We start from the raw sequence: 70,820 nt of genomic DNA, 5'->3' as shown, positions 1-70,820 counted from the left end.
CCAAAATTATTTAGGAACTAGGTGTAAGCCTAATTCCCTTTCAATCTCCCCCTTTTTGGTGATTGATGCCAACACAAACCAAAGCAAATATAGAAGTGCATAATTGAACTAGTTTACATAATGTAAGTGCAAAGGTTACTTGGAGTTGAGCCAATATAACTACTTACAAGATATGCAAGGAATGTTTCTTTCTTATTTAACATTTTGGACCACGTTTGCACCACTTGTTTTGTTTTTGCAAAACCTTTTTGTAAATCCATTTCATAGATCTTTTGCAAATAGTCAAAGGTAAATAAATAAGAGTTTGCAAAAGCATTTTCAAGATTTGAAATTGTCTCCCCCTATTTCAAATGCTTTTCCTTTGACTAAACAAAACTCCCCCTAAAAGAGATCCACCTCTTAGTGTTCAAGAGGGTTTTGATATACCATTTTTGAAATACTACTTTCTCCCCCTTTTGAACATAATAGGGTACCAAATGATAAAGACTTTTGGAAAGCACTAAGTTTTTGAATTTGGTGGTGGTGGTGCGGTCCTTTTGCTTTGGGCTCATTTCTCCCCCTTTTTGGCATGAATCGCCAAAAACGGAATCATTAGAGCCCTTGGTGTGCAATCTTCCCCTTTGGTCATAAATAAGTGAGTTAAGATTATACCAAAGACGAAGTCCTTTTGCGTTTGAGCTTTTACTCTCTCCCCCAAGGATGAAGTCCTTTTCCTTGATGCTCATTTCTCCCCTGAAGAAGAGAGAGTTGCTCGGAGTGGTGGCGAAGTATGAGTTACGGAGTGGAAGCCTTTGTCTTCGCCGAAGACTCCAATTCCCTTTCAATATACCTATGACTTGGTTTGAAATAAACTTGAAAACACATTAGTCATAGCATATAAAAGAGATATGATCAAAGGTATTTATATGAGCTATGTGTGCAAGCTAGCAAAAGAAATTTCTAGAATCAAGAATATTGAGCTCATGCCTAAGTCTGGTAAACGATTGTTCATCAAGTGGCTTGGTAAAGATATCGGCTAATTGATCTTTAGTATTAATATAAGAAATCTCGATATCCCCCTTTTGTTGGTGATCCCTAAGAAAATGATACCGAATGGCTATGTGCTTAGTGCGGCTATGTTCGACGGGATTGTCGGCCATCTTGATTGCACTCTCATTATCACATAGCAAAGGGACTTTGGTTAATTTGTAACCGTAGTCCCGCAGGGTTTGCCTCATCCAAAGCAATTGCGCGCAACAATGTCCTGCGGCAATGTACTCGGCTTCGGCGGTGGAAAGAGCGACCGAATTTTGCTTCTTTGAAGCCCAAGACACCAAGGATCTTCCCAAGAACTGGCAAGTCCCCGATGTGCTCTTCCTATTGATTTTGCACCCCGCCCAATCGGCATCCGAGTAACCAATTAAATCAAATGTGGATCCCCTAGGGTACCAAAGCCCAAACTTAGGAGTATAAGCCAAATATCTCAAAATTCGTTTTACGGCCGTAAGGTGAGATTCCTTAGGGTCGGATTGGAATCTTGCACACATGCAAACGGAAAGCATAATGTCCGGTCGAGATGCACATAAATAAAGCAATGAACCAATCATCGACCGGTATACCTTTTGATCCACGGACTTACCTCCCGTGTCGAGGTCGAGATGCCCATTAGTTCCCATGGGTGTCTTGATGGGTTTGGCATCCTTCATCCCAAACTTAGCAAGAATGTCTTGAGTGTACTTCGTTTGGCTAATGAAGGTGCCCTCTCGGAGTTGCTTGACTTGGAATCCTAGAAAATACTTCAACTCCCCCATCATCGACATCTCGAATTTCTGTGTCATGATCCTACTAAACTCTTCACATGTAGACTCGTTAGTAGACCCAAATATAATATCATCAACATAAATTTGGCATACAAACAAGTCATTTTCAAGAGTTTTAGTAAAGAGTGTAGGATCGGCCTTGCCGACTTTGAAGCCATTTGCAATAAGGAAATCTCTAAGGCATTCATACCATGCTCTTGGGGCTTGCTTGAGCCCATAAAGCGCCTTAGAGAGCCTATAGACATGATTAGGATACTCACTGTCTTCAAAGCCGGGAGGTTGCTCAACATAGACCTCTTCCTTGATTGGTCCGTTGAGGAAGGCACTTTTCACGTCCATTTGATAGAGCTTAAAGCCATGGTAAGTAGCATAGGCCAATAATATGCGAATTGACTCAAGCCTAGCTACGGGTGCATAGGTTTCACCAAAATCCAAACCTTCGACTTGTGAATACCCTTTGGCCACGAGTCGAGCTTTGTTCCTTGTCACCACACCATGCTCATCTTGCTTGTTGCGGAAGACCCATTTGGTTCCTACAACATTTTGGTTAGGACGTGGAACTAAATGCCATACCTCATTCCTCGTGAAGTTGTCGAGCTCCTCTTGCATCGCCACCACCCAATCCGAATCTTGGAGAGCTTCCTCTACCCTGTGTGGCTCAATAGAGGAAACAAACGAGTAATGTTCACAAAAATGTGCAACCCGAGATCGAGTAGTTACCCCCTTATGAATGTCGCCGAGGATGGTGTCGACGGGGTGATCTCGTTGGATTGCTTGGTGGACTCTTGGGTGTGGCGGTCTTGGTTCTTCCTCATCCTCCTTTTCTTGATCATTTGTATCTCCCCCTTGATCATTGCTATCATCTTGAGGTGACTCGTCTTCTTGATTTTGCTCTTCATCATTTTGAGCCTCATCCTCATTTTGAGTTGGTGGAGATGTTTGCATGGAGGAGGATGGTTGATCTTGTGTACTTGGAGGCTCTTCGGATTCCTTAGGACACACATCCCCGATGGACATGTTCCTTAGCGCGATGCATGGAGCCTGTTCTTCACCTATCTCATCAAGATCAACTTGCTCTACTTGAGAGCCGTTAGTTTCATCAAACACAACGTCACATGAGACTTCAACTAGTCCAGTGGACTTGTTAAAGACCCTATATGCCCTTGTGTTTGAGTCATAACCAAGTAAAAAGCCTTCTACAGTTTTAGGAGCAAATTTTGATTTTCTACCTCTTTTAATAAGAATGAAGCATTTGCTACCAAAAACTCTAAAATATGAAATATTGGGCTTTTTACCGGTTAGGAGTTCATATGATGTCTTCTTGAGGATTCGGTGAAGATATAACCGGTTGATGGCGTAGCAGGCGGTGTTGACCGCTTCGGCCCAAAACCGGTCCGGTGTCTTGTACTCATCAAGCATGGTTCTTGCCATGTCCAATAGAGTTCGATTCTTCCTCTCCACTACACCGTTTTGTTGTGGCGTGTAGGGAGAAGAGAACTCATGCTTGATGCCCTCCTCCTCAAGGAAGCTTTCAATTTGAGAGTTCTTGAACTCCGTCCCATTGTCGCTTCTTATTTTCTTGATCCTTAAGCAAAACTCATTTTGAGCTCGTCTCAAGAATCCCTTTAAGGTCTCTTGGGTTTGAGATTTTTCCTGTAAAAAGAATACCCAAGTGAAGCGAGAATAATCATCCACAATAACTAGACAGTACTTACTCCCGCCGATGCTTATGTAAGCGATCGGGCCGAATAGATCCATGTGTAGGAGCTCCAGTGGCCTGTCAGTCGTCATTATGTTCTTGTGTGGATGATGAGTGCCAACTTGCTTCCCTGCTTGGCATGCGCTACAAATCCTGTCTTTCTCAAAATGAACATTGGTTAGTCCTAAAATGTGCTCTCCCTTTAGAAGCTTATGAAGATTCTTCATCCCAACATGGGCTAGTCGGCGGTGCCAGAGCCAACCCATGTTAGTCTTAGCAATTAAGCAAGTGTCGAGTTCAGCTCTATCAAAATCTACCAAGTATAGCTGACCCTCTAGCACTCCCTTAAAAGCTATTGAATCGTCACTTCTCCTAAAGACAGTGACACCTATATCAGTAAAAAGACAGTTGTAGCCCATTTGACATAATTGGGAAACAGAAAGCAAGTTGTAATCTAATGAATCAACAAGAAAAACATTGGAGATGGAATGGTCAGGTGAAATAGCAATTTTACCCAAACCTTTGACCAAACCTTGATTTCCATCCCCGAATGTGATAGCTCGTTGGGGGTCTTTGTTTTTCTCATATGAGGAGAACATCCTTTTCTCCCCGGTCATGTGGTTTGTGCACCCGCTGTCGAGTATCCAACTTGAGCCCCCGGATGCATAAACCTACAAAACAAATTTAGTTCTTGACTTTAGGTACCCAAACTGTTTTGGGTCCTTTGGCATTAGATACAAGAACTTTGGGTACCCAAACACAAGTCTTGGAACCCTTGTGCTTGCCCCCAACTAATTTGGCAACTACCTTGCCGGATTTGCTAGTAAGCACATAAGATGCATCAAAAGTTTTAAATGAAATGCTATGTTCATTTGATGCATTAGGAATTTTCTTCTTAGGCAACTTAGCATGGGTTGGTTGCCTAGAGCTAGATGTCTCACCCTTATATATATAAGCATGGTTAGGACCAGAGTGAGACTTCCTAGAATGAATCTTCCTAATTTTGCTCTCAGGATAGCCTGCAGGGTATAAAATGTAACCCTCGTTATCCTGAGGCATGGGAGCTTTGCCCTTAACAAAGTTAGACAAGTTCTTAGGAGGGGCATTAAGTTTGACATCGTCTCCCTTTTGGAAGCCAATGCCATCCTTAATGCCCGGGCGTCTCCCATTATAGAGCATGCTTCTAGCCAATTTAAATTTTTCATTTTCTAAGTCATGCTCTCTAATCTTAGCATTAAGTTGTGCTATGTGATCATTTTGTTTTCTAATTAAGGCTAGGTGATCATGGATAGCATCAACATTAATATCTCTACATCTAGTACAAATGGATACATGCTCAACATTAGATGTAGAAGGTTTGCAAGATTTTAATTCAATGACCTTAGCATGCAACAAATCATTTTTAGTTCTAAGGTCGGAAATGGTAGCATTGCAAACATCAAAATCCTTAGCCTTAGCAATTAATTTTTCATTCTCATTTCTAAGGCTAGCAAGAGAAATGTTCAATTTTTCAATCCTAGCAAGCAAATCATCATCATTATTTCTAGGAATTGAAACATTGCAAATATGAGAATCAACCTTAGCTAACAAATTTGCATTCTCATTCCTAAGGTTGTCTATAGTCTCATGGCAAGTACTTAGCTCACTAGATAATTTTTCACATTTTTCCATTGCTAGAGCATAAGCATTTTTAACCTTAACATGCTTCTTATTTTCTTTAATAAGGAAGTCCTCTTGAGAGTCCAAGAGTTCATCCTTCTCATGAATAGCACTAACTAATTCATTCAACTTTTCTTTTTGTTGCATGTTGAGGTTAGCAAAAAGAATCCGTAAGTTATCCTCCTCATTTTTATCATCCTCATCACTAGATGTTTCATATTTAGTGGAGGACCTTGATTTTACCTTCTTTTTGCCGTCCTTGGCCATGAAACACTTGTGGCCGACGTTGGGGAAGAGAAGGCCTTTGGTGACGGCGATGTTGGCGGCGTCCTCGTCGTCGGAGGAGTCGCTTGAGCTTTCGTCGGAGTCCCACTCCCGACAAACATGGGCATCGCCGCCCTTCTTCTTGTAATACCTCTTCTTCTCCTTTCTTCTTCCCTTCTTGTCGTCGCCCCTGTCACTGTCACTAGACATAGGACATTTTGCGATAAAGTGACCGGGCTTACCACACTTGTAGCAAACCTTCTTGGAACGGGGTTTGTAGTCCTTCCCCTTCCGTTGCTTGAGAATTTGCCGAAGGCTTTTGATGATTAGGGCCATCTCCTCGTTGTCGAGCTTGGAGGCGTCAATTGGTTGTCTACTTGGTGTAGACTCCTCCTTCTTCTCCTCCGTTGCCTTGAAGGCCACCGGTTGCGCCTCGGAGGTGGAAGGCTCGTCAAGCTCGTTGATCTTCTTGGAGCCCTTAATCATGCATTCAAAACTAACAAAATTCCCGATGACTTCCTCGGGGGTCATTAGTGGATATCTTGGATTACCACGAATTAATTGAACTTGTGTGGGGTTAAGGAAAATAAGAGCTCTTAGAATAACCTTAACCACTTCGTGGTCATCCCACTTTGTACTCCCGAGGTTGCGCACTTGGTTCACCAAGGTCTTGAGCCGGTTGTACATGTCTTGTGGCTCCTCCCCTTGGTGAAGACGGAAGCGACCGAGCTCCCCCTCGATCGTTTCCCGCTTGGTGATCTTGGTGAGTTCATCACCTTCGTGCGCCGTCTTGAGAAGATCCCAAATCTCCTTGGCGTTCTTCAATCCTTGTACTTTGTTGTATTCCTCCTTGCTTAGGGAGGCAAGGAGGATGGTTGCGGCTTGGGAGTTGAAGTGCTCGATTTGGGCCACTTCGTCCGTGTCATAGTCCTCATCCCCTATTGATGGTACCTGTACACCATACTCAACAACATCCCATATTCTTTTGTGGAGAGAGGTTAGATGAAATCGCATCAAATTACTCCACATAGCATAATCTTCACCATTAAAAGTTGGTGGTTTGCCTAATGGGACGGAAAGTAAGGGTGTATGTTTAGGAATGCGAGGGTAGCGTAGGGGGATCTTACTATACTTCTTGCGCTCTTGGCGCTTAGAAGTGACGGAGGGCGCATCGGAGTCGGAGGTAGAGGTTGATGAAGTGTCGGTCTCGTAGTAGACCACCTTCCTCATCCTCTTGTGCTTATCGCCTTTCCGATGCGGCTTGTGGGAAGAAGATTTTTCCTTCTTCTCTTTGTGGTGAGAAGAAGATTTCTTCTCCTTCCCTTTGTTGGAGGAGCTCTTCTTCTTCTCCCTCCTTTTGGTGCGGGACTCTTCCGATGAAGTGCTCCCGTAGCTTGTAGTGGGCTTTTCGCCGGTCTCCATCTCCTTCTTGGCGTGATCTCCCGACATCACTTCGAGCGATTAGGCTCTAATGAAGAACCTGGCTCTGATACCAATTGATAGTCGCCTAGAGGGGGGGTGAATAGGGCGAAACTGAAATTTACAAAAATAATCACAACTGCAAGCCGGGGTTAGCGTTAGTAATAATAAATGAGTCCGCAAGAGAGGGCGCAAAACAAATCGCAAGCAAATAAAGAGAGTGACACGTGGATTTGTTTTACCGAGGTTCGGTTCTTGCAAACCTACTCCCCGTTGAGGAGGCCACAAAGGCCGGGTCTCTTTCAACCCTTCCCTCTCTCAAACGGTCCCTCGGACCGAGTGAGCTTTCCTTCTTCTCAATCAATCGGGAACAAAACTTCCCCGCAAGGGCCACCACACAATCGGTGCCTCTTGCCTCGGTTACAATTGAGTGTTGATCACAAGAGCAAAAGAGAAAGAAAGAGAGTGATCCAAGTGCAAGAGCTCAAAAGAACACGGCAAATCTCTCTCGCTAGTCACTAAAGGCTTGAGTGGAATTGGAGAGGATTTGATCTCTTTGTATGTGTCTAGAATTGAATGCCTAGCTCTTGTAAGTGGTTGAGAAGTGGGAAAACTTGGATGGATATGAATGTGGGGTGGTTGGGGTATTTATAGCCCCAACCACCAAATGTGGCCGTTGGGGAGCCAGTCTGCTCGATGGCGCACCGGACAGTCCGGTGCACACCGGACATGTCCGGTGCCCCTGCCACGTCATCAGTGCCGTTGGAATCTGACCGTTGGAGTTCTGACTTGTGGGCTACCCTTGATGTCCGGTGGCGCACCGGACAGCTCCTGTTCATTGTCCGGTGCGCCAGTATGGGCAAACCTGACGTCTGCGCGCGCTGCGGCGCATTTAATGCCTCTGCAGGTAGCCGTTGGCGCGGGATAGCCGTTGCGCTGGAGTCACACCGGACAGTCCGGTGCACACCGGACATGTCCGGTGAATTATAGCTGACGAGCCGTTGGCTTTTCCCGAAGCTGAAGAGTTCCTGAGGCCGCTTCTCCATGGCGCACCGGACACTGTCCGGTGTACACCGGACGGTCCGGTGAATTATAGCGCGAGAGCCCCTGGAAATTCCCGAAGGTGGCGAGTTCGAGCTGGAGTCCCCTGGTGCACCGGACACTGTCCGGTGGTGCACCGGACACTGTCCGGTGGCACACCGGACAGTCCGGTGCGCCCAGACCAGAGGGCCTACGGTTGGCTCTTTGCCCTTTTGTTGAACCCAACACTTGGTCATTTTATTGGCTATGTTGTGAACCTTTTGACACCTGTATAACTTATACACTAGAACAAACTAGTTAGTCCAAAGATTTGTGTTGGGCAATTCAACCACCAAAATTATTTAGGAACTAGGTGTAAGCCTAATTCCCTTTCAGATGCGACTTGTGAGAAGAAGTCTTCTTCTCCTTCTTCTTCTCCTTCCTCTTTTCCTTGTTGCGGGACTCTCCCGATAGAGCTTTCTCGTTGCTTGTAGTGGGCTTTTCGCCGGTCTCCATCTCCTTCTTGGCGTGATCTCCCGACATCACTTCGAGCGGTTAGGCTCTAATGAAGCACCGGGCTCTGATACCAATTGAAAGTCGCCTAGAGGGGGGGTGAATAGGGCGAAACTGAAATTCTCAAAAATAATCACAACTACAAGCCGGGTTAGCGTTAGAAATATAATCGAGTCCGCGAGAGAGGGTGCAAAACAAATCGCAAGCGAATAAGGAGTGAGACACGTGGATTTGTTTTACCGAGGTTCGGTTCTTGCAAACCTACTCCCCATTGAGGTGGTCACAAAGACCGGGTCTCTTTCAACCCTTTCCCTCTCTCAAACGGTCCCTCGGACCGAGTGAGCTTTCTCTTCTCAAATGCTTGGAACACAAAGTTCCCACAAGGACCACCACAAGATTGGTGTCTATTGCCTCAATTACAAGTGAGTTTGATCGCAATGAAGAATCAAAGAAAGAAGAAAGCAATCCAAGCGCAAGAGCTCGAAAGAACACAAGCAAATCTCTCTCACTAATCACTAAGGCGTTGGGTGGAATTTGGAGAGGATTTGATCACTTGGGTGTGTCTAGAATTGAATGCTAGAGCTCTTGTAAGTGGTTGAAGTAGGAAAACTTGGATGATTTGAATGTGGGGTGGTTGGGGGTATTTATAGCCCCAACCACCAAACTAGCCGTTTGGTGGGGCTGTCTGTCGCATGGTGCACCGGACAGTCCGGTGCACACCGGACATGTCCGGTGCGCCAGCCACGTCACCAAGGCCGTTGGGTTCCGACCATTGGGGCTCTGTCTTCTGGGCCCACCTGGATGTCCGGTGGCACACCGGACATGTATTGTAGAGTGTCCGGTGTGCCAGCCCGCGCGTGCCTGACTTCTGCGCGCTCTGGCGCGCATTAAATGCGCCTGCAGGTGACCGTTGGCGCGAAGTAGTCGTTGCTCTGCTGGTTCACCGGACAGTCCGGTGTACACCGGACAGTACGGTGAATTATAGCGGAGCGAATTCCCGAGGTTGGCGAGTTCCAGAGCCGCTCTTCCTTGGGGCACCGAACACTGTCCGGTGTACACCGGACAGTCCGGTGAATTATAGCGGAGCACCTCTGGATTTTCTTGAAGGTGAAGAGTTCAGCGTGAAGTCCCCTGGTGCACCGGACACTGTCCGGTGGCACACCGGACAGTCCGGTGCGCCAGACCAGGGCACACTTCGGTTGTCCCTTTGCTCCTTTGTTGAACCCAATACTTGGTCTTTTTATTGGCTAAGTGTGAACCTTTGGTACCTGTATAATTTATACACTAGAGCAAAACTAGTTAGTCCAATTATTTGTGTTGGGCAATTCAACCACCAAAATTATTTAGGAACTAGGTGTAAGCCTAATTCCCTTTCAGGGACGCCGGTCTTGTTCCCTGTAGCTTGAGCTAGCTAGGGGTAGGGTAATGATGTACCCCCATGCGACGTGGTTGGTCCGAGCCCAAGGTCGGGCGAGGCGGAGACTCCTCCGAGGTCGAGGCTGAGGCCGAGCCCTGGGGTCGGGCGAGGCGGAGACCGTCTTTCGAGGTCGAGGTTGAGTCTGAGCCCTGGGGTCGGGCGAGGCGGAGACCGTCTTCCGAGGTCGAGGTTGAGTCTGAGCCCTGGGGTTGGGCGAGGCGGAGACCGTCTTCCGAGGTCGAGGTTGAGTCCGAGCCCTAGGGTCGGGCGAGGCGGAGACCGTCTTCCGAGGTCGAGGCGGGGGCCGAGCCCCGGGGTCGAGCGAGGCAGAGCTTCCTATGGCGCCTGAGGCTGGGCTCGGTGGCTGTCAGCCTCACCCTGGCGGGTGGCACAGCAGTCGGAGCAGGGCAGGCAGCGCTGTTTTCCTGTCAGGTCAGTCAGTGGAGGGGCGAAGTGACTGCGGTCACTTTGGCCCTGCCGACTGAGGAACACGCGTCAGGATAAGGTGTCAGGCGATCCTTGCATTGAATGCTTCTGCGATACGGTCGGTTGGCGAGGCGAACTGGCCAAGGTTGCTTCACTGCGAAGCCTGCCCGAACTGGGCCTCAGGCGAGTCGAGGGTGCGCCCGCTGCTTGAGGAGGCCCTCGGGCGAGGCGTGAATCCGCTTGGGTCTACAGTTCCTGCCCGAGGCTGGGATCGGGCGAGGCGAGATCGTGTCCCTTGAGTGGACAGAGCCTTGACCTGAATTGCGCCCATCAGGCCTCTACAGCTTTATGCTGATGGTGATTACCAACCGAGTTTAGGAGTCTTGGGGGTACCCCTAATTATGGTCGCCGACAGACTTCAACTTCAAATTGAGTTTGGTTCATCAATCTAACAACTGAATCACTGCTAACTGATAGTCGCCTAGAGGGGGGGTGAATAGGGCGAAACTGAAATTTACAAAAATAATCACAACTACAAGCCGGGGTTAGCGTTAGTAATAATAAATGAGTCCGCAAGAGAGGGCGCAAAACAGATCGCAAGCAAATAAGGAGAGTGACACGTGTATTTGTTTTACCGAGGTTCGGTTCTTGCAAACCTACTCCCCGTTGAGGAGGCCACAAAGGCTGGGTCTCTTTCAACCCTTCCCTCTCTCAAACGGTCCCTCGGACCGAGTGAGCTTTCCTTCTTCTCAATCAACCGGGAACAAAACTTCCCCGCAAGGGCCACCACACAATCGGTGCCTCTTGCCTTGGTTACAATTGAGTGTTGATCACAAGAGCAAAAGAGAAAGAAAGAATGCGATCCAAGCGCAAGAGCTCAAAAGAACACGGCAAATCTCTCTCGCTAGTCACTAAAGGCTTGAGTAGAATTGGAGAGGATTTGATCTCTTTGTATGTGTCTAGAATTGAATGCCTAGCTCTTGTAAGTGGTTAGAAGTTGGAAAACTTGGTTGGCAATGAATGTGGGATGGTTGGGGTATTTATAGCCCCAACCACCAAAAGTGACCGTTGGCTGGAGGCGTCTGCTCGATGGCGCACCGGACAGTCCGGTGCACACCGGACAGTCCGGTGCCCCTGCCACGTCATCACTGCCGTTGGATTCTAGCCGTTGGAGCTTCTGACTTGTGGGCCCGCCTGGGTGTCCGGTGCACACCGGACATGTACTGTTTGATGTCCGGTGCACCGGCATGGGCGATTCTGACTTCTGCGCGCGCTGTGCGCGCATTTAATGCACCGCAGGGAGCCGTTGGCGCCGCAGGGAGCCGTTGCTCCGCTGGCACACCGGACAGTCCGGTGTACACCGGACAGTCCGGTGAATTATAGCGGAGCGGCTGCCGCGCGAACCCGAGGCTGGCGAGTTCAGGAGGCCGAGCTTCCTTGGAGCACCGGACATGTCCGGTGCACACCGGATAGTCCGGTGAATTATAGCGCGCCGCCTTCCGAGAATTCCCGAGGGCGAAGAGTTTGAGTCTGAGTCCCCTGGTGCACCGGACAGGTACTGTGCACTGTCCGGTGGCACACCGGACAATCCGGTGCGCCAGACCAGGGGTGCCCTCGGTTGCCCCTTTGCTCCTTTATTGAATCCAAAACTTGGTCTTTTTATTGGCTGAGTGTGAACCTTTTACACCTGTATAACTTATACACTAGAGCAAACTAGTCAGTCCAATATTTGTGTTGGGCAATTCAACCACCAAAATTATTTAGGAACTAGGTGTAAGCCTAATTCCCTTTCAATCTCCCCCTTTTTGGTGATTGATGCCAACACAAACCAGAGCAAATATAGAAGTGCATAATTGAACTAGTTTACATAATGTAAGTGCAAAGGTTACTTGGAATTGAGCCAATATAACTACTTACAAGATATGCAAGGAATGTTTCTTTCTTATATAACATTTTGGACCACGTTTGCACCACATGTTTTGTTTTTGCAAAACCTTTTGTAAATCCATTTCAAAGATCTTTTGCAAATAGTCAAAGGTACATGAATAAGAGTTTGCAAAGCATTTTCAAGATTTGAAATTGTCTCCCCCTATTTCAAATGCTTTTCCTTTGACTAAACAAAACTCCCCCTAAAAGAGATCCACCTCTTAGTGTTCAAGAGGGTTTTGATATACCATTTTTGAAATACTACTTTCTCCCCCTTTTGAACACAATAGGATACCAAATGATAAAGACTTTTGGAAAGCACTAAGTTTTTGAATTTGGTGGTGGTGGTGCGGTCCTTTTGCTTTGGGCTCATTTCTCCCCCTTTTTGGCATGAATCGCCAAAAACGGAATCATTAGATCCCTCGAAGTAATTTCTTCCCCTTTGGTCATAAGTAACGAGTTAAGATTATACCAAAGATGAAGTCCGGTCCTTTTGCTTTTGAGCTTTTACTCTTTCCCCCAAGGATGAAGTCCTTTTCTTTGATGCTCATTTCTCCCCAAGGAATAGAGAGTTGCTCGGAGTGATGGCGAAGCATGAGTTACGGAGTGGAAGCCTTTGTCTTCGCCGAAGACTCCAATTCCCTTTCAATATACCTATGACTTCGTTTGAAATAGACTTGAAAACACATTAGTCATAGCATATAAAAGAGATATGATCAAAGGTATTTAAATGAGCTATGTGTGCAAGCTTAGCAAAAGAAATTTCTAGAATCAAGAATATTGAGCTCATGCCTAAGTCTGGTAAAAGATTGTTCATCAAGTGGCTTGGTAAAGATATCGGCTAATTGATCTTTAGTATTAATGTAAGAAATCTCGATATCCCCCTTTTGTTGGTGATCCCTAAGAAAATGATACCGAATGGCTATGTGCTTAGTGCGGCTATGCTCGACGGGATTGTCGGCCATCTTAATTGCACTCTCATTATCACATAGCAAAGGGACTTTGGTTAATTTGTAACCGTAGTCCCGCAGGGTTTGCCTCATCCAAAGCAATTGCGCGCAACAATGTCCTGCGGCAATGTACTCGGCTTCGGCGGTGGAAAGAGCGACCGAATTTTGCTTCTTTGAAGCCCAAGACACCAAGGATCTTCCCAAGAACTGGCAAGTCCCTGATGTGCTCTTCCTATTAATTTTGCACCCCGCCCAATCGGCATCCGAATAACCAATTAAATCAAATGTGGATCCCCGAGGGTACCAAAGCCCAAACTTAGGAGTATAAGCCAAATATCTCAAGATTCGTTTTACGGCCGTAAGGTGTGATTCCTTAGGGTCGGATTGGAATCTTGCACACATGCAAACGGAAAGCATAATGTCCGGTCGAGATGCACATAAATAAAGCAATGAACCAATCATTGACCGGTATACCTTTTGATCCACGGACTTACCTCCCGTGTCGAGGTCGAGATGCCCATTAGTTCCCATGGGTGTCTTGATGGGTTTGGCATCCTTCATCCCAAACTTGGTTAGAATGTCTTGAGTGTACTTTGTTTGGCAAATGAAGGTGCCCTCTTGGAGTTGCTTGACTTGGAATCCTAGAAAATACTTCAACTCCCCCATCATCGACATCTCGAATTTCTGTGTCATGATCCTACTAAACTCTTCACATGTAGACTCGTTAGTAGACCCAAATATAATATCATCAACATAAATTTGGCATACAAACAAGTCATTTTCAAGAGTTTTAGTAAAGAGTGTAGGATCGGCCTTGCCAACTTTGAAGCCATTAGCAATAAGGAAATCTCTTAGGCATTCATACCATGCTCTTGGGGCTTGCTTGAGCCCATAAAGCGCCTTAGAGAGCCTATAGACATGGTTAGGGTACTCACTGTCTTCAAAGCCGGGAGGTTGCTCAACATAGACCTCTTCCTTGATTGGTCCGTTGAGGAAGGCACTTTTCACGTCCATTTGATAGAGCTTAAAGCCATGGTAAGTAGCATAGGCCAATAATATGCGAATTGACTCAAGCCTAGCTACGGGTGCATAGGTTTCACCAAAATCCAAACCTTCGACTTGTGAATACCCTTTGGCCACGAGTCGAGCTTTGTTCCTTGTCACCACACCATGCTCATCTTGCTTGTTGCGGAAGACCCATTTGGTTCCTACAACATTTTGGTTAGGACGTGGAACTAAATGCCATACCTCGTTCCTCGTGAAATTGTTGAGCTCCTCTTGCATTGCCACCACCCAATCCGAATCCTGGAGAGCTTCCTCTACCCTGTGTGGCTCAATAGAGGAAACAAAAGAGTAATGTTCACAAAAGTGAGCAACCCGAGATCGAGTAGTTACCCCCTTATGAATGTCGCCGAGGATGGTGTCGACGGGGTGATCTCGTTGGATTGCTTGGTGGACTCTTGGGTGTGGCGGTCTTGGTTCTTCCTCATCCTCCTTTTCTTGATCATTTGTATCTCCCCCTTGATCATTGCTATCATCTTGAGGTGGCTCGTCTTCTTGATTTTGCTCTTCATCATTTTGAGCCTCATCCTCATTTTGAGTTGGTGGAGATGCTTGCATGGAGGAGGATGGTTGATCTTGTGTACTTGGAGGCTCTTCGGATTCCTTAGGACACACATCCCCGATGGACATGTTCCTTAGCGCGATGCATGGAGCCTGTTCTTCACCTATCTCATCAAGATCAACTTGCTCTACTTGAGAGCCGTTAGTTTCATCAAACACAACGTCACAAGAGACTTCAACTAGTCCAGTGGACTTGTTAAAGACCCTATATGCCCTTGTATTTGAGTCATAACCAAGTAAAAAGCCTTCTACAGTTTTAGGAGCAAATTTAGATTTTCTACCTCTTTTAATAAGAATGAAGCATTTGCTACCAAAAACTCTAAAATATGAAATGTTGGGCTTTTTACCGGTTAGGAGTTCATATGATGTCTTCTTGAGGATTCTGTGAAGATATAACCGGTTGATGGCGTAGCAGGCGGTGTTGACCGCTTCGGCCCAAAACCGGTCCGGTGTCTTGTACTCATCAAGCATGGTTCTTGCCATGTCCAATAGAGTTCGATTCTTCCTCTCTACTACACCATTTTGTTGGGGCGTGTAGGGAGAGGAGAACTCATGCTTGATGCCCTCCTCCTCAAGGAAGCCTTCAATTTGAGAGTTCTTGAACTCCGTCCCGTTGTCGCTTCTTATTTTCTTGATCCTTAAGCCGAACTCATTTTGAGCTCGTCTCAAGAATCCTTTTAAGGTCTCTTGGGTTTGAGATTTTTCCTGTAAAAAGAATACCCAAGTGAAGCGAGAATAATCATCCACAATAACTAGACAGTACTTACTCCCGCCGATGCTTATGTAAGCGATCGGGCCGAATAGATCCATGTGTAGGAGCTCCAGTGGCCTGTCAGTCGTCATTATGTTCTTGTGTGGGTGATGGACTCCAACTTGCTTCCCTGCCTGGCATGCGCTACAAATTCTGTCTTTCTCAAAATGAACATTTGTTAATCCTAAAATGTGCTCTCCCTTCAGAAGCTTATGAAGATTCTTCATCCCAACATGGGCTAGTCGACGATGCCAGAGCCAACCCATGTTAGTCTTAGCAATTAAGCAAGTGTCGAGTTCAGCTCTATCAAAATCTACCAAGTATAGCTGACCCTCTAACACTCCCTTAAATGCTATTGAATCATTACTTCTTCTAAAGACAGTGACACCAACATCAGTGAATAGACAGTTGTAGCCCATTTGACATAATTGAGAAACGGAAAGCAAGTTGTAATCTAAGGAATCTACAAGAAAAACATTGGAAATGGAATGGTCAGGAGATACAGCAATTTTACCAAGACCTTTGACCAAACCTTGATTTCCATCCCCGAATGTGATAGCTCGTTGGGGATCTTGGTTTTTCTCATATGAGGAGAACATTCTTTTCTCCCCGGTCATGTGGTTTGTGCACCCGCTGTCGAGTATCCAACTTGTGCCCCCGGATGCATAAACCTACAAAACAAATTTAGTTCTTGACTTTAGGTACCCAAACTGTTTTGGGTCCTTTGGCATTAGATACAAGAACTTTGGGTACCCAAACACAAGTCTTGGAATCCTTGTGTTTGCCCCCAACAAATTTGGCAACTACTTTGCCGGATTTGCTAGTAAGCACATAAGATGCATCAAAAGTTTTAAATGAAATGGCATGATCATTTGATGCATTAGGAATTTTCTTCTTAGGCAACTTGGCACGGGTTGGTTGCCTAGGACTAGATGTCTCACCCTTATACATGAAAGCATGGTTAGGGCCAGAGTGAGACTTCCTAGAATGAATCTTCCTAATTTTGCTCTCAGGATAGCCTGCAGGGTATAAAATGTAACCCTCGTTATCCTGAGGCATGGGAGCTTTGCCCTTAACAAAGTTAGACAAGTTCTTAGGAGGGGCATTAAGTTTGACATTGTCTCCCCTTTGGAAGCCAATGCCATCCTTGATGCCAGGGCGTCTCCCATTATAAAGCATGCTACGAGCAAATTTAAATTTCTCATTTTCTAAGTTGTGCTCGGCAATTTTAGCATCTAGTTTAGCTATATGATCATTTTGTTTTTTAATTAAGGCTAGGTGATCATGGATAGCATCAATATTAATATCTCTACATCTAGTGCAAATAGAAACATGCTCAACATTAGATGTAGAGGTTTTGCAAGATTTAAGTTCTACAACCTTAGCATGCAACATTTCATTCTTAGTTCTAAGGTCGGAAATAGTAGCATTGCAAACATCAAAATTTTTAGCCTTAGCAATTAAATTTTCATTCTCTAATCTAAGGCTAGCAAGAGATGCATTCAATTCATCAATCTTAGCAAGCAAGTCAACGTTATCATTTCTAAGATTGGGAATTGAAACATTACAAACATGTGAATCAACCTTAGCATTTAAAATAGCATTTTCACTTCTAAGGTTGGCAACAGTGTCATGGCACATGCTTAGCTCACTAGATAATTTGTTACATTTTTCTACTTCTAGAGCATAAGCATTTTTAACCTTAACATGTTTCTTATTCTCCTTGATTAGGAAGTCCTCTTGGGAGTCCAAGAGATCATCCTTTTCATGGATGGCACTAATTAGTTCATTTAATTTTTCTTTTTGTTCCACGTTAAGGTTAGCAAAAAGAATGCGCAAGTTTTCCTCCTCATTTTTGTCATCATCCTCATCACTAGATGTTTCATATTTAGTGGAGGACCTTGATTTTACCTTCTTTTTGCCGTCCTTGGCCATGAGACACTTGTGGCCGACGTTGGGGAAGAGAAGGCCCTTGGTGACGGCGATGTTGGCGGCGTCCTCGTCGTCGGAGGAGTCGCTTGAGCTTTCGTCGGAGTCCCACTCCCGACAAACATGGGCATCGCCGCCCTTCTTCTTGTAGTATTTCTTCTTCTCCTTTCTTCTTCCCTTCTTGTCGTCGCCCCTGTCACTGTCACTAGACATAGGACATTTTGCAATGAAGTGACCGGGCTTACCACACTTGTAGCAAACCTTCTTGGAACGAGGTTTGTAGTCCTTCCCCTTCCGTTGCTTGAGGATTTGCCTAAAGCTTTTGATGATTAGGGCCATCTCCTCATTGTCGAGCTTGGAGGCGTCAATTGGTTGTCTACTTGGTGTAGACTCCTCCTTCTTCTCCTCCGTTGCCTTAAAGGCCACTGGTTGCGCCTCGGAGGTGGAAGGCTCGTCAAGCTCGTTGATCTTCTTGGAGCCCTTAATCATGCATTCAAAACTCACAAAATTCCCGATAACTTCCTCGGGGGTCATTAGTGGATATCTAGGATTCCCACGAATTAATTGTACTTGAGTGGGGTTAAGGAAAATAAGAGCTCTTAGAATAACCTTAACCACTTCGTGGTCATCCCATTTTGTGCTCCCGAGGTTGCGCACTTGGTTCACCAAGGTCTTGAGCCGGTTGTACATGTCTTGTGGCTCCTCCCCTTGGCGAAGACGGAAGCGACCGAGCTCCCCCTCGATCGTTTCCCGCTTGGTGATCTTGGTGAGTTCATCACCCTCGTGCGCCGTCTTGAGTAGGTCCCAAATCTCCTTGGCGTTCTTCAATCCTTGTACTTTGTTGTATTCCTCCTTGCTTAGGGAGGCAAGGAGGATGGTTGCGGCTTGGGAGTTGAAGTGCTCGATTTGGGCCACTTCGTCCGTGTCGTAGTCCTCATCCCCTATTGATGGTACCTGTACACCATACTCAACAACATCCCATATTCTTTTGTGGAGAGAGGTTAGATGAAATCGCATCAAATTACTCCACATAGCATAATCTTCACCATTAAAAGTTGGTGGTTTGCCTAATGGGACGGAAAGTAAAGGTGTATGTTTAGGAATGCGAGGGTAGCGTAGGGGGATCTTACTATACTTCTTGCGCTCTTGGCGCTTAGAAGTGACGGAGGGCGCATCGGAGTCGGAGGTAGAAGTTGATGAAGTGTCGGTCTCGTAGTAGACCACCTTCCTCATCCTCTTGTGCTTATCGCCTTTCCGATGCGGCTTGTGGGAAGAAGATTTTTCCTTCTTCTCTTTGTGGTGAGAAGAAGATTTCTTCTCCTTCCCTTTGTTGGAGGAGCTCTTCTTCTTCTCCCTCCTTTTGGTGCGGGACTCTTCCGATGAAGTGCTCCCGTAGCTTGTAGTGGGCTTTTCGCCGGTCTCCATCTCCTTCTTGGCGTGATCTCCCGACATCACTTCGAGCGGTTAGGCTCTAATGAAGCACCGGGCTCTGATACCAATTGATAGTCGCCTAGAGGGGGGGGGGTGAATAGGGCGAAACTGAAATTTACAAAAATAATCACAACTACAAGCCGGGGTTAGCGTTAGTAATAATAAATGAGTCCGCAAGAGAGGGCGCAAAACAGATCGCAAGCAAATAAGGAGAGTGACACGTGGATTTGTTTTACCGAGGTTCGGTTCTTGCAAACCTACTCCCCGTTGAGGAGGCCACAAAGGCCGGGTCTCTTTCAACCCTTCCCTCTCTCAAACGGTCCCTCGGACCGAGTGAGCTTTCCTTCTTCTCAATCAACCGGGAACAAAACTTCCCCGCAAGGGCCACCACACAATCGGTGCCTCTTGCCTTGGTTACAATTGAGTGTTGATCACAAGAGCAAAAGAGAAAGAAAGAATGCGATCCAAGCGCAAGAGCTCAAAAGAACACGGCAAATCTCTCTCGCTAGTCACTAAAGGCTTGAGTAGAATTGGAGAGGATTTGATCTCTTTGTATGTGTCTAGAATTGAATGCCTAGCTCTTGTAAGTGGTTAGAAGTTGGAAAACTTGGTTGGCAATGAATGTGGGATGGTTGGGGTATTTATAGCCCCAACCACCAAAAGTGACCGTTGGCTGGAGGCGTCTGCTCGATGGCGCACCGGACAGTCCGGTGCACACCGGACAGTCCGGTGCCCCTGCCACGTCATCACTGCCGTTGGATTCTAGCCGTTGGAGCTTCTGACTTGTGGGCCCGCCTGGGTGTCCGGTGCACACCGGACATGTACTGTTTGATGTCCGGTGCACCGGCATGGGCGATTCTGACTTCTGCGCGCGCTGTGCGCGCATTTAATGCACCGCAGGGAGCCGTTGGCGCCGCAGGGAGCCGTTGCTCCGCTGGCACACCGGACAGTCCGGTGTACACCGGACAGTCCGGTGAATTATAGCGGAGCGGCTGCCGCGCGAACCCGAGGCTGGCGAGTTCAGGAGGCCGAGCTTCCTTGGAGCACCGGACATGTCCGGTGCACACCGGACAGTCCGGTGAATTATAGCGCGCCGCCTTCCGAGAATTCCCGAGGGCGAAGAGTTTGAGTCTGAGTCCCCTGGTGCACCGGACAGGTACTGTGCACTGTCCGGTGGCACACCGGACAATCCGGTGCGCCAGACCAGGGGTGCCCTCGGTTGCCCCTTTGCTCCTTTATTGAATCCAAAACTTGGTCTTTTTATTGGCTGAGTGTGAACCTTTTACACCTGTATAACTTATACACTAGAGCAAACTAGTCAGTCCAATATTTGTGTTGGGCAATTCAACCACCAAAATTATTTAGGAACTAGGTGTAAGCCTAATTCCCTTTCACTAACAACACAATTACATATCATAGACCGAAACGATCAACAATGCACAAACTTGATGCCTGATGTGAAGAAGAGATTTGCTTGGCAATTTCAAAGTAATATGTCACACTCGCATCTAAATATATGATGCCAAAACAAATACTTGTACAAATTACAATGGCATAACATTAGGTTGTATCCAACAAGAGTCTGTATATGGTCCTGAACGCTAAATGTAGCGTATCTCGGCTTCCTCTAGCCCTATAGTAGAATCTGGTAAAATTTAGGGGATGTTTGGTTTGTTGCCTAAGGCGCCACGGCCTAAGATTAGGCATGTCACACTGTCTTGGTCATGTGTTTGGTGTTTCCCTAAGGTTAGGCCGCCACAAATTCTTAGGCATGCGCCACACCACTCGCCACACCAAAAATTCGCCACAACTGCGGCGTCCAAATCGAGCGCCTCAACCCCACGCCAGACGCCGCCGCAAAAAATCTGCTCGTCGCTGCCACAGGTAACTGGCGATTCCTCTCATCTCTCCTCTGAGTTCGCGGCTCCTGTGAAGGCGAGGGAGGGTCACCTGGTAGGAGCTGCGCGGCGGCAGAGACGAGGCCATGGTGGGATTACTGGTGGGGATTAGGGGTCATAACTGCTAGGTTTTTCTTGTGCGCGGTGGGGGAGGTGGAGCTTTCTTGGTGCGTGGGGTGGGATGGAGTGAACTCGACGGCAAAGAATCCCGTGGCTTTGAAGCGCCGACGAACTTGCGCTTTGTTGGACGGGTGAAGGCCTCCCCCCACCGCGCTTCGTTGGGAACGAGTGCCTCAGGGAAATCGCGGAGCTCGTAATGGGAGCAGCCTTGAATTCGCATGGAACTGGAATTGTTCCGTTGGTCCGGATCCGCCGCTCCTGCGCATCGCATGGTCTGCGCATCGCATGCTCTTGCGCATGGTCCTGCCTGGGTGCGCAGGCCATGGTCCTGCGCATGGTCGCCGCTCCTGTGGTCGTCGTGCCTGGGTGGCATGGTCCTACGCATCGCCCCTGGGTGGCTGTCATGCCCCTGGGCGGCCAGGATGCCAGTGCCTGTACCAACTTCTTGGATGCTGATTTCAGGACCAAAATTGATGTATTGTGTTAGCTGTTTCAGGGCCAAGACTCATGTAATGTGTAGCTGTTTTCAGGACCAAAAACTCATGTAATGTGTTGTTGTTTTCAGGACCAAAAACTCCTATACTGTGTTGCTGTTTTGTGGACCAAAACTCATGTAATGTGTTGCTGTTTTTAGGACAAAAAACTCATGTGCTGTGTTGCTGTTTTGTGGACCAAAATTCATGTAATATGTTGCTGTTTTCGAGTACTATTTCAGATTTGCTTTTATTTCAATTGTTGCAGCTAGACAACATGATTTTTACCTTGCTGCAATAGATTTCTAGTTACAGTATAGCATATTTAGTAGGAGACCATCATTAATATTTTCATCATCTTTTTTAGGGACTTGTTGCAAGCTGAGGGCACTAGGAGACCCTTGTTTGCTACTGATCAAGGTACGTGAGCACAAGCAGTCAGATTGCATTTTTCTAGACTGGTTCAAACAATTCATAAATCCATTAGTCTGTCGAGTGTACATTTTAATTACCTTGCATTTTTTAGATGGGTTCAAAGAAGATGTATCTTGAGTATTGCAATAACTATAATCATTACCTACGAAGGAGAAGGGTGCTTGTTTTCACTACCATCCGCATTGTTTTATTGTGGTATAAGTTGCAACTAAATAGATTGAATAAGAAGCACACCAAATACGGTTCTTTGTCAAAGAGATTTGGAAAGGGAAAGGCGGCTGGACCGTTTGTACCATGGGACCGAAGCCAACTGCATTAGTGAGTTGCGTATGCGCAAATTTGTTTTTCACAGGTTATGTGGTCATTTAAGGACCCATGGGCTTTTAGTGGACTCTATCAATGTCTCAATTGAAGAACAGGTAGTCATGTTTATGAAATTTGTTGGCCATAGATGGACAAATAGATCTGTTGGTTTTGAATTCTTGCGATCTGGAGAGACAGTTAGTAGGTACTTTAACGCTGTTTTAGATGCTTTATGTGTCCTATCACGTGACCTCATTACCATGAGAACCACGGAGACACATCCAAAGATATCTAATAGCTCGGGAAGGTTTCATCCATACTTTGAGGTACATATATATAACTGGAGTCCATCCTTATATCAACCTTTAACATGTACTAATAAAATTATGTTTTTTCATTGTTGTTAGAAATGTATTGGAGCACTAGATGGCACACATATACCAGCATGGGTTCCTATTTATATGCAAGATAGGTTCAGGGGTAGAAAACACTACCCAACACAGAATGTATTAGCTGCGGTGGACTTTGGTCTTAGGTTTACGTATGTGTTGGCTGGATGGGAAGGATCAGCTCATGATTCCTTTGTGCTCCAAGACGCATTGTCATGCCCTTCGGGCTTAAAAATTCTTGAAGGTATTAGTAAAGTCATAAATATATATCATATTTTCTCTTTTAAATGCATAGCTAATTATAGTAAAATCCAATTGTAGGTCATTACTTTCTAGCTGATGCTGGTTATGCAGCAAGACCTGGTATACTACCCCCGTACCGTGGTGTTCGGTACCATCTTAAGGAGTTTCAGGGTACTAGACGACCAGAAAATCCAAAGGAACTGTTCAACCTACGTCACTCATCTCTTAGAACAACAATTGAACGGGCATTTGGCACACTTAAAAATAGATTTAAGATACTAACAAGTCAACCATTCTTCCCTTTGAAAACTCAAGTGAAGATAGTTTTGGCTTGTTGTGCATTACATAACTTTATAATAGATGATGGTCCTGATATTTATGTATATGATGATGAGACCTGGTTTCAAAGCCTTCCAAGAAGCAATCGCTCCCATGTTGACATGAATAGAGACAACCAACAATGGGCTAACATGCGTGATCGGTTAGCTCAATAGATGTGGGATGATTTGGAGCACAATTGATGTATTTGTGTGGTTGTTTTGTAGTGATGTATTTCAGACCTATTTTTTGTATTGTGTCGTTGTTTGTATTGTTGTTTTGGACCTTAAGCAGTTGTTTTGTATTGATTATTAAGACCTAAAGTGCCTATTTTGTAATTGATATTTCCGATCTTAAGTGGTTAGTTTATACTGCTACTATATTGTTGATGCCCACAGATGGGCAAAGGGAAGGATAAGGTTGACGGTGACACTGTACTCGTGAGAGGACCATTCTATGGGATGAGGATCAAACAAAGTTCATGCTTGGTTGGTACATGGACTTCATAAAGGATCAACATGCCGGTTTTAAGGTTAAAAAACAGCACCACTTTAAGTGTGCAGAATCATTGAATAGACAATTCAATATGGGGGTAACAACAACTCAAGTGGAGAGACATTTTAGGCATTACAAAGAAAATTGGAAGTTCATTGCAACAACCTTAAACAAGAGTGGTAACACTTTTGACACAACAAGGTCTATGGTAATCATATCAGAATCAGAGAAGGAAAAACTAAAGGTATTCTGTTTTTCAATTTTAATTTTATTTTCACAGCATGGTCCATGAATATTACTAACAAACATATAACCGGATGCAGGATAGAGCAAGGAGGCTCCTTTCAAAGCCCATCAAATTCTTCAATGAAATGCAGGAGCTATTCCTTGATAGTAGTGCTGATGGATCTCTTGCCATGGATGCTACTACTTGCCTAAATGAAAGTCAACCTGTCGATGATAATGATAATGATGATGACATATGCAATGATGTCTCCAACTATGGTCAACCTGAGGATGACCTAGGTGTGACTCTGACACTTTACCATCTCCTAAAATTCCATCTCAAGTTATCGATCAGAGCTCATCTAGCTCTGGAATCAAGCGTCCAAGAGGAGATGCCATACCAGTCAAAAGAGATGTGAGACCACGGAGCCGCATGGCAAAGATAGGAGATGAAATCAACACTACTTTGATGGATCTCCGGAACGAACTTAAACAACCACCACCTCCACCTGTTATACCTTCTTTGAACTCTGATGCCGAATTATGGCAAAGGCTTGAAAAAATGACATTGACTACTGATCAAAAACTGATAGTTGGGACAATTCTAGCATCAAAGGATCAAAAGGGCATGCGTGGTTTCTTATCCGCTTCAGCTGAAACAATATTTCAGTCATGGGTATTCAAGTTTTTGAGTGATTCAACACTACTGTGAAGTGATTAGGTGATTCACATATCATTAGTTTTATTGTTTCAACTTGTACTTAGCTGATATGTTTTGCACTTGTTTTAGGCTCAACCAAGTACTCTTTTGTGGATGGAAGGGTGGTGTTGTTGGCTGGCTGTTTTGCTGTGAATTCCTTAGGTGGTTGCCTGCTATTTTGCTCAGTGGCCAGGTGATGTTTATGGCAGCGGTGATGCCTGATTCTTTTGCACGTCTTCTAAGCTGATCAATAAGGCTTAAGGAGATGGATGGTGCTGCTCATAGCTGAATGTTTAGCACCATTATATATACATATTTGTGTGTGTATTGTAATAGCAACTACCTCAGACTGTTTCGAATCTATTTTAGACCTATTAATCAGTTGTAATGAACATGTTGTGGAGCTATTATGAAATGATTATTAGCTTATCATGCACATGTGATTATAGTGGTGTAAGATTCTTATATTCTTATATATGTGTTCATGTGATGCACCTGTTTAGTTTATGTGGCGTGAATGGAGTTTGGTGAACAACCAAATAGCTGCCACACATTGACATGTATGCCTAAGTTTAGGCGTGGCAACAATCCAAACAAGTGCCACACTTTTTAAAGTCAAGCCTAATCTTAGGCGAACACATGAACCAAACACAAGATAAGCTAAGGCAGATTAGGCAAGCCACAAATGTGGCAGCTAACTAAGCTTAGGCGTGGCATCCTAGGCATAGAACCAAACATGCCCTTAGTGCTCCTCCGCGGCACCTAAATGCGGCGGTTTTCGAACATCCGCTATACGGCAGCCGGTTCTCCCTCCCGCGCTTGAAGATTCCGCATTCTCTTCATCGCTTGTGTTGATCACGACGGCGCCTACCTCGCGTCGTGCTTTGTCGAAGGCGGCGGCGAAGCTGCGAACCAAGCAGCCGTTGTCGGATGGTTCCGGCGGCGGACTGCTCGAGGCGGGAGGAATCTAGTAGGAAGGGAAGGGAGGAGGCGTTGGTCGGCGTCGTCGCCACTGCGGCCCATCATGGGGAAGCCCCTGCAACAGAGGTTCGTCGAAACTCACGATTGCAAGATGACTTCGCCGCGCCCCGCCAGTGAACAAGTTTGGTGGAAAAAAACGAAGCATCGCGCGTTGTCGGCGTTATCGTCGTCTTCGATTTAGTCCTCCGATCTAGATGCAAGCCGAGCAAGATTAAATACTTGGTTTTCCTTTGGAGATGTCTAGTACTTCGTCTTTGTTTACACATTTTCTGAATAGGTTCATCCACCACTAGCGAATGAAGCACCACCGAAGAGAATCGATTTTGGGTTTGTTTCCTCCTATGGTGTGTAGATCTGCCTCTTTGGAATCAAATGAACACAAGGTTTCGAAAACAAACATGAATGCACGCGTGTGCAGGATATTGGTTAGCTTTATTTACTTTAAATTGCAGTTGCTTCATCTGTTGATGCATCGATAGAAAGTTGGTCATCCTAATGAAGATACGTCTTAAAAAAATACAAATTTTAATTAAAAATCATTTTTCAATTGCGTACGAATTTGATTTTGGAAATATCAAACTTCTAGAATTAAATAAATTCATTTTTGCGTTACACACATAAGTTCAAAATGTATTAATATGGAAAAAATGATTATTAAAAAATAAGTATATGAATTATGTTATCACTGTAGATATAGAGTACCGAATTTAGAGGACGTTGCTGGAGATGGTGAAGATATAGAGGACATAATTTTTTAGAGGATTCTGTAAAGGACATATAATATTTCTTTAAGGGATAGAATTTAAGGGACGCTGCTGGAGACAGCCTTATGCCTATCTCCCCAAAGGGACAGGTTTGAGTCTATGATGCTGATGGTGCCCTCTTCATGCTCTGATGTTCAATATAGAACAACACAATTATATATCATAAACTAAAATAATCACCAGTGCAAAAACCTAATGCTTGCTGCGAACAAGAGATTGACCTAACAATTTCAAAGTAATATGTGAAAGGGAATTAGGCTTACACCTAGTTCCTATATAATTTTGGTGGTTGAATTGTCCAACACAAATCTTTGGACTAACTTGTTTGCCCAAGTGTATAGTATATACAGGTGTAAAAGGTTCACACTTAGCCAACAAAGGAGCAAAGGGGCAACCGAAGGCACCCCTGGTCTGGCGCACCGGACTGTCCGGTGTGCCACCGGACAGTGAACAGTACCTGTCCGGTGCACCAGGGGACTCAGACTCCAACTCGCCACCTTCGGGAAATTCCAAGGCGACTCGGCTATAATTCACCGGACTGTCCGGTGTGCACCGGACATGTCCGGTGCTCCAAGGAAGCTCGGCCTCCTGAACTCGCCAGCCTCGGGTTCGCGCGGCAGCCGCTCCGCTATAATTCACCGGACTGTCCGGTGTGCACCGGACTGTCCGGTGTGCCATCGGAGCAACGTCTCTCTGCGGCGCCAACGGCTCCCTGCGGTGCATTTATTGCGCGCGCAGCGCGCGCAGACGTCAGGCACGCCCATGCCGGTGCACCGGACATCAAACAGTACATGTCCGGTGTGCACCGGACACTCAGGAGGGCCCACAAGTCAGAAGCTCCAACGGCTAGAATCCAACGGCAGTGATGACGTGGCAGGGGCACCGGACTGTCCGGTGTGCACCGGACTGTCCGGTGCGCCATCGAGCAGACGCCTCCAGCCAACGGTCAAGTTTGGTGGTTGGGGCTATAAATACCCCAACCACCCCACCATTCATTGCATCCAAGTTTTCCACTTCTCAACTACTACAAGAGCTCTAGCATTCAATTCTAGACACACTAAAGAGATCAAATCCTCTCCAATTCCACACAAAGCCCTAGTGACTAGTGAGAGTGATTTGCCGTGTTCATTTGAGCTCTTGCGCTTGGATTGCTTCTTTTCTTTCTCAATTGTTCTTGAGATCACAACTTCATTGTAATCAAGGCAAGAGGCACCAATTGTGTGGTGGCCCTTGCGGGGAAGTTTTGTTCCCGGCTTTGATTTGAGAAGAGAAGCTCACTCGGTCCGAGGGACCGTTTGAGAGAGGGAAGGGTTGAAAGAGACCCGGCCTTTGTGGCCTCCTCAACGGGGAGTAGGTTTGCAAGAACCGAACCTCGGTAAAACAAATCTCCGTGTCTCACTTGCTTATTCGCTTGGGATTTGTTTTGCGCCCTCTCTCTCGGACTCATTTATATTTCTAACGCTAACCCGACTTGTAGTTGTGTTTATATTTGTAAATTTCAGTTTCGCCCTATTCACCCCCCCTCTAGGCGACTATCAATTGGTATCAAAGCCCGGTGCTTCATTAGAGCCTAACCGCTCGAAGTGATGTCGGGAGATCACGCCAAGAAGGAGATGGAGACCGGCGAAAAGCCCACTACAAGCCACGGGAGCACTTCATCGGAAGAGTCCCGCACCAAAAGGAGGGAGAAGAAGAAGAGCTCCTCCAACAAAGGGAAGGAGAAGAAATCTTCTTCTCATCACAAAGAGAAGAAGGAAAAATCTTCTTCCCACAAGCCGCATCGGAAAGGCGACAAGCACAAGAGGATGAGGAAGGTGGTCTACTACGAGACCGACACTTCATCAACATCGACCTCCGACTCCGACGCGCCCTCCGTCACTTCTAAGCGCCAAGAGCGCAAGAAGTATAGTAAGATCCCCCTACGTTACCCTCGCATTTCCAAACATACACCTTTACTTTCCGTCCCATTAGGCAAACCACCAACATTTGATGGTGAAGATTACGCTAGGTGGAGCGATTTAATGCGATTTCATCTAACCTCGCTCCACAAAAGCATATGGGATGTTGTTGAGTTTGGCGCGCAGGTTCCATCCGTAGGGGATGAGGACTATGATGAGGATGAAGTGGCCCAAATCGAGCACTTCAACTCTCAAGCAACAACAATACTCCTCGCCTCTCTAAGTAGAGAGGAGTATAACAAAGTACAAGGGTTAAAGAGCGCCAAGGAGATTTGGGATGTACTCAAAACCGCGCACGAGGGAGACGAGCTCACCAAGATCACCAAGCGGGAAACGATCGAGGGGGAGCTCGGTCGGTTCCGGCTTCACAAAGGAGAGGAGCCACAACACATGTACAACCGGCTCAAGACTTTGGTGAACCAAGTGCGCAACCTCGGGAGCAAGAAGTGGGACGATCATGAAGTGGTAAATGTTATTTTAAGATCTCTCATTTTTCTTAATCCCACTCAAGTTCAATTGATTCGTGGTAATCCTAGATGTACTAAAATGACCCCCGAGGAAGTTATCGGGCATTTTGTAAGTTTTGAGTGCATGATAGAAGGCTCGAGGAAAATCAACGAGCTTGGCGACTCATCCGAAGCCCAACCCGTTGCATTCAAGGCAACGGAGGAGAAGAAGGAGGAGGCTACACCAAGTCGACAACCAATCGACGCCTCCAAGCTCGACAATGAGGAAATGGCGCTCGTCATCAAGAGCTTCCGCCAAATCCTCAAACAAAGGAGGGGGAAAGACTACAAGTCCCACTCCAAGAAGGTTTGCTACAAGTGTGGTAAGCCCGGTCATTTTATTGCTAAATGTCCTATATCTAGTGACAGTGACCGAGGTGACGACAAGAAGGGGAGACGAAAGGAAAAGAAGAGGTATTACAAGAAGAAGGGCGGCGATGCCCATGTTTGTCGCGAGTGGGACTCCGACGAGAGCTCAAGCGACTCCTCCGACGACGAGGACGCCGCCAACATCGCCGTCACCAAGGGACTCCTCTTCCCCAACGTCGGCCACAAGTGCCTCATGGCAAAGGACGGCAAAAAGAAGGTTAAATCTAAATCCTCCACTAAATATGAATCCTCTAGTGATGACAATGCTAGTGATGAGGAAGATAATTTGCGTTCCCTTTTTGCCAACCTTAACATAGCTCAAAAAGAAAAATTGAATGAATTGGTTAGTGCTATTCATGAAAAGGACGACCTTTTGGATTCCCAAGAGGATTGTCTAATTAAAGAAAACAAAAAACATGTTAAGGTTAAAAAGGCTTATGCTCTAGAAGTAGAAAAATGTGAAAAATTATCTAGTGAGCTAAGCACTTGCCGTGAAATAATTGACAACCTTAGGAATGAAAATGCTATTTTAAATGCTAAGGTTGATTCTCATGTTTGTGATGTTTCAATTTCCACTCCTAGAGATAATAATGATGATTTGCTTGCTAGGATTGAAGAATTGAACATTTCTCTTGCTAGCCTTAGAGTAGAAAATGAAAAGTTGATTACTAAGGCTAAAGAACTAGATGTTTGCAATGTTACAATTTCTGACCTTAGAACTAAAAATGATATGCTGCATGCTAAGGTTGTAGAATTAAAATCTTACAAACCCTCTACATCTATTGTTGAGCATGTATCTATTTGTACTAGATGTAGAAATGTTGATATTGATGCTATTCATGATCACATGATTTTAATTAAGCAACAAAATGATCATATAGCTAAACTAGATGCTAAAATTGCCGAGCACAACTTAGAAAATGAGAAATTTAAATTTGCTCGTAGCATGCTTTATAATGGGAGACGCCCTGGCATCAAGGATGGCATTGGCTTCCAAAGGGGAGACAATGTCAAACTTAATGCCCCTCCTAAGAACTTGTCTAACTTTGTTAAGGGCAAAGCTCCCATGCCTCAGGATAACGAGGGTTACATTTTATACCCTGCCGGCTATCCTGAGAGCAAAATTAGGAAGATTCATTCTAGGAAGTCTCACTCTGGCCCTAATCATGCTTTTATGTATAAGGGTGAGACATCTAGTTCTAGGCAACCAACCCATGCTAAGTTGCCTAAGAAGAAAATTCCTAATGCATCAAATGATCATGCCATTTCATTTAAAACTTTTGATGCATCTTATGTGCTTACTAGCAAATCCGGCAAGGTAGTTGCCAAATTTGTTGGGGGCAAACACAAGGGCTCCAAGACTTGTGTTTGGGTACCCAAAGTTCTTGTTTCTAATGCCAAAGGACCCAAAACCGTTTGGGTACCTAAAGTCAAGAACTAAAATTGTTTTGTAGGTTTATGCATCCGGGGGCTCAAGTTGGATACTCGATAGCGGGTGCACAAACCACATGACAGGGGAGAAAAGGATGTTCTCCTCATATGAGAAAAACCAAGATCCCCAACGAGCTATCACATTCGGGGATGGAAATCAAGGTTTGGTCAAAGGTCTTGGTAAAATTGCTATATCTCCTGACCATTCCATTTCCAATGTTTTTCTTGTAGATTCCTTAGATTACAACTTGCTTTCCGTTTCTCAATTATGTCAAATGGGCTACAACTGTCTATTCACTGATGTTGGTGTCACTGTCTTTAGAAGAAGTGATGATTCAATAGCATTTAAGGGAGTGTTAGAGGGTCAGCTATACTTGGTAGATTTTGATAGAGCTGAACTCGACACTTGCTTAATTGCTAAGACTAACATGGGTTGGCTCTGGCATCGTCGACTAGCCCATGTTGGGATGAAGAATCTTCACAAGCTTCTAAAGGGAGAGCACATTTTAGGATTAACAAATGTTCATTTTGAGAAAGACAGGATTTGTAGCGCATGCCAGGCGGGGAAGCAAGTTGGAGTCCATCATCCGCACAAGAACATCATGACGACCAACAGGCCGCTTGAGCTACTCCACATGGATCTATTCGGCCCGATTGCTTACATAAGCATCGGCGGGAGTAAGTATTGTCTTGTAATAGTGGATGATTATTCTCGCTTCACTTGGGTATTCTTTTTACAGGAAAAATCTCAAGCCCAAGAGACTTTAAAAGGATTCTTGAGACGGGCTCAAAATGAGTTCGGCTTAAGGATCAAGAAAATAAGAAGCGACAATGGGACGGAGTTCAAGAACTCTCAAATTGAAAGCTTCCTTGAGGAGGAGGGCATCAAGCATGAGTTCTCTTCTCCCTACACGCCACAACAAAACGGTGTAGTGGAGAGGAAGAATCGAACTCTATTGGACATGGCAAGAACCATGCTTGATGAGTACAAGACACCGGACCGGTTTTGGGCCGAAGCGGTCAACACCGCCTGCTACGCCATCAACCGGTTATATCTTCACCGAATCCTCAAGAAGACATCATATGAACTCCTAACCGGTAAAAAGCCCAACATTTCATATTTTAGAGTTTTTGGTAGCAAATGCTTCATTCTTATTAAAAGAGGTAGAAAATCTAAATTTGCTCCTAAAACTGTAGAAGGTTTTTTACTTGGTTATGACTCAAACACAAGGGCATATAGGGTCTTTAACAAGTCCACTGGACTAGTTGAAGTCTCTTGTGACGTTGTGTTTGATGAAACTAACGGCTCTCAAGTAGAGCAAGTTGATCTTGATGAGATAGGTGAAGAACAGGCTCCATGCATCGCGCTAAGGAACATGTCCATCGGGGATGTGTGTCCTAAGGAATCCAAAGAGCCTCCAAGTACACAAGATCAACCATCCTCCTCCATGCAAGCATCTCCACCAACTCAAAATGAGGATGAGGCTCAAAATGATGAAGAGCAAAATCAAGAAGACGAGCCACCTCAAGATGATAGCAATGATCAAGGGGGAGATACAAATGATCAAGAAAAGGAGGATGAGGAAGAACCAAGACCGCCACACCCAAGAGTCCACCAAGCAATCCAACGAGATCACCCCGTCGACACCATCCTCGGCGACATTCATAAGGGGGTAACTACTCGATCTCGGGTTGCTCATTTTTGTGAACATTACTCTTTTGTTTCCTCTATTGAGCCACACAGGGTAGAGGAAGCTCTCCAAGATTCGGATTGGGTGGTGGCAATGCAAGAGGAGCTCAACAATTTCACGAGGAATGAGGTCTGGCATTTAGTTCCACGTCCTAACCAAAATGTTGTAGGAACCAAATGGGTCTTCCGCAACAAGCAAGATGAGCATGGTGTGGTGACAAGGAACAAAGCTCGACTCGTGGCCAAAGGGTATTCACAAGTCGAAGGTTTGGATTTTGGTGAAACCTATGCACCCGTAGCTAGGCTTGAGTCAATTCGCATATTATTGGCCTATGCTACTTACCATGGCTTTAAGCTCTATCAAATGGACGTGAAAAGTGCCTTCCTCAACGGACCAATCAAGGAAGAGGTCTATGTTGAGCAACCTCCCGGCTTTGAAGACAGTGAGTACCCTAACCATGTCTATAGGCTCTCTAAGGCGCTTTATGGGCTCAAGCAAGCCCCAAGAGCATGGTATGAATGCCTAAGAGATTTCCTTATTGCTAATGGCTTCAAAGTTGGCAAGGCCGATCCTACACTCTTTACTAAAACTCTTGAGAATGACTTGTTTGTATGCCAAATTTATGTTGATGATATTATATTTGGGTCTACTAACGAGTCTACATGTGAAGAGTTTAGTAGGATCATGACACAGAAATTCGAGATGTCGATGATGGGGGAGTTGAAGTATTTTCTAGGATTCCAAGTCAAGCAACTCCAAGAGGGCACCTTCATTTGCCAAACGAAGTACACTCAAGACATTCTAACCAAGTTTGGGATGAAGGATGCCAAACCCATCAAGACACCCATGGGAACTAATGGGCATCTCGACCTCGACACGGGAGGTAAGTCCGTGGATCAAAAGGTATACCGGTCGATGATTGGTTCATTGCTTTATTTATGTGCATCTCGACCGGACATTATGCTTTCCGTTTGCATGTGTGCAAGATTCCAATCCGACCCTAAGGAATCACACCTTACGGCCGTAAAACGAATTTTGAGATATTTGGCTTATACACCTAAGTTTGGGCTTTGGTACCCTCGGGGATCCACATTTGATTTGATTGGTTATTCGGATGCCGATTGGGCGGGGTGCAAAATTAATAGGAAGAGCACATCAGGGACTTGCCAGTTCTTGGGAAGATCCTTGGTGTCTTGGGCTTCAAAGAAGCAAAATTCGGTCGCTCTTTCCACCGCCGAAGCCGAGTACATTGCCGCAGGACATTGTTGCGCGCAATTGCTTTGGATGAGGCAAACCCTGCGGGACTACGGTTACAAATTAACCAAAGTCCCTTTGCTATGTGATAATGAGAGTGCAATCAAAATGGCCGACAATCCCGTCGAGCATAGCCGCACTAAGCACATAGCCATTCGGTATCATTTTCTTAGGGATCACCAACAAAAGGGGGATATCGAGATTTCTTACATTAATACTAAAGATCAATTAGCCGATATCTTTACCAAGCCACTTGATGAACAATCTTTTACCAGACTTAGGCATGAGCTCAATATTCTTGATTCTAGAAATTTCTTTTGCTAGCTTGCACACATAGCTCATTTAAATACCTTTGATCATATCTCTTTTATATGCTATGACTAATGTGTTTTCAAGTCTATTTCAAACCAAGTCATAGGTATATTGAAAGGGAATTGGAGTCTTCGGCGAAGACAAAGGCTTCCACTCCGTAACTCATGCTTCGCCATCACTCCGAGCAACTCTCTATTCCTTGGGGAGAAATGAGCATCAAAGAAAAGGACTTCATCCTTGGGGGAGAGAGTAAAAGCTCAAAAGCAAAAGGACCGGACTTCATCTTTGGTATAATCTTAACTCGTTACTTATGACCAAAGGGGAAGAAATTACTTCGAGGGCTCTAATGATTCCGTTTTTGGCGATTCATGCCAAAAAGGGGGAGAAATGAGCCCAAAGCAAAAGGACCGCACCACCACCACCAAATTCAAAAACTTAGTGCTTTCCAAAAGTCTTTATCATTTGGTATCCTATTGTGTTCAAAAGGGGGAGAAAGTAGTATTTCAAAAATGGTATATCAAAACCCTCTTGAACACTAAGAGGTGGATCTCTTTTAGGGGGAGTTTTGTTTAGTCAAAGGAAAAGCATTTGAAATAGGGGGAGACAATTTCAAATCTTGAAAATGCTTTGCAAACTCTTATTCATTTACCTTTGACTATTTGCAAAAGATCTTTGAAATGGATTTACAAAAAGAATTTGCAAAAACAAAACATGTGGTGCAAACGTGGTCCAAAATGTTATATAAGAAAGAAACATTCCATGCATATCTTGTAAGTAGTTTTATTGGCTCAATTCCAAGCAACCTTTACACTTACATTATGCAAACTAGTTCAATTATGCACTTCTATATTTGCTTTGGTTTGTGTTGACATCAATCACCAAAAAGGGGGAGATTGAAAGGGAATTAGGCTTACACCTAGTTCCTATATAATTTTGGTGGTTGAATTGCCCAACACAAATCTTTGGACTAACTTGTTTGCCCAAGTGTATAGTATATACAGGTGTAAAAGGTTCACACTTAGCCAACAAAGGAGCAAAGGGGCAACCGAAGGCACCCCTGGTCTGGCGCACCGGACTGTCCGGTGTGCCACCGGACAGTGAACAGTACCTGTCCGGTGCACCAGGGGACTCAGACTCCAACTCGCCACCTTCGGGAAATTCCAAGGCGACTCGGCTATAATTCACCGGACTGTCCGGTGTGCACCGGACATGTCCGGTGCTCCAAGGAAGCTCGGCCTCCTGAACTCGCCAGCCTCGGGTTCGCGCGGCAGCCGCTCCGCTATAATTCACCGGACTGTCCGGTGTGCACCGGACTGTCCGGTGTGCCATCGGAGCAACGTCTCTCTGCGGCGCCAACGGCTCCCTGCGGTGCATTTATTGCGCGCGCAGCGCGCGCAGACGTCAGGCACGCCCATGCCGGTGCACCGGACATCAAACAGTACATGTCCGGTGTGCACCGGACACTCAGGAGGGCCCACAAGTCAGAAGCTCCAACGGCTAGAATCCAACGGCAGTGATGACGTGGCAGGGGCACCGGACTGTCCGGTGTGCACCGGACTGTCCGGTGCGCCATCGAGCAGACGCCTCCAGCCAACGGTCAAGTTTGGTGGTTGGGGCTATAAATACCCCAACCACCCCACCATTCATTGCATCCAAGTTTTCCACTTCTCAACTACTACAAGAGCTCTAGCATTCAATTCTAGACACACTAAAGAGATCAAATCCTCTCCAATTCCACACAAAGCCCTAGTGACTAGTGAGAGTGATTTGCCGTGTTCATTTGAGCTCTTGCGCTTGGATTGCTTCTTTTCTTTCTCAATTGTTCTTGAGATCACAACTTCATTGTAATCAAGGCAAGAGGCACCAATTGTGTGGTGGCCCTTGCGGGGAAGTTTTGTTCCCGGCTTTGATTTGAGAAGAGAAGCTCACTCGGTCCGAGGGACCGTTTGAGAGAGGGAAGGGTTGAAAGAGACCCGGCCTTTGTGGCCTCCTCAACGGGGAGTAGGTTTGCAAGAACCGAACCTCGGTAAAACAAATCTCCGTGTCTCACTTGCTTATTCGCTTGGGATTTGTTTTGCGCCCTCTCTCTCGGACTCATTTATATTTCTAACGCTAACCCGGCTTGTAGTTGTGTTTATATTTGTAAATTTCAGTTTCGCCCTATTCACCCCCCCTCTAGGCGACTATCAATATGTCACCCTCACATCATTTGATGTTGTAACATCCCAAAATTTAACCCCAAGGTTAGAGCCCTAATCTCCTAACCCCCCTTGATTATCTCCCCCTAGACCCCACCTCAAAAGACATTACATCATATGCATACACCATGATTGTTAGTAGCACCTCACATAGAATATTTTTTAACACCTAAGAATATATAGCTAAATATTTGATCAAAGGAAAAAGGAGATAAAAGAAATAGAAATAAAAATAGAAAAAAAGAAAAAGGAAAATCTTCTCCCCCCTCAGCTGGGCCAAATCCGGCCCAACCTTCTCCCCTCTCCGCTCGCGCGCCCGTCCCCCGCTCGGCCCACGCGGCCCATCCCCGCTCACGCGCCCGCGCTCCTCCCTCCGCCGCTGTCAACCTGGCCCACTCATCAGACGCGCTCGCCCTCGCTCCCTCGCAACCGCCCTCTCTCTGGCAAGCGGGCCCCGCTTGTCAGCCCCTTCCTCGCGCCCGTGACCAAGCTATCGGCGCGATCGTCGTCGGTCGCCACCCGCCCCATCGTCTCGCCATTAACGCGCTCGCTAGCAAGGTTGGTGCCTTGCGTCCCTGTCTCCTTGCGCCAGCCCGAGCCATCCCATCACCCGCCTGCCCGAGCCGTCCCGTCACCACCACTGTGCGCCATCATCGTCGTCGTGGCAAGCTCGCTGGTGCTCACCACCTCTCCTCCCCTTCACTGCCCCGGGCGCCTATAAAAAGGACCACCTGAGCTCCATCCATCTTCACACCAGCCTCGGTCACTCCCCCTCCCCTCCCCTGAACCGAATCGAGCTCCACGCCGCCGCGCCCTTCCTCCGCTTCGGTGAGCCCCGCCCTCCTCCCTCTGTTGAGTTCTAATCAAATTAATGTAGCTCTTGAGCTTTACCACTCCCTCACGAACACAACACACCCCTTCCCTTCACCTATTGCGCCCGGCAACCTCGCCGGCGATCCCACCGTCGCGGCCGCCCGCCACCTCACCGTGGACCGGCCACCCCGAGTGTCCACCCGGCCAAATTGGCCCCACCTCTGTAATCCCCTACCTCCGCCCATGCCTTGCCACCACTCCGTCGACGCAGAACCGGGCCACCGACGAAGAACTGCCGCGGAACTTCACCAGCGGCCGGTTCTCACCACCGCGAACCGTCCTTTCTCCCCCCGATGCCGTTACCCCCCTCCCCCTGATGCGTGGGCCTGCGCCCACGGCGTTCGCCCGTGCCGTTCCTCCCTTCTGTGGGTCGGCTGGGCTGCCTGCCCGCGCGCGCGCCCGCGCTCGGCTAGGCCAAAATCCCCCCCGACCCAGTTAGCAGACTCCATGGTTGATGTAAAAGTTGGCACACTCCACCAAGTCACCATGGTTGATGTATTGTTCATTACCTATTTTTGCTAGGAGAAGAGGGATCCGATCCTCTGGAATTTGTAACTCCGGAAGAAGGGCAGGAACTCGACCTCTCCGAAATAGATCTTTCGTGCTAGGAGAACTTCGACGAAGGCAAGTCCATTCTTCCCTTGATGCATAAATTACCTACTCTTTCTACCACTACCTAAGCCGGGAATAAGGGATGGGTCTTTTGCATTGTGAGAAGAGAGATAGCCTGCATTAACGAATATCTTTTGAGTACAAAATGTGGGATGAGAAAAGGGCAGTGTTTTTACTAAACGATGTTTTCAGAAAAGTGTATGATGAAGGGTATTCACCCTTATCACCTTTTGAGTGGGATAGTCAGGGACTCCCTGGTTTAGGGGAGGGCCTTAGGTGTTGGCTCAGCCGGGTTAGGTGTGAGCAGAAGGATTGTCCCCTCATATAAGGATCGGTTTGTCATCCTTCACTACCTGTACTCATGAAAAGTACAACCACTCGAGACTGTATGGGCAGTCACTCAATCAGAACTCGTATGATCCAAACTCCAGGGGTTATGATGGCTGGGGAGCACCAGGAGGATAAGGAGGGGGAATGTTTTGTCCGGTTTGGACATGGCGGTGGCCTGACTCCTTCCGGTATAACTGTTAAGGTAGGGACGTGTGAGGAAAGAAAGATATTCGGATTCGGATCTCATTGGCCATGAGATCACAGAGCCGGACTAGTGGGTAAAGTGTACTCCTCTGCGTAGAGTTCAAACCTATTCGAATAGTCCGTGTCCACTGGTATGGACGAGTCTGGTGTGGTATGACAATTAGTGTTTTAAAACCTCCACGAACCGGGAAATGTGTGAGTGGGTGTGTTTTTGGAAATAAAAACAATGCCACGGGAGCAGGAAGCTCAGTGGTGGTTGAGTGTGAAAATGTGCTACTTCCTTCTTTGGGAAAAACCATCAAAGTATTGCCTTTCTCTGGAAAAGAAGAGTGACTTCAACTCCACCATATAAAGCATGTATTATATAGGTCCCTTTTTCTTATGGGTGGAATGGGCTTGCGGAATACCTAGTGTATTCACCCAGATTTATTTATGTTTTCAGCAGCTGAAGACTTCTTTTCTGCTATGCTCGACTAGAGGGGGTTGTGTCTGCACCCAGTTCTGCCTGTGGCTTGGGCTAGTTTGTCTTCCACTGCACTTTGTATTTCAGGCTCTCTTGAGCTTGTACCCTGGTATTGTGATAACTTTTATTCGAACTCTGTACTATTTGAAGTAAGGAATGTGGTTACTAGCCTCCTGGGACTAGTAATTGTATTACATTTGAGTTCCAGAGAATTGGGGCGCTTCAGATGCCAAAATCAATATACATGTATAAAATTACAATGGCACAACAGTATGCTTACCTCCCCATAGGAGGCAGGTTTCCATCCGATATTGATGGTGCCCTCCTCATGCTCCAATGTTCAATTAGTGATAGATCAGGTTATGAACTCGTCATCCTCATATATGAAATTCGATCACAATTCATAGATGAGACACACAATATATGCCTTGCTAATAAGCACAGAGTGATCTGAGACTTGTATAAAGATATATAAAATCACATGGTAAATATAGGGAATCGGGAATTGCACTTGTTTGGGAATTTAGAACAACAAAGTTACATATCGTAAACTGGAACGATCATCAGTGCACAATCCTGATGCCTACTGCGATAAAGAGATTGGTATGACAATTTGAAAGTAATGTCACACTCGCATTTAAATATCCGATGCAAAAAAACAAATACATGTACAAAATTACAATGGCATAGCAGTATGCTTACCTCCACATAGGAGGCAGGTTCCCAACTGATGCTGATGGTACCCTACTCATGCTCTAATGTTTAACATTTAGAACAACACAATTACATATAAACTGAAATAATCACCAGCTCACCAACCTGATGCCTGCCGCGAAAAGATATTGGCCTGGCAATTTCAAAGTAATATGTCACACTCGCATCTAAATATCTGATGCCAAAAACAAATACATGTACAAAATTACAATGACGCAGTAGTATGCTTACCTCCCTATAGGAGGCAAGTCCCAACTGATGCTGATGGTTCCCTCCTCACGCCACACCCAGTTTAGTATTTCGTGTCCTAAAACATTATGCAAAATCATTAACAAGTTCCTTTGGTGACTACACAAAGCTACTTGTGACAATAAATGAATAATTTACCTTAATTCTATAGTTCCTAAATTAACATCTACCGAGCACAACATAGGATGGACATATTGTTATAACTACAAAAGGTATAACAAATAATGATAAAAACACTATAACAATGTTGGTTAGTGTCATTTCAAACTCCACTCCAGTAGACCTACCGGACCATAATTAAACCCCATGATGAGAGAGACACACAAATTATACTGCTAAAGTACCCCTGTACCAGATCACATGTTGAGTATCCTTAGAAATACATGGGGTCCGCAATACATCCGCACATGATCTGGAGATCTTGCAACCAAACCACAGGCATGACAGCATGGCGTAGCTCATCCCTTGTATCTACACGCCAAGCCAAGTGATTGAGGATAACCAGTGGGGTAGGCTAGGTAGCGATCACACCGTTAATAAATTTGCCAGCTGACCAGCCAGGAGTGGCCTCACTAGCAGATATAAAGGATAGGAGGCGTGGGTGGCCACCATGACCATGAAGATCTACACCGAGGGGGTGAGTTAAGAGGCTAATAAAACATACATCACAAGATACATATTAGTTAGGTCATCACAGGAAGGAACTAGATAGAACTTCATACATACCAAGATATGGGTTACTTAGTAATTTTCGGACACACTAGTTATCTATGGTCAAGTAACTAAATAAAACATTCTTGTGTTAAAACCATGGTCTGTTATTATGGTCAAGTAACTAAATAAACTACTGGTATGTATATCTAGATAACTAGCATGTTATCTCATTTTTGTTTGTTTGTGCACGTAAGGAAATATGGGTTACTTAGGTCATCACTTGTATAGTTTACTAAGGCCAGCTTGTGACACAGGGGTTTATAAAGAACTGAATTTCCAGTTAGGTTTCAAAAGATCAAATGATTTTGATGAGTAACAAGTTTAGAATCTCAACCAAAATTCAACAAAAGATTTATCAGAATTAGGCTCAGGATTATTACATATGCTGCTGGAGTCGTTTAGAGGATATCATTCCTAGACATATGTGAATCTTTTGTGACAAATGGTCAAGACTCACCATTAGGGGTGGGTAAAAAAATTACCAAACACCAAACACCGCATCGCGAACACCATACACCGAAATTTGCGATTTATTATGTTTTTGGTGTTTGGTGTTGTTTGGATTTTAGCTCTATTTGGTGTTTGGTGCTTGGTGCGGTTTTTTATAAAAGAGTGATGCTGGCAATCGTTAAAACTGATACTTTAAATCTTTAATATAGTAATAAAATAAAGATGATCAATTCTTATTTTTCGTCACTTTTGCTAGTAAAACACATCAAGCTTTTATTAAAAGGATTATGTATTTTTTGTTTAACCCCTGCGTGCGGTGAATTGTATCCGATGGGATGTTTCAAAACAAGGTTTCGCGTTTGCTGAAACTGAACTAGTTTCGCTTGTCGTTTTCGTCCGAAAACCTCCGTACGACAAAACCTTGCTGTTTCAGTCCATCTCCCTCAGTCCTCCGATGCGCATCACTTGTCCACAGTCCACACTGCATCCACGGACCCTCCTCCACGCTGCCACGCACACGCTCCGACACGGCGACACCCCATCCTCCGCATTCCCCCATGTCCCCCCGCCACGATACGCTCCGCCTCCTCCGCCTCCGCTTACCTCCTCACCACCCCCTACGCCGCCTCCTCCACTACGCGTGCAGCCCCGACGCCCACCCGCCGCCGCAACACCCGGCCCCGGCAGCGCCGCACGCCGCTGAGCTCTGGATAGCCAAGGCGCTCGCGTCAGCGGCCCTCCTTCGTCCGCACTGCCTCCCGGCCTTCTGCCGCCTCGCGCCCTCCCCGCTTGCTGCCGCGGCCTCTGTCCGGCTCGCGCCGTGCGCCGGCTCTGCCCTCCGCCTCTTCTCCGCCTGCACTCCCAGCCGCTCTCTGTACCTCCTTCTGAGCAGTCCTACATCCACGTTATCGCGTCGCTGTGCCGATCAGGTCGCCACAGGGACGCACTCAAGCTGTTCGACCAAATGACGGATCAGTCAGGGTACGTACCTGACGCAGGGTTCTTCTCGTTCGTGGCCGGCTCCTGCACCAACGCCGGCCTTCTTGATGCTGCGGCGAATTTGCTCACAAAGGGCTCCTGGTTTGGTTGCCGCATTGAGTGGTATGCATATAACAACCTCTTGAACACGTTAATTGCCCATGGCCGTGCGCAGGATGCTGTTGCTTTGTTTGAGAGTTGGATTCAGGATGGGCTGTATTCTCCCGATGTCTGGAGTTTTAATGTTGTCATTAAGGGGGTGTGTCGGGTGGGGAATTTGCAGAAGGCACTTGAGTTAGTTGAAAGGATGACTGAGTTTGGGTGTTCCCCGGATACCATCACACAAAATATTCTTGTTGATGGGCTATGCAGGGTGAAGCAGGTGAACAAGGGCCATGAGGTATTGAGGAGGCTCCAGAGGGATGGTGTTTGCATGCCCAATGTTGTGACATACACCTCAGTAATATCAGGTTATTGTAAGGCTGGCAGGATGAAGGATGCATTTTCAGTGTATAATGACATGCTTCAATCTGGAACAAGACCCAACACGGTCACATACAACGTGCTTATTAATGGATATGGAAAGGCTTTGGACATGGAATCTGCAGTGAGAATGTATTGGCAGCTGATTCTCCATAGTTGCCCTCCCGATGTTGTGACATTTAATTCTTTGATTGATGGATATTGTCGATGTGGACAGCTTGATGATGCCATGAGGATTTGGATGGAGATGGGTCAGCATCATATTCAACCAAATGTATACACCTTCTCCATCATAATACACTCACTTTGTACGCAGAACAGATCAGCAGAAGCTCTCAGTCTTCTAAGGGAATTGAATATGCGAGCCGACATTGTTCCACAGACATTTATATATAACCCGATCATTGATATACTGTGCAAGGGAGGAAAGGTGGATGAAGCAAACTTGATTGTTACAGACATGGAAGAGAAAGGGTGTCATCCTGATAAGTATACATACACTATTCTAATAATTGGGCACTGTATGAAGGGTAGGATACCAGAGGCAGTCACTCTTTTTCACAAAATGGTGGAAACTGGGTGTCGCCCTGACAATATTACAATTAATTCTTTTATTAGTTGTGTTTTGAAGGCTGGGATGCCTAATGAGGTACATCAAATAATGCTTATTGCTTCAGGTCATGCTTCAGCTAGTCAGAAAGTTCATTCTCACCAGTGCCAAAGACTAGATATGTCAGTTGCTGTATAGTTGAATTCTGCTAACATAAAGAATGTAGGGAAGAACACCTGAGCTGTCTCAGATGCTTATTGCAGCATAGAACTGGGACTGGGACTTCTCTAGATGAGAACAATGAGGCATGGTGAGTTTTCTTCTTTTATCAGTTGCCTTGCTATGACCGGCAGCCACTATAGGCGCCGGGCAACAGCATAAGCATGCAAATAAGGATTAGAAGATAAGCATACAGATAAGGATTAGAAGATAAGATTTGTTAGAGAGAAGATAGGGATTAGAAGATAAGATTTGTTAGAGAGAAAAGAGGAGATCTATCTCATTAGATAAGGACTAGAGAGGAGTATAAATAATTGTAAGCACCACTCTATAGATCAAGCAGAAACACATTGTTTTCCGGCTTCCTGTAGGGAGCCGGGAGTCCAACCCTAGCCGCCACCTCGTTTTCCTCCTCTCACGATCGCTGGCTACTCACCGCCGTTCAGCCTTCAAACCGCGCCCACCGATCCTCCACACATACAACCTCCGGTCGGTGCGAGGCAGAGAACAGCAGCATACTAACCTGGTATCAGAGCCCTTCGATCCGATGTCGCTGCCGCTGCCCGCTGCAACCACGTCGCCGCCGGACTCCAACGTGTCCGTGCCGATCCCATCCGCACCGATTCCGCAAACATATCTGCCCGCGGGATCGCTGCCGCTGGCCACCGGGGCTTCCTCCTCCGCCGCGGGCGTGATGACCAACGAGCAGCTCACCACGGCCGTCCTCGACCTCGGCAGGATGATGGCCGGCGTCCACGCCTTCCTCTTGGGACCGCAACCAGGCGTGGCTCCGCCTCACCCGCAGCCGCATCTACCGCCGGCGCCCAACCCGCGGCAGCAGCTGCCTTCACCCGCCTCATACGCCGTCTACCCCTACGGGATGCCGCAGGACAGCACGACGCACACCACCGCGCCCGCACCAGCGGTGTCCCTCGGTGGCGTCCCCATCCAGGAGATCCAGTTCCCCCACTCGCCGTCCCCGCTTCCGCCATGGCTCACCGACGTCGCGCAGCCAGTCTACTCCTCTGCGCCGGCGCGCCCGTCGGTCCATTCGACCCCTCACATCACAGCGGGCCTCGGCCATGGGGGCGTTCCGGCGTCGGGAACGCTCTATTGCGGCGTTGACGACACAATTCTCCACGGCTCCACTTTCTGCTCCGCGCCGACTGCAGCTCCAGTGATCGGCGGGGCGCCCTCGGCTACGGCTCCCGCGACGTTCGGCGCGACGCCTTTCCAGCCTCAGACCTACAAGATCGACTTCGCGACATACGACGGCTCGGTCGACCCGCTGAATTGGCTCACACACTGTGAACAATTCTTCTGGGGCCAGCGCACTCCGGTGGAGCAGCGGACGTGGATGGCCTCCTACCACCTCACCGGCGCCGCTCAGACATGGTACTACGCACTCCTGTTGGACGAGGGCACGCCGTCCTGGGAGCGCTTCAAGGAGCTTTGCCGCCTTCGCTTCGGACCGCCTATCTACGGCTCGCGGCTGGCCGAGTTGGGGCGCCTTCCTTTCCACTCCACGGTCCAGGAATTTGCGGACCGCTTCCAGACGGTGCTGGCGCACTCAAGGGACCTCTCCACGCGCCAAAAGGCGGAGCTCTTCGTGGGTGGCCTCCCGGAACACATTCGGGTCGACGTCGAGATGCGCGCCCCGCCCGACCTCCAGACGACCATGTTTCTCGCCCGCGCCTTCGAGACACGGGCTCTGGCCGCGGCAGCGCCTCCTCAGCAGCGCGGCGCCCGCCCTCCCCCGCGGCCAGCCTTTCCCCCACTCCAACAGGGGGCGACCGCGGCCCCGGCTGGCGCACCAGCGCTGCCTGCACCGCCCGCAGCCGGCGCTGCAGCACCGGGCGCAGCAGCCCCAGCGGCACCCGCGCGGCCACACCGTCGCCTCTCGTCGGCCGAGATGCAGGAACGCCGTCGTCAAGGCCTCTGCTACAACTGCGACGAGCAGTACGTGCGTGGGCACGTATGCCCCCGCTTGTTCTTCCTGGAGGTGGACGATTTCCTCTGTAAGTAGAGGGACTCTAACTCTCATCAAGAGGATGACACTATGAGTTGGGGCAATTTTCTGTTTATTTCCTCAAACACTATAGAATGCCATACCTTTAGAGGGGTTGGGGACACATATTTATAGCCCTAGGGGCTGCACTACCACACCTTCTCACACACACTACACAACAGGATTGTCCTCTAGATGCTAAAGAGACTACAGAGGACAGTCAAAAGCGACTGTTGTCCTCTAGATGCTAAAGCGACTACAGAGGACAGTCAAAAAGCGACTGTTGTCCTCTAGATGCTAAAGAGACTACAGAGGACAGTCAAGCTGTCCTCTAGATGCTAAAGGACTACAAAGGACAGTCAAAAGCAGTATGTCCTCTAGATGCTCAAGACTTATTCCATCATTCCCCCCCTAAGTCTTGGGCGTCGTCTTGTGAGAAAGTTGGGTCATCCCGGACCTGGAGCAAAGCTCAACAAACTTGATCTTCCCAAGGGGCTTGGTGAGCAGGTCTGCAAGCTGATCCTTGGTGTTGATGTAGCGCGCCTTGATGCTCCCTTCTGCCAAGCAGTCTCGGATGAAGTGGTATCTTAGCCGGATGTGCTTGCTCCGTTCATGGAACACGGGGTTCTTGGCCAATGCCAGAGCGGACTGGCTGTCCACCCTGAGTTCCACCGCTCTAGTGTCTCTCCCAAGGAGATCACCGAGCAGTCGAGCCAGCCAGAGAGCCTGAGTCGAAGCAGTGGACGCCGCTATGTACTCGGCCTCGCAGCTGGACATGGCCACCACCTGCTGCTTGACCGACTACCAGCTAATGAGGCACTTGCCGAGGAAGAAGAGGATCCCGCTTGTGCTCTTGCTAGTGTCGATGTCACCGGCGTGGTCGCTGCCGCTGTACCCGACAAGGTGTGCCTCCCCAGGGCACCTCGGGTAGTAGAGACCGTGGTCGAGAGTCCCCGCAACATAGCGGATGATCCTCTTCACAGCCTGCTCATGCTCCGTCGTCGGTCGCTGCAAGAACCGACTAACGTAGCCGACGGAGTATGCCAAGTCAGGCAGTGTGTGGACGAGGTAGCGAAGGCTCCCCACAAGACGCCGGTACTGTGTAGCATCCACCTCCTCCGTCGTGCTGTCGCGACTCAGCTTCAGCCTCTCCTCCATCAGAGTGAGAGCTGGGTTGCAGTCGGTGAGCCCAGCCAGCTCAACAATGCGCTTGGCGTAGGCGGTCTGGCGAAGTGTATCCCGGAGTCTCCCTGGTGCACCTCAATTCCCAGGTAGAAGGAGAGATGCCCCAGGTCACTCATTTGGAAGGTGGCCTTCATCTCTTCCTTGAACGCTGCCACCTCTGCATCCTTGGCGCCGGTGATCACCAAGTCGTCGACGTAGACACCCACCAGCAGGGCACTTCCTCCATGGCCCCGCCGATAGATGGCCGCCTCGTGCGGGCTTGGCGTGAAACCCATTCCTTTGAGCGTGGAATCCAGCTTGGCATTCCACGCCCTCGGTGCCTGTCGCAGGCCATAGAGAGCCTTGCGCAGGCGCAACACCTTGCCCTCCTTGCCAGGGATCGCAAAACCTGGCGGCTGGTGTACGTAGACCTCCTCCTTTAAGTCGCCGTTAAGAAAAGCCGACTTGACATCCATGTGATGAACGTGCCAGCCCTGTTGGGCTGACAGCGCAAGGAGGAGTTGCACGGATTCCATCCGTGCCACGGGGGCGAAAGCATCGTCGAAGTCGATCCCCTCCTGCTGTAGGAAACCGCGTGCCACCAAGCGAGCCTTGTGCTTGACGATGACGCCGGCTTCATCCCTCTTCAGTTTGAACACCCATTTAAGGGTGATCGCGCGATGACCATGAGGGAGATCAGCGAGCTCCCAGGTGCGGTTCGTCTCAACCGCGTCCATCTCCGACTGCATCGCGGCACGCCAAGCCGCATGTTTCTCGGCCTCCGTGAAATGCCGAGGCTCACCATCGTCGCATGCAAGATGCAACTCTCCTGCCAGAATGCGAGATGCAGGGCCTGGCACCGACGGGTCGATGAGAAGGCCCTCCACCCTTCGATACCGCAACGGCTCGCCGTCGTAGCACGCGTCGACGCGCTCCTCGTCGCGGGACAGAGGGGTCACGAGCTCCACTGGGTCGTGCTCGACACGAGCTGGTGTCGAAGAGGACGTTCCCGGAGAGGGTACCGTCGGTGCTGGAGTACGTGGTGGCGAAGAGCTTGCTGTAGCCGGAGTCGTGGCTGGAGTGCGTGGTGGTGAAGAGCTCGTTGTAGCAGGAGCTGGAGAGTTTGGCGCTGGAGTCGGTGGAGACTTGGGGGCTGGGGTAGACCTGCTCGGAGAAGAGTTGCCTACTCCCCCAGCTCCCTCAAAGTGGACGTACTCGATGGTGAAGTCGTACGTCGGAGTCGTGCCGTCGTCCACCGTCTTGTCCCACGCCCATCCTCGCCCTTCGTCGAACACTACATCGCGCGCCGTGCGCACACGCTGTGTTCTTGGGTCAAGGATGTGGTAGGCCTTCGAGCCCTCCGTGTAGCCAATGAACACCCCCGGGGTGCTCCTATCGTCGAGCTTGCTGATGTGGCCAAGCTCCTTGGTGAACGCGAGGCAGCCGAAGACCCGTAGATGAGAGACCGCCGGCTTGCGCCCATGCCAAGCCTCGTACGGTGTCATCCCGTTGAGAGCCTTGGTGGGCGAGCGGTTGAGGATGTAAACCGCTGTCACCACCGCCTCTCCCCAGAAGACAGCTGGCATTCCTCTCTGCTTGAGGAGAGCCCGAGCCATCCCCACAACCGTCTGGTTGCGCCGCTCGACGACGCCGTTCTGCTGCGGGCTGTACGGCGCGGAGTAGTGGCGCTGAACGCCCTCATCCACGCAGTACGACGCGAACTCAGCCGCCGTGAATTCGCCGCCGTTGTCGGTGCGCAGCACGCGCAGCTTGCGGCCGCACTCCGCCTCCGCAGCGAACTGCACACGCCTGATGGCGTTCGCAGCCTCTCCCTTGCTGCCAAGGATCATCACCCACATATAGCGGGAGAGATCGTCGACGAGCAGCAAGAAGTAGCGTCGTCCTCCTGGTGTGGCTGGTGTCACCGGGCCACACAAGTCCCCATGCATGAGCTCGAGCCTCTCCTTGGCTCGGAAGCTCGACTGCTGGGGAAAGGGGAGCCGTCTCTGCTTTGTCAACACGCAGACATCGCAGAATTGCTCCACATGGTCAAGGCACGGCAGGCCTCGTACCATCTCCTTGGCACTGAGCCGCTTCAGGGCCTCGAAGTTAAGGTGCCCGAAGCGCTCGTGTCACTGCCATGCCCCGTCGTCTCGACGAGCAGCAAGGTTGTGCCACCTTCACATTGAGGATGTATAGCCGATTTGGACTCCTGCGTACCTTGGCAAGAAGGCAACGAGAGGGGTCCCAGATCCTCATGACTCCGTGCTCGACCTCCACGCGCGAACCGTTCTCATCCAGCTGTCCCAAGCTGATGATAGAGTTCCTCAACGCGGGGATGTAGTAGACTCCGGTGAGCAGCCTGTGCTCACCAGATGCGGCAGTGAAGACGACTGAGCCGGTGCCCTTGATCTCTACGCCGGAGGCGTCCCCAAACTTGACGGAGCCGCGGACGCTAGAGTTAAGCTCGGTGAAGAACTCACGTCGGCCGGTCATGTGATGAGCGGCGCCGGTGTCGAGACACCATCCTTCGATCATGTCCTTGTTGGAGCCGTCGACGAGGAAAGCGCGTGCTTTCGACTCATCAAGGTGGAGGAGTGCTGCTGCGGCCGGTGCCGCTGGAGATGGCTCGATGCTTGCATGTGCCAGGAGCAGGGCCTCCTCCTCCGCCTCCGCCTGTGCGACGTTGGCCTGGCCACGTCGTGGCTGCCGACAATCCCTGGCCCAGTGGCCAAGCTTGCCGCAGTTGTGGCAACCGTCGTCTCGTGCCGGCTTCTTGTTGCCGACGGCGCCGCCTTGGGCACCTCCACGTGCACCACCCTCAGCATGTCCTCGCGCCCCGGCCTGGGCGCCTCCACGCGCCTTGCGCGGCTTGCTTCGTTTGCGGCCTCGTGTCGAGGAGGACTCCCCCTTCTTCTTGTCACCCTGGCAGGCCTCCCACTGCTCCCGAGTGAGATGTAGCTTCCCGCCGATAGTGATAGGCCCAGAGAGAGCCTGTGGTTCGTCGCCGTCGACCACCTTGAGGCGACCAATCGCCTCTTCGATCGTCATCGTGGAGAGGTCTAGCAGAGACTCGATCGAGCGAGCAATCTGCCTGTACTTCTCGGGGATGCAACGGAAGAGCTTCTCAACAGCTCTCTCCTCATCGTAGGTGTCGTCGCCGAACTGCACCATCTTCTGCAACAGAGTGTTGAGGCGGAGAGCAAAGCCATCAACATCCTCACCTGGCTTGAAGGCCAGGTTCTCCCACTCCTTGCGAAGTGCCTACAGTGTGGTCTTGCGGGCACGATCGCTGCCGATGCGGGTCGCAGCGATGGCGTCCCAAGCCTCCTTGGCAGTCCGCTTCTGGGAAAGCGAAAACTGCATCTCGGGTGGGACTGCAGCAATGAGGGCATCCAGCGCCCGCCGATCCTCGTGGTAGTCGACGTCGTCGTAACGAACTGCTTCCCACATGTGGCGAACCTGGAGCCGTACCCTCGTCACCGCGGCCCACTCGACGTAGTTGGTCTTGGTGAGGGTAGGCCACCCACCGCCGAGACCGATGTCCCTGACAATGGCCTGGGCCATGCGGCGACCATGCAACGGTCGCTGCTAGCGGTAATTCCGGACCCGCACCACCCGCTGCTGGACGAGCTCCTATGTCAGCACGAAGCCGTCTTCGACACACCACGCGGTCTTCCACCAGCCCGCCCCTATGACCACTGCATACACCTGCTGCCCGAGACCGCGCCGGTGGCAGTGCGGCCGTACCGGTACCCTCATATGCAGAAGGACGAGCTCGAGCGGCAGTGCGCCGCCATGCTGGAGCAGGGCATCATCCGCCCCAGTACTTCTCCGTTTTCGGCACCCGTGCTCCTCGTCAAGAAGGCAGATGGGTCGTGGCGCTTCTGCATCGACCACCGCGCGCTCAACAACCGTACGTCCAAGGACAAGTTCCCGATCCCGGTGGTTGACGAGCTCCTCGACGAGCTCCACGGGGCCAAGTACTTCACCAAGCTCGACCTCCGCTCGGGGTACCACCAGGTGCGCATGCACCCGGCCGACATTGAGAAGACGGCGTTCCGCACCCACCATGGCCATTTCGAGTTCCTGGTGATGCCGTTTGGGCTCTCCAACGCCCCTGCGACATTTCAGGCGTTGATGAATGACGTGCTCCACCCCTTCCTCCGTAGGTTCGTGCTGGTTTTCTTTGACGACATTCTGATCTACAACACGTCGTGGTCTGAGCACCTGCAGCATGTCGGCCTCGTCTTCACCGCCCTACGAGCCCACAACCTCTTTCTGAAGAGATCGAAGTGCTCCTTCGGGACCCCCTCCGTCGCCTACCTCAGCCACGTCATCTCCGCCGACGGCGTCGCCATGGACAGCGACAAAGTGGCCGCTGTTGCCTCGTGGCCGCTACCGCGCTCTCCACGCGGGGTGCGTGGCTTCCTGGGCCTCGCCGGCTACTACAGGAAGTTCATCCGCGACTTCGGCTCCATCACGGCACCACTCACACGTCTCTTGCGGAAGGAGGCATTCGTCTGGACGGTGGAGGCGGACGAGGCTTTCGCTGCCCTGAAGCGGGCGCTCTCGTCGGCGCCGGTTCTACAGATGCCCGACTTCGCGCGCCAGTTCGTGGTCGACTGCGACGCGTCCGGCACCGGTTTTGGCGCCGTTCTACACCAGGGGGGCGGACCCCTGGCCTTCTTCAATCGACCCTTCGCCGCTCGCCATGTCAAGCTGGCGGCCTACGAGCGCGAGCTCATCAGGCTGGTGCAAGCCGTCTGGCACTGGCGCCCGTACTTGTGGGGGCGCCGGTTCCTCGTCCGCACCGACCACTACAGCCTGAAGTTCCTCCTGGACCAACGGCTGTCCACCGTGCCTCAACACCAGTGGCTCAGCAAGCTGTTCGGGTTTGACTTCACCGTCGAGTACCGCCCCGGGCGGCTCAACTCGGCGGCCGATGCGCTGTCTCGCCGCGACGAGGTGACTGCGACGCTCTATGCCCTCTCTGGGCCCTCCTTCGACCTCTAGGCCGACATTCGCCGCGCCACCGCGGCCGACCCGGTCACGCGCGACCTGCTGCAGCAGCTGCAGGCTGCATCTCTGGGCGCGCGGTGGGCAGCCGACGACGGCTTCCTCCTCCACGGCAAGCGCATCTACGTGCCTGCCACCGACGACTTGCGCCACCAGGTGGTGACCCTGGCTCACTCGGCGGGACACGAGGGGGTCCAGAAAACCCTTGTGCGCCTCCGCGCGGACTTCTACATCCCCGGCGACCGCCAGCTGGTGCTCGACTTCGTCCGCTCCTGTGACGTGTGCCAGCGGAACAAGACACCGACCACACAGCCGGCTGGCCTACTTCAGCCCTTGGACGTTCCGTCGCAGGTGTGGGCAGATATCTCCATGGACTTCATCGAGGGGCTGCCGAAGGTGCACGACAAGTCCGTCGTCCTGACGGTGGTGGACCGCTTCTCGAAGTACGCCCACTTCATCGCGCTCAGCCACCCCTACACCGCCGCCTCCGTCGCCCGTGCCTTCTTCGACGGGATCGTGCGCCTACACGGTTTCCCCAGCTCCATCGTCAGCGATCGCGACCCAGTCTTCACCAGCAATCTCTGGCGCGATCTCTTTAAATGTGCAGGTGTCAAGCAGCGGCTCAGTACGGCCTTTCATCCCCAGACGGACGGCCAGTCCGAGGTCGTCAACAAGGTCATCGTGATGTATTTGCGCTGTGCGACAGGTGATCGGCCTCGCTCGTGGGTCGACTGGCTCTCCTGGGCGGAGTACTGCTACAATACCTCGTACCACACGGCACTCCGAGCGTCGCCGTTCGAGGTTGTGTACGGCCGACCCCCACCACCCCTCCTGCCACACCACGCCGGGGCGGCCCAGACAGAAGCAGTGGACGCCATGCTGCGGGACCGCGACGCGTTCCTGGAGGAGGTTCGCGAGCGTCTTCTTCAGGCCCAGCAGTACGCCAAGCGCCACTACGATGAGCACCATCGCGAGGTGGAGTTCGACAAGGGCGCATGGGTGCTGCTCCGACTTCTCCACCGACCCACCCATGCGCTCGCTTCGCCGTCCAAGGGCAAGCTGCGCCCACGCTACGCGGGGCCGTTCCAGATCGTCGAGCGCATCGGGCAAGTGGCTTATCGTCTCCGACTCCCCGCGGACGCGCGCCTGCATGACGTCTTCCATGTGGGGCTATTAAAGCCATACAACTCCGCCGGCTCGCCACCATCAACACCGGCCGTGCTGCCACCGGTTCAGGACGGGCGCCTGCTGCCAGCCCCTGCGCAGGTCCTGCGCGCACAGCTCCGTCGTGGCACGTGGCACATCCTCGTCAAGTGGCAAGGGCTTCCGGAGGACGACGCCACATGGGAGCCCCTGGACGACTTCAAGACTCTCTACCCGGATGTGCAGCTCGAGGACGAGCTGTTTGCGCAGGCAGGGAGAGATGTTATGACCGGCAGCCACTATAGGCGCCGGGCAACAGCATAAGCATGCAAATAAGGATTAGAAGATAAGCATGCGGATAAGGATTAGAAGATAAGATTTCTTAGAGAGAAGATAGGGATTAGAAGATAAGATTTGTTAGAGAAGATTTGTTAGAGAGAAAAGAGGAGATCTATCTCATTAGATAAGGACTAGAGGGGAGTATAAATAATTGTAAGCACCACTCTATAGATCAAGCAGAAACACATTGTTTTCCGGCTTCCTGTAGGGAGCCGGGAGTCCAACCCTAGCCGCCACCTCGTTTTCCTCCTCTCACGATCGCTGGCTACTCACCGCCGTTCAGCCTTCAAACCGCGCCCACCGATCCTCCACACATACAACCTCCGATCGGTGCGAGGCAGAGAACAGCAGCATACTATGCCTCCTGTGTGACACCTCATCTATACTAGATTGTAAATTTTTTTTGAACTATTTTCTATCTCCTTTCTAACTCAAAATTATCTAATCAATGCTCCGGGTTATATTTGATAGCTTGACAGCATGCTCAATACCCTCCCTACATTTTAGTACATCACAAATATGGTAACAATAACATGTTTAGTCTGAGAAAAATGCTGAGTCTAATAGCCTGATTGGATATGCACACATTGTGGGCAAGATTTTACGACACTAGCCATAAGTATTGAGTTTTTTTGGGTTTTGGCCCTGTTTGGTGTGGTGTTTTTTTAAGCTGCTAAGGAGTTCGTCTACTAGGGTGTTGGTTAACGACGAGCCAGGTGACCTTATTTCACATCAAAGAGGATTACATCAGGGGATCCTCTATCACCTATGCTATTCATTATGGTTATGGATGTCCTAAACTCAATGGTGTGTAAGGCAGTGGAAATGAGTTATCTGCAACCTTTGTTGAGGAGAGGTTATGGCCAAAGGATTTCCTTGTATGCTGATGATGTTGTCATTTTTCTGCAATGTAGGAGGGATGAATTGGTCTTTGATAAAGAAGCTTTTGCGTATTTTTGAAAACGTTACAGGGTTGGTAACTAACATTAGTAAGAACTCGATCACTCCTATCCAATGTGGGGAAGAGGAGTTAGCGGAGGTGCAAGAAGTTATGGCGTGTAAAGTGGAGAAATTCCACTGTAAATACTTGGGCATGTCTCTCTCGGTCAGGAAACTAATGAAAAATGACTTGATTCCGTTAGTGGATAAGATTGCTGATCATTGACCAGGATGGAAAGCAGCCTTAATGCATCCCGTGGGACGTGCAACCCTTGTCAAGGTAATTCAAACGACAGTGCATGTTTTACCATTTCATTGCCTTACAATGTCCCAAATGGGTGATTATGGCAATTGACAAGATAAGGAGAGGCTTCCTATGGAAAGGAAGGAAAGATGTTAAAGGGGGTCACTGTCTAGTGAATTGGAACCGAGTTTGCAGACCCCTAGAGCCTAGGTGGTTTGAGCATTTATAATCTGGAGTCTCTAGGTTAGGCTTTGAACATGATGTGGCTTTGGTTGCAGAAAACTCAACCTGATCGGCCTTGGTCGGGGTTAGATATTTAGGTGCTTCCTAATGCTGCTGCTATGTTTGCAATCTCGGTGGTGACTTCAGTTGGGAATGAGGAAAGTACTCTTTTCTGGACGGACAAATGGTTGCATGGGGGCTCCTTGGACCAAATGGCTCTGAAGCTCTCCCTGCTAATCCCAAAGAGGGGTTTCAATGAAAGGACAGTCAAGGATGTCTTGCTAAATAGGCAGTGGATCAAGGACATTAGGGGGTCTACATGTGCAAGCCTTGATTGAGTTTCTCTTGCTCTAGGAAGTTCTACTAGGCATTCAACTCATGCCCGGGGTGCCAGGCCATCATCTCTGGACACCAGCACCCTCATGAATTTACTTCTCCAAATCAGCCTACAAAAGGTTTTTTTTAAAGGTTCTGTTGGGTTTAAAACCTTGCCAGAGAATATGGAAATGTTGGGCACCACCAAGGTGTAAATTCTTTATCTGGCTTGCCACTTGTAATAGGTGTTGGATGGTTGATCGTCTGGCGTGGCGAGGGATTGACCATCCTGACCGGTGTCCTCTTTGCGACCAGGAGAAGGAGGCGGTGCAACACCTTTTAGTGTCTTGTGTATTTTCTAGATAAATCTGGTGTCATGTTTTTCCCCAATGGGCTGGCAAGTTTTGACTCCTCAACCTTAGGATCATGTTTTCCAAGACTGGTGGAGGAATGCAGAGCAACGGGTGGATAAAAGTCAGCAGAAAGGCTTCAATTCAGCTGTAATTTTAGTCGCTTGGTGGCTGTGGAAACATCGGAATGCTTGTGTCTTCGAGGGGCAGTCTTCGTGTGCCCAGCAGCTGTTGCAGTCCACTCGGGATGATGCCGTTAGATGGTCTCTAGTAGAAGCCGCTGGGTTGGCAGGCATGTGTCCTGAGTAGGAGTAGTTGTAGGCTAGTTCTATCTTATGGCAGTTTTTATGTATCTTTGTTTCCGTCCTCCGTAAGGAGGCTTGTTGGTAGAAACACCTCGGCTGCGCAGATTATAGGAGTGAGTATCAAGTTGGCTGGACGAGCGGGAGCGAAGGGGCGCCATGCTGCCGCTCGGCTGGGAACTCAGGTGAGGTGCGGAACACAGGTGAGGCAGGGAACGATCACTTCTTAGATTGATCAATGCTTGCCAATTGATTACAGACGCCTGGACTTTATAGTCCAACTCTAAACAGACTCCTTAATCTTAGGAACTCTAACAGACTCTCCTTAAAAAACAGACTCCTTAATATTAGGATCTCTAAACAGATTCTCCTTATCTAAGGATCCTCCTAATCCTTATCTATATGTCCCTCTATAATGGGCCGACTAGAGGGCTGTTTAGGCCGCCTACTATAAACCATAACATTTCTCCCTCCCTCGACGAACAGCTCGTCCTCGAGCTGAAACTGCGGATATGAAGCCTTGAACTGTTGTAGAGGTTCCCATGTTGCATCTACTGGCTGAGTACCATTCCAGTGCACCAACACCTGCCATTGTCCGTGCCGCATCCTTGCTCTTATTATCTTCTCTGGCGATGGCAGAAGCCGACCATTTTGCATAGGTGGGAGGTCTGGGGGCAGGACAGGAGGGGTACCCCGGAAAGGCTTAAGGAGTCCCACGTGAAAGACATCATGAATTCGTGCCCCTTCTGGTAACTCCAGACGATATGCTACTGTGCCCACGCTCTCAAGAATATGAAATGGTCCCGCATATCGCGGTCCCAATTTCCCTTTGGGTCGTTCGACCAGTGACTGAGCTTGTCGATTGAGGAGACGAAGCCAGACCCAGTCATCCACATCGAACTCGAGACCCCGGTGTCGGCCATCATAAAACTTTTTGGCATGCTCTTGAGCTTGCAGCAGCCTATCTCTGACTTCCCCTAGAAATATATCTCTTTCCCGTAGCATATCATCCACAACTTGAGTGTCTGCTGTCCCTTGCTTATATGGAATGAGAGGTGGTGGATCCCTGCCATATACTACACGAAAAGGAATTGTCTTCAATGCTGAGTGGTATGATGTATTGTAACAATATTCCGCCCATGCAAGCCAGTCCACCCAAGCTCTTGGCCTGTCTCCCGTGATGCACCTCAAATACATGGCAATAGTTTTGTTGACTGCTTCCGACTGACCATCAGTTTGGGGTGAAAAGCAGTACTCATTCTTAACTTGACACCTGTTAGCTTGAACAGATCCCTCCAAATATGTCCGGTGAAAACTGGATCTCTATCGCTGACTATGGAACTTGGGAACCCATGCAGCCGCACTATGTCAATAAAAAATGCTCGTGCCACAGTCGCAGCTGTGTAAGGATGACTAAGGGCAATAAAGTGGGCATATTTAGAGAACCGATCAACCACTGTTAATATGACAGACTTACCATGGACCTTTGGTAAACCCTCAATGAAATCCATTGAGATGTCTGTCCATATTTGTATTGGGACTTCTAGCGGTTGGAGGAGCCCTGCGGGATGCAGCGACTCTGTTTTGTTCCTCTGACAGATTGCACATGATTTGACCCAATCCTGTACCAGTGTCCTATCCTTGTGAATGAAGAAATCATCTCTTAATCGATGCAGCGTCTTTTGTACTCCACCATGTCCTGCTGAGTGTGCGGCCTCCAGTATTGAGGGAATGAGTTTGGATGATGTTGGGATAAACACCTTGCGGCCGTGCAGTATCAAGCCTTCCCGTATCTGCCATGGGGCCTCTAGGGATCCCTCTGTAATCTGAGCCTGGAGGAGTTTCCACTCATCATTATTAGCACATTTTGCCCGCAATTCTTGGTACAACTGGAATGTTGGGGTTGATATGGTATGGACTGAACTTTCAGTTGTGTCCCTGCGAGATAGAATCAGCCATTGTGTTGAGTCGTCCTGCCCGATATTCCACTGTGAAGTCAAAGCCAAACAACTTACTAATCCACTGATGTTGTGGTACCGTGGATAGTCGTTGATCTAGTATGAACTTGAGACTGAAATGGTCAGTTCGTACCACAAATCGTCTGCCCCATAAATAAGGACGCCAGTGACGTATTGCCTGTACCAACCCAATGAGCTCGCGCTCATATGCTGCCAATTTTATGTGTCGGGCTGCAAATGGCCGGCTAAAAAAAGCTATTGGGCCGTGATCTTGGTGTAGGACAGCATCAAACCCCGAGCCCGAGGCATCACAATCCACAGTGAAAGTCCGTTCAAAGTCAGGAAGCTGCAGGACTGGTGCTGACGAGAGTGCCCGTTTGAGCGCTTGGAAGGCGAAGTCGTCTTCTGGGGACCACTGAAAGCCTTCTTTCTTTAGGAGTTTGGTTAACGGTGCAGCGATTAACCCAAATTCCTTGATAAATTTTCGGTAGTAGCCTGCCAATCCCAGAAATCCCCGCAGTCCTCGTGGTGCCTTTGGGATCGACCAAGAAGTAACTGCTTCCACCTTGCTGCTGTCCATAGCCACTCCTTTAGCTGAGATGATGTGCCCTAAATAAGCAACGGATGTCGCGCCGAATTCACATTTGGACTGTTTGACAAACAAATTGTTGGTCAGCAGGGTCTGTAGGACAGCCTTGACATGTATGAGGTGGTCTGACCATGTGGCACTATAGATGAGGATGTCATCAAAGAATACTAGGACAAACCGGCGAAGGAACTGACCCAGTACTTCATTCATCAATGCCTGAAATGTCGCTGGGGCATTTGAGAGACCAAATGGCATAACCAGAAACTCAAAGTGCCCATGGTGTGTCCTGAAGGCTGTTTTGTGTACGTCTTCTGGATGAACACGGACTTGATGGTAGCCGGATCGGAGGTCCAATTTAGTGAAGAAATGTGCCCCTTGCAGTTCATCTAGCAGCTCATCAACCACGGGTATAGGGAATTTGTCTTTGACTGTTTTCTCATTCAGTGCCCTATAATCAATGCAGAAGCGCCATGATTTGTCCCTCTTTTTCACTAGGAGTACTGGAGCTGAAAAAGCTGATGTGCTGTAGCGGATAATCCCCTGTTGTAACATGGCTGTGCATTGTGCCTCCAATTCATCCTTTTAAAGCTGTGGGTACCTATATGGCCTAACTGCAACGGGTGCTGTTCCTGGCAAAAGGTGGATCCTGTGATCACACCTTCTTGCTGGAGGAAGGTCACTGGGCGTAGCAAACACCTTCTGAAATTGTAGGAGCAGACGATCCATCATCGGTTTGGTGGTTGCGATATATGTGCTAATTGTTCTCACTGCTGGGTACACATTAATGGCCTTCCGGTCTGATCCCAGTCCTTTCCACACAATCTGTTGTCCCCTTCTCCAGAAAGCTAGGCACAGGTTCTCGAGGTCCCAAAGTGTTGGCCCCAAAGTGCGCAAAAATTTGACCCCGACAATGATGTCGAAAGAATCAATTGGGATGGCGTAAGCATCCATCAGAAAGTCTTCCTGGCCGATAGTCAAGCTGATGCTGTTGGAGAGCTTACAACACATGATTTTATCCCCATTGGCCACAGATGCCTGGAGGGCTGGGCTTGGCTGGTAGTCCAGTTTCAGAGAGCGTGCCGTGTCTTGGTTGATGAAGTTGTGAGTAGATCCTGTGTCCAACAGGGCTGTAAGAGCTTTCCCCATGATATGTACTTCCAGCTGCAAGGTACTCTCAGAATGGATACTCGTGAGGGCATGTAAGGAGATCACTAGTGTTGGGTCCCCTAGAACTGAATCGGCCTCTATAGATTCATCTTCCTCATAGTCCATGACCTCAAGATAGAACAATTTAGGGCAGCGATGTCCACAGACATACTGTTCATCACAATTATAACAAAGTCCCTGGCAACGCCGCTCAGCCATCTCGGCAGGCGTCAACTTCTTGAATGTTCGCTGCTGTCTTGTACTGGGAGCTGCAGGAATCGCTGGTTGAGGTGCTGGTACTGGTACAGACGGGCGCTGGGGTTGACGCATGGTCTTGTTGGTGGTTGATGTCGGCTGGTGATCGAGCGCTTGTGACCTCCGTTCATATGCGCGCGCCAAACTCAAGGCGATATTGATATCACGTGGTGCCATGAGTTCCACGTCGATCTTGATACGCTCCGGAAGTCCAGCCGTAAACAGATGTACCTTCTGCTCCTGTGACAGTGGAGCTGTTTGGGCTAGCAGGTCCCAAAACCTCTCCTGGTAGTCATCCACTATCGTGCGGAATGGAAGGCGTGCCAGTTCGCCGAGAGGATTGCTGCGTAATGGGGGCCCAAAGCGGAGTTGGCAATGCTGCTTGAAGAGTTCCCATGATATGGAAGGTTCGTTGTGCTGCAGCTGGGTGTACCATGTCCGGGCAATTCCTGTCATGTGATAGGATGCGAGCCAGACTTTCTCATCCTCCAGCGTGTGCTGACCTTCAAAGAATTGTTCGCATCGATTGAGCCACTGGAGGGGGTCTTCCTTGCCGTCAAATAGGGCAAATTCGAGGCGATGGAAGCGAGGAACTTCTGCAGTAGGAGTATGGGGAATGGTGTTGAGAGATGGCAGTGTAGGTGGTGGATAATGTGGGATGGGCGAAGGGGAATGTGGCAATGGTAGAAGATGGATTGGGAGCTGGGTGGTGGTGGGTGGTGGCACATCATCAGTTGGCGTCGTGGTGGGGGGTATGCCTCCATACCCGGGCAAGCCATAGGGGCAGCTTGTTGGAAGGGACAGTGCCGCTGATGCAGGCGGAGTCTCCACTGCTGCAATGCGCGAGGACATGGAGGACATCTGCGTTGCGAAGGCCCCTAGTTGGCACTGGACTTCGGCAAGGGCGGTGATGATCGCTGCCAACTCCGACGCCTGGGTGGCGGACGCTGCACTGTCGTCGGTGTTGGATCCCGGCATCTCCGATACCAAATTGGTAGAAACACCTCGGCTGCGCAGATTATAGGAGTGAGTATCAAGTTGGCTGGACGAGCGGGAGCGAAGGGGCGCCGTGCTGCCGCTCGGCTGGGAACTCAGGTGAGGTGCGGAACACAGGTGAGGCAGGGAACAATCACTTCTTAGATTGATCAATGCTTGCCAATTGATTACAGACGCCTGGACTTTATAGTCCAACTCTAAACAGACTCCTTAATCTTAGGAACTCTAACAGACTCTCCTTAAAAAACAGACTCCTTAATATTAGGATCTCTAAACAGATTCTCCTAATCCTTATCTATATGTCCCTCTATAATGGGCCGACTAGAGGGCTGTTTAGGCCGCCTACTATAAACCATAACACTTGTATTGTGTCAGTAATTGTTGGTCTATTTTGGACCCATCTTCTTCTTAATATAATGATGCGCAACTCTCCTGTGCGTTCGAGAAAAAATGTAATCATTGCTAAATTAAAGATCTAACCGGCATAATTCCTTAGTTTGTTAACATATCTTGTCATGTAAATCCCTAATTGCCACTTCAGTTTTATTTAATGAAACACTACTGAAGATTGGAAGGCATTGTGCATATCTTAACATTTTTTTTGCTTTTTGTAGGACATTCATCCAAAGAAACTCAGATGTGAATATTGAAATGTTGGTTGCACAAGGCTACATAACAATAAAAAATTAGTCAAACCAAGTTGATGTCGTGTAACAATACAAAGGTAAGCTATTTGGTGCATTGTGCATTCAGTGATTTGCTGAGTCTCATGAAGAAGAGTCAAACAGGTGTCCATAGTTCTGCTCTACTGCAGTGGTGCTGCAAAACATGCACACATGTATGCTGGACACACTCATGTAAACATTATATCCAAGCATGTTCTGTTAGTTAGGGCTGGAAACGAGCCGAGCCGAACTCGGCTCGGTGCGTCTCGTTGGCTGACCGAGCTCAGCTCGGCTCGACTCATCCACTCAACGAGCTGAAGGAGGAGGCTCGACTCGGCTCAAAGTCGGCTCGCGAGCTATACCTTGATAAATAATACTACATTATATAGTGATTTAATATTATATGAATATGAAAAATATAATCATCTTTAACATTATATGTAATCTAAATTATAAATTGTCATATATTCATCATTAAAGGCTAAGGAACGAGTCAGATATCTATAAAATTATCCAATATTCATCATTATTTTATAGGTTGATTAATTTGGCACAACTCGTGAGTCGGCTCGGGTCGTTGGACCAACGAGCTCGAAAACCTAGCTCGGCTCGCTTGAGGCTCGCGAGCTGCTCCGAGCCACCTGAGCTCGAGCCAACTCGCGAGCCTCAAGTTTTTTTTTCAGCCCCTCTTTGTACTTTTGCCAAAGATTGAAAAGCAGGTACAGTTGGGAGATTGTTAATGGATAAGATTGAATTAGCAGATGAAGATTCATTGCTTGAAGAATTGGATGGAAGTAAATTTACACCCTAGCAGTGGTACTTCAGTTGTATTCTTTCTTTAGCAGCCTGCCTCAATGCTTGAAGAATTGGATGGAAGTAATTTACTCTCTAGCAGAGGTACTTCATTTGCATTCTTCTCTGTGCATTGTTCATACCCACATAGGTTTTTTTTGTAGGAAAAGAGTACGCAGTATGCACATTGGCGTGCATTCTTCATGTCTACACAAGCCTGACTATACAGTTTTTGCTAGCTTATGTCTACACAAGCTTGACTGTACAGTTGTGCCATTGCAATTTTAAACCAGGTGCTGAGCATTCACTGAATACTGTCTAGTTTTCTAAGCATAATCTACAATCTGTTGAGGAGCTTACAAACTGTCTTTGGAACTGGAATTATTAAGTCAATGAAGCACTTCTATTTCTTCATGAAAGTTGCACATTTGCTTGTTTACTGGGCCTCCAATATCACAATTTTCGTCTTTTTGGGAGGATTTAAGTTGGTCTCAGAACTAGAATTAATTTTAAGTTTGTTCAAATGATGTCCAATTTAAGGCAGCAACATTCTTCATAATTTCAATTACTATGTCAAGACACTTCCCATCCTTTCTCTGTTTTTGCTGCTTAAGAGATATGACTTCATTGGACTTTTTAGACACCAACGATCCATGTCCCAGTCGATCCAGATTTCTGGTGACTGTAGTACAATGTACACATTTAGTTACTTTGTTCATAATCCATGAAAATTGCAATCCTTGTATATTGAATTAGTATTAAGTTCCGGTATGTAACATTGGAACATGTATGCTCTACGTTGTTGTACATGTATGGTGTGTTTGGTCAACTTTTTGAATAAGCTTCTGCTTTAAAAAGGTAGAAACTGAACAAAAGAGGTTCAACTTTTCTGTCACTACTTTTAAAAAGCAGCTTGGACCACATTTTGTTGTTGTTTTACATGTTTTATATATTAATAAAGAGATACGACAAATAGAAAATAAAATAGGATTAAAAATAATTAAGTGTTATAATAAATGAAATAAAAATACTTTTTAATAAAAATGTATAAAAAATGGAATTGTAAAATTGATTTATTAATTTAATATATTAATAAAGGGATATGGAAAATAGAAAATAAAATGGGACTAAAAATAATTAAGTGTTAGAATGAATGAAATAAAAATATATTTTTAATAAAAAATTATATAGCAAGTTGAGTCTAACAAATGTAAAATCATTTTTAATTAAATATATTGATTAAGAGATATAGTTAAATAAAGTGTATATAAACAATATACTGTTTGTTCACGGTAGATAACTCAGTAGTTTGAATAAAATAACTTTCAATCTTTTCTATAGCAGACAACTCATAACTGAATCAAACGCACCCTTAGTCGGTTAGTTTATTGAAGAGAGATAATTAAGTGGCACCGAAAGTCAGGCTCATATCATCAGCTGGTCTATGTTATTCAACGTGGGTCATACAATCATTATGATGCCGCCAGCATGCGTCTGTTTCTTACTTGAAGATGAAAGTAGGTTGCAAGATCAATGCTATCGGACATTAATGTACTCTTATAAACAAGAGCAAATTCTTTAATTCATGCTGTCAGCATCTAGTGGATTCTCCATGTATGCTGTCAAGAATTGCCATCACCCCAATGATGAAAGCTTGGTCATATCCTGACTGTACTTCCACATGGTAGAAGTCCTTGCCTCCCATCAGCCCTTTCTTACCCATCTGCAGAACACATACTATGTCTTTAGATCTCAATCCCTCTGACACTCAAATGCTGGTGGCATGAGTGTAATGCTTCCTGTAAACTTCTACACTTTCATACAAGTACTTGCAAACACATGTACATCACAGGGTAGCACTATTTCTAGAGACGGTTATACATGTTTCTTAGCCAAAAAATGCACCATGTGTATAGACATCTAGATGTAGACATTATTTTCTGCTCTCATGGGATAACTCCTGGTTACCATGACCTGCTGGATCAGCTTATGTATGCCTTTAATCTGTGACAACAAAAGGAATCTGCAAAGATAACGCACTACAAAAGCAGAGCTGTAGAGGATTTAGGATTAAAAAGGCGCGGCATACCTGGGCTACTATTTTTCTGGTGCAATCAACTATCGTACAGTCTCTATCTGCAAAAGATCCACCAATTTCGAAATCCCACTTTTTACATTGCCTCTTGGGTTCAACATGAACTCTAACCGGCGCACCTTGTGCTGTGCATGATTTCGGATCAGTTAGGCTAAAAACCAGCTTGTTTTTTCCTTGGTAATCCATGGAGTACCCATTCCATCTGTTCCTTGTGCTTAGCGCCTGGACAATTCCTCCCTGCGGTGTAGATTATTAATAGAAAGGAATTCGCACATCTCCACAAAAATTTTAGAGCTAGCCTGTCCAAGCAAAGTACGGAATAATGTAAAAAAAAGCTCATAGGGATTAGATCAACTTGATAGAGCTACACTTGTCGACCTATCAATTAACTTCTGTTCAAGTGAAACACTCAAAATCATGGAAAAAACAAGGAATCATGCATATCGATCTGTTCAAGGGTTGCTATTTTGCAGTTATGACCCGTTACCTTTTTAGAGATGGATAGTATTGGTTCTCCTTCACCATCTTTGACCATAAGCTCTCCCTTGGATCCAAGTGTTCCACAACCATCTACGATGAACACAATGCTATGGCTGAGGTCAGTAACAACAAAACCGCCACCGTTCACCACAGCAGGTCTCCTCCTTATCATCAGCATTGTTGGAGCTCCTGAGCAAAAGATCTTGCTAACTACAGGAACGCTCTTGTCCATTTTGCTTGATGCCGCTCAAGAACTGGGGAGAGAGAGAGAGAGAAAGACAGACTACTTGTATCTGAACCCCTGTTTTCTGTTTGGCTACCTTGCCTCTACCAAGTTCTGTGGCCAGCAGGCGAGTACTTATATGGGAGCATTGGATGATTGTTTGGAACAAGACAGTCTCCCAAGCTAAGAAGCAACGAGGAGAGTTCAGTAGGTTGGTGTGGTTCAAGAGTCTACGATGGAAAGTCACTCTGCAAGAACCTTTTTCTTGCAAGTTGGACAAAAGCCCTGCATAAAGTAACTGCTGAAGAAACTGTTCTGGTTTAGTATAGTTTTGTCTTAACTTTCATAAAGCAGCATTTGTCCGGTGGTCTTGCTCAGAAGTTTCTCCTTTGCCCATTTGGTATCTCTTCTGGGAGTGCTTCTTATGCACATTCTAACTGGTCTCGTTTGAGGTCGCAACCATTTTTTTGTTCTTTTTCATCTCAAGCTGCTTGTGACGTCTAAAATTTAGCTCATTGTTGCTTGCACACCGTACCACATCCTTCCTCCTTTTCTTTTCTTCTTTGTTCTAAAGACCGACATCTCTTAGAGCTTGTTCGGTTAGCTCTCAATCCATGTAGATTGAGTGAGATTGGATGTATTTAAATCCTAATCAAATCAAACTTCTTAATTTTTTCCAACTCCATCCAATCAATGTGTAATGGGAATAACCGAACAAGGTCTTAGCGATCCTTTTCGTGCAACCAATGATGCTGGCTGGATGTGATGAATCGTCTTAGGATCCTTGATTTCTGAGGCACTTCCCAAAAAAAAGTGCGCCATCTATTCTTGATGCGAATATCATTTGTGTTGAAAAGGATTGGCCGTATTCTGCCACTGGTGCTTTCTGGTGGTCTGTGAAGGTAAGCGGCAATATTCTTGTCATTCACCGGTGATTAGCCGACTATTATTGAGATTTTGTGAAAAGGTAAGCGGCAATTATTCTCTTTGGTGTAGAAACAACCACTACTGGCACACCAGTTTTGGAAAAAAAAATCTACTTCCTCCATCCTAAATTACAAGCCATTCTAACTTTTGTAAGAGACAAAGTTTCTTAAATTTAAGTAAATTTATACAGTACAAATAAAGTATCATAGAATACTTATTGATTATAATTTTGTAGTATAACTATTGATGTCATAAATCTCCATGGTTTTTTTCTTTATAAATTTAATCAGATTTAAAATGATTTGACTCTTATAAAAGTTAGAATAGAATTTATAATTTGGAATGAAATGAGTATGTGCCAAGCTGCATGCCCTTGATATTCTGACTTGGTGAATAGGTCATGCATGCTGCTGCCAAACAGTTGAGCAATCATTAGCTAGAGCTATGGGCTTTAAGTACAAAAGGCCTAACCTAAAGGATTCTCTTGCCCAACCCTACTGTTCATCTGTGGCCAGTGAAAGTCGAACGAAGGGTAGCATTGTTGTGGCACAACATTTCTGGCGAGCTAAGTCTTGGGCAGTTAGACAAGGGTGTGTGGTCGCAAGAGGAATTGCCGCTCGATCGCCGCCCGTGAGCTCTTCCGGCTGAACCTTTGGGACTAAGCAATCACCTGCTAAAGGAAACCTGAATCCATCTGCGGAGTGCAGTTTTCTGTAGCTGGGGGACTCTGGGAGCCGTGAGCATAACTTCCGTTATTTCTTGACCTGTGGTAGATTGAGCTACTACTCCTTGCAGCGAAAATGCTGGTCGCAGATGCGAAGTGGAGACTTTGGGTACCTTGTAGCTTTTTATTGTAGCCTCAAGACCTTTTGATCACATAAACGATGTATGATGATGCTCGGAGAAATGGGTGGTTGGGCGCGTGAGTTGCAATAATTTTTGTTGGTTGGACGAGGTCACACCGGTGACTATTGTTGAGCACCAAATTGATCGGGAGAAATGGGTGGTGGTGGGGGGAATCAGAACAAAAATTTTATGGTCATTTCTTTTTCGGCGACTATGAGTTAGATTTGGTAAACTTAGTGGCCCTTCGACAAAAGAAAGATAAATTGGTTAATGATTGCATCCGGAGGTTCCTGGATACAAGAAACCGATGTTTTCAAATCTAGTTGGCAGAGAAAACAACTAGCATGATTAATATTTAATGGATTGCATTATTATTTAAAATAAAGATTATAAATCATCCAGTTTTTACGCTATCATAATTACACCAGAGAGCTTTGGCTTGTGAAAGCCGAAGCAAAAAATGGTAAAACAATTCGTCACAATGTCAATATAGTAGAATACGACCAAAGTAGCTCGGACGACGAATCAAAAGAAGTATACGCTGCTGAAATGGTTTGGCCAAAGCAGGCCAAGTCTTTGTCTTGTTCCTCTTTGTAGCCCCCAGCCGGTTCAAAAAAAAACGACGTGAGAAGGTTAAGTTTACATTTAATGTTATCAAATGTGATAAAATATTCGATAAGTTACTCAAGAATGCCAATATTAAAATAAATCATGCAGTTCCATCCGCCGACGAACACAAGTGTCGTGCATATTGCAAGTGACACAACTCATTTTCTCATGTCACTAGTGATTGTAATATGTTTCGAATCCAATCGGCCATTAACGAGGGACGATTGAAATTTCTGGAAATGCAGATGGACACGGAACCCTTTCCAATAAATATGACCAACTTTGATGGTAAAAATGTTCTGATTTGGCCTAACACGGTCGATAAGGGCAAAGGCAAGGAGGTCATCATCGGCGATACACGGGAGGCGGTTGATGAAAAAACCGTTGTGTCTAAACCCTAGCTATAGATACTAATTGTTAGGATCGTAGGTGGGAAAAAGGAGACACATAGTTTATCGTGGAAAAAACTCCTCCAGTGCGGAGGAGAAAAAACCACGGGAAAACATATCTATTAGGGCTAGCTTGGAAACTCCAATTTCTCAAGGGAATTTTTTTCCCCAAAGAAAAATGAACTAATTTGTCTGGGGAGAATGGAAAATCCATTGGGAAAATAAGATTCCCAAAGCACTTATATGGTGTATTCACTAGTAGAAAAGAGCTCAAAGCCTGCGGCACCCATAAATTATCACTGGCGGTTTCAGTTATCACGCGCCAGTAAAAAAAACAAGGTGGACCCGACTTAGGAACCGCCAGTGGAAACCCATTTTCACTGGCGGTTCTGTTACACCAACCGCCAGTGGAAATAGGGTATTTCCACTGGCGGTTGGTGTAACAGAACCGCCAGTGTAAAGACCCTATTTACACTGGCGGTTGTGTTAAGATAACCGCCAGTGGAAATAGGTTTCCACTGGCGGTTTTTTAAACCAACCGCCAGTGAACTGTCTGTTATAAAATACCCATCTTCCCCGCGACAGTGAACTGTATGCTCGCAGCCAGCTTCCATTGGAGGCGATTTTGGAGGTCCAGATTTCACAAAAATATAAGGGGGGAGGTTTTGGTCTTCATTTCTTGGAAGAAGGTGGATAAGAAAGGTTGGTTTATGTTTCTTTGTCAATTTTTGTTCATTCTTGCTCAATTTTAGCCACATTTTGGATCTAGGGTTTCACATGTGAGAGAGAAGAGTATAGATAGGTAATTTTCTCTATTTTCTCAAATGAGGTTGCATAAGATGGTTAGTTTTTGTCTATTCCCTCTCTTTTTCATGTTTAGTTGCTTAATGAATGGTGAATGTGTTGTATGGAAGATTAGTTTAATTATGTTTCAATTGTTAGTTATTGTTTATTTTTGCTCAATTTTAACTACATTTTGAAACTAGGCTTTCACCATATGTTAAAGATAGGTTTGGGTATTAATTTTTTTTTGTTTATTAGTTGCTAGGAAAGTTTGGCTTATGTTTCTTTTGCCAAATTTTGTTTATTTTTCCTCCATTTTAGCCACATTTTGGATATAGGGTTTCACCATGTGTTAGAGATAAAGTAGTTTAACTACTTTTATTGGAAGAGATAAAGTAGTCTAACTACATTTGTATATATACCGATCAATATTTACTGTATATATACATGCATGGTAATCTGACTTGCCATGAAAACTTCGGACTGGAAGGGTAGGCAGCAGATGTCGCACTCCAACGCGTCCTTCTCCATGGATAGTGTCACAGTCGCCTCTTCCTCATCCTCCAACCCCGACTCTTCCTCATCCTCCATGTGCAGCATGTAATTTTACACGACTTTCTAGAGAGGAGAGGGAGAGGGAGAGGGAGAGAGAGCTATTGTTGCCAATGCGCTCGGAGCAGGTGCAGCACTTACTGTCCGTGCGGATGCAGCACTTTGCACATCCAGAATGCCCGTTCTTGCACTGATTTTACACAGGGCAGAACATCATGCTGGAGTCTACCGATCAATATGTACTGTATATATACATGCATGGTAATCTGACTTTTTAGCAGATGTCGCACTCCAACGCGTCCTTCACATTTTAGCCACATTTTTGGATATAGGGTTTCACCATGTGTTTTATGTTACTTTTTTACAGGTGGTGATGGAGAGGACATCCTGGATGTATAACTTATCAAGGCTAGATCCATCATACATATCCGAGGTCCATAGGTTTATTGATGTCGCTACGAACCATGCTTGGAGAACAAAGACAAAACACATATATTGTCCATGCATGGACTGCAAAAATGCTGCTGTATTTAATGACACAGAACAAATCATATCTCATCTGGTATGCCGAGGATTTATGAAGGATTACACAATTTGGACAAAGCATGGAGAGGGTAGCTCTTCGCCTTATACGACTGGAAACCCTGAGAACATCGACAACAGATTTCAGTTCGTTCACGAGACACACCAACCTCTTCCACAGAGCGAACATGTAGTGCAAAATGTTACTGATCATGGTTACGCTGGAGGAAATGAACATGATAGACCTCATGTTCTGCCAAGTGTTATGGATGAGGAAGATGCAGAGTTGCTAGAGGCAATGTTGCGTCGTCATACAGATCAATCGATGTTCTTAATGAAAGGTATGGAGTCCCTAAAGAAGGCAGCAGAAGAGCCTTTGTACGACGAGTCTAAGGGTTGTACCAAAGAGTTCACGACGCTCCGGTCTGTGCTAAAGCTGTTGATGTTAAAAGCTAAATATGGTGTGTCTGATGCTGGCTTCGATGCGTTCTTGAGTATTATCGCAGACATGCTTGATAGTCGCCTAGAGGGGGGGTGAATAGGGCGAAACTGAAATTTACAAATATAAACACAACTACAAGGCCGGGGTTAGCGTTAGTAATAATAAACGAGTCCAAGAGAGAGGGCGCAAAACAAATTCCAAGCGAATAAGCAAGTGAGACACGGAGATTTGTTTTACCGAGGTTCGGTTCTTGCAAACCTACTCCCCGTTGAGGAGGCCACAAAGGCCGGGTCTCTTTCAACCCTTCCCTCTCTCAAACGGTCCCTCGGACCGAGTGAGCTTCTCTTCTCAAATCAAAGCCGGGAACAAAACTTCCCCGCAAGGGCCACCACACAATTGGTGCCTCTTGCCTTGATTACAATGGAGTTGTGATCTCAAGAACAAGTGAGAAAGAAAAGAAGCAATCCAAGCGCAAGAGCTCAAATGAACACGGCAAATCACTCTCACTAGTCACTAGGGTTTTGTGTGGAATTGGAGAGGATTTGATCTCTTTGGTGTGTCTAGAATTGAATGCTAGAGCTCTTGTAGTAGTTGAGAAGTGGAAAACTTGGATGCTATGAATGGTGGGGTGGTTGGGGTATTTATAGCCCCAACCACCAAACTTGACCGTTGGCTGGAGGCTTCTGCTCGATGGCGCACCGGACAGTCCGGTGCACACCGGACAGTCCGGTGCCCCTGCCACGTCATCACTGCCGTTGGATTCTAGCCGTTGGAGCTTCTGACTTGTGGGCCCGCCTGGGTGTCCGGTGCACACCGGACATGTACTGTTTGATGTCCGGTGCACCGGTATGGGCGATTCTGACTTCTGCGCGCGCTGCGCGCGCATTTAATGCACCGCAGGGAGCCGTTGGCGCCGCAGGGAGCCGTTGGCGCCGCAGGGAGCCGTTGCTCCGCTGGCACACCGGACAGTCCGGTGCACACCGGACAGTCCGGTGAATTTTAGTAGAGCGACTGCCGCGCGAACCCGAGGCTGGCGAGTTCAGGAGGCCGAGCTTCCTTGGAGCACCGGACATGTCCGGTGCACACCGGACAGTCCGGTGAATTATAGCGCGCCGGCTTCTGAGAATTCCCGAAGGCGAAGAGTTTGAGTCTGGGTCCCCTGGTGCACCGGACAGGTACTGTTCACTGTCCGGTGGCACACCGGACAGTCCGGTGCGCCAAACCAGGGGGGCCTTCGGTTGCCCCTTTGCTCCTTTATTGAATCCAAAACTTGGTCTTTTTATTGGCTGAGTGTGAGCCTTTTACACCTGTATAATCTATATACTTGGGCAAACTAGTTAGTCCAAAGATTTGTATTGGGCAATTCAACCACCAAAATTATTTAGGAACTAGGTGTAAGCCTAATTCCCTTTCAATCTCCCCCTTTTTGGTGATTGATGCCAACACAAACCAAAGCAAATAGAGAAGTGCATAATTTAACTAGTTTGCATAATGTAAGTGTAAAGGTTGCTTGGAATTAATGCCAATATAACTACTTACAAGATGTGCATGGAATGTTTCTTTCTTATATAACATTTTGGACCACGTTTGCACCACATGTTTTGTTTTTGCAAATCCTTTTGTAAATTCATTTCAAAGATCTTTTGCAAGTAGTCAAAGGTAAATGAATAAGAGTTTGCAAAGCATTTTCAAGATTTGAAATTTTCTCCCCCTGTTTCAAATGCTTTTCCTTTAACTAAACAAAACTCCCCCTAAAAGAGATCCACCTCTTAGTGTTC

The 70,820-nt window shown here is 47.5% G+C and overlaps 3 protein-coding genes across 8 annotated transcripts; 2 read left to right on the top strand and 1 right to left on the bottom strand.

Moving 5' to 3' along the window:
* The first annotated feature begins 23,634 nt into the window (after window positions 1–23,634).
* On the top strand, window positions 23,635–24,446 carry LOC103641694 (uncharacterized). The gene is made up of 2 exons (XM_035963474.1): window positions 23,635–23,744; window positions 23,824–24,446. The coding sequence occupies exons 1-2, from the start codon at window positions 23,706–23,708 to the stop codon at window positions 24,142–24,144; spliced, it is 360 nt and encodes a 119-aa protein (XP_035819367.1). The 5' UTR covers window positions 23,635–23,705; the 3' UTR covers window positions 24,145–24,446.
* A 16,520-nt stretch (window positions 24,447–40,966) lies between these two features.
* On the top strand, window positions 40,967–61,969 carry LOC100383019 (pentatricopeptide repeat-containing protein At2g06000). Of its 4 annotated transcripts, XM_035963473.1 has the most exons (5): window positions 41,654–42,819; window positions 53,316–53,620; window positions 60,332–60,441; window positions 61,144–61,258; window positions 61,326–61,969. In XM_035963473.1, exon 1 carries the CDS (start codon window positions 41,784–41,786, stop codon window positions 42,705–42,707), a length of 924 nt encoding a protein of 307 aa, XP_035819366.1. In that variant the 5' UTR covers window positions 41,654–41,783; the 3' UTR covers window positions 42,708–42,819; window positions 53,316–53,620; window positions 60,332–60,441; window positions 61,144–61,258; window positions 61,326–61,969. The 4 variants fall into 4 exon arrangements, with proteins under 4 accessions (XP_020400757.1, XP_035819366.1, XP_035819365.1 ...); XM_035963472.1 differs by having other exon boundaries at window positions 61,144–61,969; XM_020545164.3 differs by lacking the exon at window positions 53,316–53,620 and having other exon boundaries at window positions 61,144–61,969.
* A 607-nt stretch (window positions 61,970–62,576) lies between these two features.
* On the bottom strand, window positions 62,577–64,213 carry LOC103641692 (protein LURP-one-related 6). 3 transcript variants are annotated; one of them, XM_008665016.4, is made up of 4 exons: window positions 63,757–64,201; window positions 63,389–63,506; window positions 63,264–63,310; window positions 62,577–62,897 (listed from the first exon to the last, which is right to left on the bottom strand). In XM_008665016.4, exons 1-4 carry the CDS (start codon window positions 63,979–63,981, stop codon window positions 62,766–62,768), a joined length of 522 nt encoding a protein of 173 aa, XP_008663238.1. In that variant the 5' UTR covers window positions 63,982–64,201; the 3' UTR covers window positions 62,577–62,765. The 3 variants fall into 3 exon arrangements, with proteins under 3 accessions (XP_008663238.1, XP_008663237.1, XP_020401653.1); XM_008665015.4 differs by having other exon boundaries at window positions 63,264–63,506; window positions 63,757–64,196; XM_020546064.3 differs by lacking the exon at window positions 62,577–62,897 and adding an exon at window positions 62,904–63,178 and having other exon boundaries at window positions 63,264–63,506; window positions 63,757–64,213.
* Between the last annotated feature and the right edge of the window lie 6,607 nt (window positions 64,214–70,820).

Source organism: Zea mays, chromosome 10 (genome assembly GCF_902167145.1).
Source record: "Zea mays cultivar B73 chromosome 10, Zm-B73-REFERENCE-NAM-5.0, whole genome shotgun sequence".
In the NCBI taxonomy this organism is placed as follows: Eukaryota; Viridiplantae; Streptophyta; class Magnoliopsida; order Poales; family Poaceae; genus Zea; species Zea mays.
The sequence above is the reverse complement of the archived record's forward strand: the minus strand, read 5'-3'. Positions and strand labels throughout refer to the sequence as shown.

Bases quoted from the DNA above. Each gene is read 5' to 3' on its own strand.
- LOC103641694 (XM_035963474.1), top strand. From the start codon at position 23,706: ATGGTAATCATATCAGAATCAGAGAAGGAAAAACTAAAG. The intron at 23,745-23,823 runs GTATTCTGTTTT...AACCGGATGCAG, and splicing joins CAGAGAAGGAAAAACTAAAG to GATAGAGCAAGGAGGCTCCT.
- LOC100383019 (XM_020545164.3), top strand. From the start codon at position 41,784: ATGACTGAGTTTGGGTGTTCCCCGGATACCATCACACAAAATATTCTT.
- LOC103641692 (XM_008665015.4), bottom strand. From the start codon at position 63,981: ATGGACAAGAGCGTTCCTGTAGTTAGCAAGATCTTTTGCTCAGGAGCT. The intron at 63,507-63,756 runs GTAACGGGTCAT...TCTACACCGCAG, and splicing joins TACTATCCATCTCTAAAAAG to GGAGGAATTGTCCAGGCGCT. The intron at 62,898-63,263 runs GTATGCCGCGCC...TGTGTTCTGCAG, and splicing joins CCAGAAAAATAGTAGCCCAG to ATGGGTAAGAAAGGGCTGAT.